This window comes from Ricinus communis, chromosome 10 (genome assembly GCF_019578655.1).
Source record: "Ricinus communis isolate WT05 ecotype wild-type chromosome 10, ASM1957865v1, whole genome shotgun sequence".
Taxonomy (NCBI): domain Eukaryota; kingdom Viridiplantae; phylum Streptophyta; class Magnoliopsida; order Malpighiales; family Euphorbiaceae; genus Ricinus; species Ricinus communis.
The window spans coordinates 21,763,862-21,835,950 of NC_063265.1; the positions used below are offsets into that span (position 1 = coordinate 21,763,862).

At 29.7% G+C, this 72,089-nt stretch overlaps 3 protein-coding genes across 8 annotated transcripts; 1 reads left to right on the top strand and 2 right to left on the bottom strand.

Annotated features, from left to right (window-relative positions):
* Positions 1 to 1,591: 1,591 nt before the first annotated feature.
* LOC8270497 (OVARIAN TUMOR DOMAIN-containing deubiquitinating enzyme 5) lies at positions 1,592 to 6,935 on the top strand. Of its 4 annotated transcripts, XM_048369711.1 has the most exons (4): positions 1,592 to 1,873; positions 4,044 to 4,050; positions 5,324 to 5,435; positions 5,806 to 6,935. In XM_048369711.1, exons 1-4 carry the CDS (start codon positions 1,607 to 1,609, stop codon positions 6,680 to 6,682), a joined length of 1,263 nt encoding a protein of 420 aa, XP_048225668.1. In that variant the 5' UTR covers positions 1,592 to 1,606; the 3' UTR covers positions 6,683 to 6,935. The 4 variants fall into 4 exon arrangements, with proteins under 4 accessions (XP_048225668.1, XP_002526909.2, XP_048225670.1 ...); XM_002526863.3 differs by lacking the exon at positions 4,044 to 4,050 and having other exon boundaries at positions 1,719 to 1,873; XM_048369713.1 differs by lacking the exons at positions 1,592 to 1,873; positions 4,044 to 4,050 and adding an exon at positions 2,889 to 3,361.
* A 12,421-nt stretch (positions 6,936 to 19,356) lies between these two features.
* Positions 19,357 to 24,795, bottom strand: LOC8270487 (amino acid transporter AVT1A). 3 transcript variants are annotated; one of them, XM_048380266.1, is made up of 13 exons: positions 24,305 to 24,792; positions 23,454 to 23,731; positions 22,902 to 23,116; positions 22,778 to 22,801; positions 22,517 to 22,697; positions 22,190 to 22,409; positions 21,975 to 22,110; positions 21,847 to 21,866; positions 21,472 to 21,617; positions 21,085 to 21,128; positions 20,281 to 20,343; positions 19,583 to 19,711; positions 19,357 to 19,482 (listed from the first exon to the last, which is right to left on the bottom strand). In XM_048380266.1, the coding sequence occupies exons 1-12, from the start codon at positions 24,490 to 24,492 to the stop codon at positions 19,619 to 19,621; spliced, it is 1,608 nt and encodes a 535-aa protein (XP_048236223.1). In that variant the 5' UTR covers positions 24,493 to 24,792; the 3' UTR covers positions 19,357 to 19,482; positions 19,583 to 19,618. The 3 variants fall into 3 exon arrangements, 2 of the variants coding, with proteins under 2 accessions (XP_048236223.1, XP_015579497.1); XM_015724011.3 differs by having other exon boundaries at positions 19,357 to 19,711; positions 24,305 to 24,791; XR_007217701.1 differs by lacking the exons at positions 19,357 to 19,482; positions 19,583 to 19,711 and adding an exon at positions 21,217 to 21,359 and having other exon boundaries at positions 20,189 to 20,343; positions 24,305 to 24,795.
* A 32,583-nt stretch (positions 24,796 to 57,378) lies between these two features.
* LOC8270485 (short chain aldehyde dehydrogenase 1) lies at positions 57,379 to 58,658 on the bottom strand. The gene is made up of 2 exons (XM_002526865.3): positions 58,453 to 58,658; positions 57,379 to 58,357 (listed from the first exon to the last, which is right to left on the bottom strand). The coding sequence occupies exons 1-2, from the start codon at positions 58,488 to 58,490 to the stop codon at positions 57,547 to 57,549; spliced, it is 849 nt and encodes a 282-aa protein (XP_002526911.1). The 5' UTR covers positions 58,491 to 58,658; the 3' UTR covers positions 57,379 to 57,546.
* Between the last annotated feature and the right edge of the window lie 13,431 nt (positions 58,659 to 72,089).

Sequence of the window (72,089 nt, forward strand, 5' to 3'; positions counted from 1 at the left end):
AAAACTCGATAATGAAAGTTACTTTCTTTCTTGAGTCTCGGGAGGTTGAGGACGGGCGAATTCCAATTAGAGTTGAGGATAATTGAATCAAAATTGCTTTCAAGATTCAATTTGGACCCAATTGTCAAAAAAATTAAGTTTAAGGAGTGAAATGGCAGTTTTTCCAAGTTCAGGGATTAAATCGTAGAAATCTTATAACTTTTTGCCCTCCTACGCCAATCCGCATTACATACTACCGAATTAACTATACACAGAGTCGATCGGCTTAGCATTAAGTTGAATTAGCTATGTGTAGAGCCGACATAGAGCCGATCGGCTCTAAACAATGTTGATTGGCTTATTTCCCAATCTTAATGCCGTTTTACGTATATTTGACTTAATAATATTAAATTAATAAAAGAAGGTTTTAGAAAGAATATTTAGTGATAATTATTAGATTTTATTGATAATTATTTAAATTTAATTAAATTTTAAATGGATATTTATTTAACTAAATATCTTATAAAATCAAAGAATCTAATACATCTAGGATTTTCTAAATATCTACCTATATAAATAGAAAAAAAAAATCCTAGGTTTAGGGTTGGCTACATTTATTAAGGAATAGACTAGAAATCTAAGAGAATTCATAGATGTGAGTTTTAGAAAACAGAGAGAACGAATCATTAAGAAAGAGCTTTAAATTAGAAAAGTATGTTTAGAATGACAAAAGATTTTCTAAACTTTAGACAATACTGGATTTTCATTCAATCTTTAATTCAACCACCTCATCATCTTTATAGACTCGCAGATCAGCATTCAATAGTGCCAACTTGAGGATTCCCCAAATCTAATATGATCAGCATCCCTATCTTCACAACAAAATTAAGTAGTTTTATTTAAAACCACATAGCTTTGTCCAAAATCAAAACTACGTAGTTTTGATATAATTACAAGTAAAATAAAATGACAAATATATAAATAGCTCTTTGAGCTTGTTTTGTTTCTCCAATTGGCTTTTCGAGTTCAAACTTTGTTCAATTGGACTTTTCAATTTTACGAGTTATTATTTTTAACTTTTAAAGTCATGGATGTTATGAGCATGTATTTTATATCATATAAAATGTATAAATTTGAATAAAATAATAATATATTTAAAATATAAAATAATAGTTAAATATATAAATGGTCATCCGAACTCAATTTTAATTTAATTAGACCTTTTAACTTTACATGTTATTTTTAACTCTTTCAATAACAAACATTATATATACATATTTTATACCATCTAAAAAATATATAAGTTCGAATAAAATAATAATATATTTAAAATATAAAATAAAATAGAGTAAAACGGTGCCATTTTTTATTGTCTTCAAATTGACCTACCATTCACAGGCAGCTGCAACGGCGAACAATATTTAATTTTTAGAAAAATATTTTTATTTTATTTAATAAAACTAATATAAAAATTTTAGATAATATATTAACATTAATGAAACACATTTCTCAGAAAAAATTAATTTAACTCACTTAATTTCTATTTGTCAAGAATGTAAATATGACAATTGGTAAAATTTATGCGATAAATTGAATTAAAATTTAATTCTAAAAGCCAATTACAAAAATGAATTTAAAAGCTAAATTATGCATTTTACCTGAAATAAAGAAAAAACTAAGAGCTCAATACATTGTAAATTTCAAACCCTATTTCTCTAACACATTTCTTCAGCCGCCGCCCTCCTCCTCCATTTTTGTTCATCACTCAGTCGGCCTCCTCTTCGATCAAATTCTGTCAAGTTCCCGACCGTCCTCCTCCTTCTTCACGACTCAGCCGCCTCCTCTTCCATTTTCTGTCACCGCCCCTCCTCCATCCTTTTCTGCCACGACCCAGGTAAGCAGCTTTTCTTTTTTCTTTTTGCATTTTTTTTTCTTTTAAAGCTTGAAGATCGATATCAGAGTTCGGAGAAAGGAAAACAGAGTTGATAATTAACTTTAAAATGCATGTTATTAACTTAAAATCCTTTTCTTAGTTGCTGTTCACTGACCATCTATCAACCCACCCAGTTCTTGATTCGTCAAAAGACTTTCGGATGATGATGATATTTTAACAGCACGTGAAATTTAAACGAGGCTTCTCCAAAATAAAATGACATGATTTTGCAAATGGCATTATTTTGCACAAATTTAGTTCATTCTTCTATGCAAGTTTTTATTCTGTCGCTAGAACAGAAATTAATAATTTATCACTCAAAAAAAAGAAGAGAGAGAGAATAAACAAACTCAAGCACAAATAGGACCCTCGCCATTTTCTCACTTGGCCGGAACCACTTGTAACATTGCACTTATAGTTCATGAAAATTGATAGGACACTTGCAGGCAGTTCAGTATCATGTTGTCATTTTATAGTGGCACCAGAATGTTGTCCCCAGATCCCTTCTCTTTTATTCGATAACTTCATGAACTTGCAATATATTCCTTAATTCTCTTCTTGCAATAGTTCCTTTCCATTATCTCTTCTTGCAATATTCTTTAATTCTCGATCTGTTCTTTTCTTTTTATGCAAATTGATACAACCAGAAATGTATTCTTGTGATATGTTGGGTACTTTTTTCTTTTTCTTTGCGTTCTTGTTTGATATATTTTATGTTAACAGCATGTCAAATTTAAACGAGGCTTCTCTAAATTTCAGATTACTGCAGGCTGCCTTATATCATTTGTGTTGTGACATGTTGGAATTTTCTTCGTTTTATTCTAATTTGCTACTATGGAGTTTGTTGAACTCTTTATTTTTATCAAGAGCTTGGTTTAATTATTTAGTTTTGGAATTTAGATGCATATTTTGCTTGTATATAATTTATTTATAATTTCAAGATTTACAATTACTTATTTGGTAAGCTCGAGCTTTCTTAACAAGCTTGAATTCGAGCTTGTACATAGCCGAGCATGAGCTTAGCTCGCTTATATAAAATACCGAACTAATAACGAACTCGAGTTCAACTCATTTATATATAGTATTGAGCTAATTACAAGCGGAGCTCGATCATATCTAAATTGCAATGAGCTGAGTTTGAGCTTTAAAGCATAAAAAATTTTCAAGCTTGAGCTTAGTTAATTTTTCACAAGCCGAGCTTGAATATTGAAAAGCTTGGCTCGGCTCATTTGCACCCCTACCTGCCACCGTTCATAACCTCACACAGCTCATATTCATTTCCATCTCAAGCCTTCACTCATGGTCATCATCTTCTACAAAGAATGAGTTTGCTAGGCATTTATCATCTTCCTCGTCGGATTCGAACGGGTTTGAAGAATTGGTCATCTTACTCACGCTCATCTCAAGTTGTTCTCTGTAGACTAAGAAGTATTTGAGTCTGAAGAATTGGTAATACGTCCGTGAACCTGTCTAGTTTTTGGTTGTTGGGTTGTATTGATTTGTGGATTTCTTTTTCATTTGAAGTTAAAAATAAAAATCTAATTTTGAAATTTGGATGCTGCATTTTGATGATAGTTGATTTTTCTATTATTATGTTGTTTGCTATAATTAATCTAGTGCTAGTTAATAGTTCAGTAATTTGGCCAACTTTCTTTGTTTCTTTTCTTTTTGAAAATAACATGTAACATTGCCTGCACTTGCAACTATTCATTGGAAAACAAAGAATTAGTGTCAAATAATGGTACTTCATTTGCTTGTTTATTTAGAGACTTGTTCGTGGTCTAATTACTTTTGAAAGATTTACTAGTATAAATACTCAAGTTCTTCAAATATTTATGAGTAAATTACTATTATTTTTTTTTTACTTATTACCAGTTGGTGACTCTTAGTGATAAAAAGAGCTTCTCATGTTTTTATGCACTAGGCAACTTCTCATATTTTCTTAGTTGGTTAGGTAATGAACTTGGTCTTAGTTGTATATTGTTTATTACATTTTACAAAGCTACTTAATGTATATTATTTTCTTCTTTTAGTTTCTAATTAAAAGAATATTCAATTTTAAAGATTCTTTATATGTTTGTTGTTTAGTAATCTAATAAGTGAATTTTCTCTATTTTTTTTTTTCATATAGGCATTAGGTATGCTATAATGGATAAGAATTGGATACACGAGCAAGATAAGATAAGTTCTAGATATTTGTAAGGAGTAGCTAATTGTTTTAGCATTTGCTAGTAATTTATTTGTTGATGGGAAAAAATTGCATGTCCATGTATAAAATGTGTCCATTTCAATTGCCCAACACATTGTCACATGTTATTTATTTGAGCATGGATTTTCTAGGCAATATATCTAGGCAAGCATATAACTGTGATAAACAGTTATACAAGTAAAGCTTCCTCAGCCGAGAGCTCTACTAGCAATAACAATCAACAAATATTACAAAATTAAAAAATATACATATATTCATTCAACAATCTGCAAAACACAAATAACCACAAATAAAGAGTAAATTTTTTTTGAAAATATAAGACAACAAAATTAAAAAGAGAATAAAGAACGACATGACCAACCTTAAAGAAAAGCAAGCAACGGAGAGAACAAATTGATTTTTCTCTTGAGGGTTAAGTTTTATGCGTAAAACCTACAAAATCTAGATCGCGGATGGTAATTAGTATGCTGTTCTCAATCCGTCCGTCTCTTCTATTTCGGCTCAGTAGTAACCCACAATTAACTAAGACGTCTTCTTCTTTTTTCTTTTTTAAAGGCCCTAGACTAGTTACATTTAGAAAAGTTGTTTATTTTTTTTAAATGTAACTAGCCCCGGGCCTTTAAGAAAGAAAAAAAATATCTTAATTTTTTCGGGTCACTATTGAGTTAAAACCAAAGAGAGAGACCAGATTGAGAAAAGCAGGCCAGTTACCATCCGTGATCTAGATTTTGCCGGTGAACTAAAGTTGTGTACTTGGCTTTAGTATAACCTAATTAATTTCCTAATTATGGATTTAGTTTAATGTAGGTTAATAATAAGATAACAAATATTCAATCAGATTGCAGCATTTCACTTCATTTCCTTTCTTCAAGTCTTTTACTTTCTTTTAGGCCTTGTTTGGAAGAAATCATATATGAGAGCTCAATTGAAATGAATTCTTGCAAGATTATGTTAATTTCTTTTGCATGATTTCATCTCTCAAAAAATGCCATTTCTTCTTAATAAAAAAAGTTGAAAGAGTTGAATTCTAGCAGTTATGCACCTTGAAAATATACTATACCTAATAGTTGGAAATGCATATACTTGATATGATGTTTTCTTTAGTTATTCGTGATTTCTTTTTTGGTTATTAGATTTAGTATCTTTGAGGTAATGGTATTGTGGAAGGATTTACTTATGCCCTGGTTGCTACCTTGATTCAGGTCTTCAAGTGATGGACACACAGGTAATAGAGGAGACGCCATTTGAAGCAATTCAAACTAATGCATCTCAGAAGCAGCAAGAAGCTCGTGATGAAATGCTATCTAGGCACAGGTAGACAAATTTGTTTTTGATCCATGCCATAGTGTCCTGATCAGTTTTATACTATGGTGAAGTTTCTGACTCATAGGCAGGACTTTTCTTTAATTTTGGTTAGTATTTAGGATTTCATTACATTTTGATGTATGAGTTGGTGAATCATATGAAGGAATCCTTGTTGGCCCTCCAAAGGAGATGATATGATATCATTTAGCCATGTGTCTGATGTATGAATGCTTAGAAGCCGTAGTTTACTTTTGCTGTGCCTTTGGAACTGATGCTCCAGTTTAATGTTAATATTAGATGGATTAATTTACACGACTTTTGGTGTTCCTCCGATTGGTTGATTCATATTGAGGCTTATATCTAAACATTATGAATGCAGAAAGGAGATAGCACAGCTGCAGAACAAAGAAATTGAGCTGAAAAAAGCTGCAGCAAAAGGTAGCAAGGCTGAACAGAAATCTAAAAAGAAGCAGGTTGAAGAGCAAATTTCTCAACTTTCTGCTAAGCTAAAAGAAAAGCATGCTGAGGAACTTGCTTCTTTAGGCTATAACAGCATTACTGGAAATGAGAAAAGCAATCTTGACAATTTGGTGAAGGCCATAGCTGGTGTTTCAGTTACCAACCAACCAGAACTTGCAAAAGTCAGCAAGGGTGCAAAGAGAAGGGGAAAAAGAGCTCAGCAAGAAGCAGAAAGAGAGCAAAGAATTCAAGAAGAGCAGAGCAACCTTGTAAGTGATCGATTGATTGAAAATGAGAAATTGAAAGGAAAGCTTGAACCCCTTGGATTGACTGTTAATGATATAAAGCCAGATGGGCACTGCCTTTATCGAGCCATTGAAGATCAGCTAGCTGTCCTTTCTGGAGGTTCTTCTCCTTATACTTACCAAGACCTTCGTAAAATGGTGGCTGCTTATATGAGAGAACACGCTTCAGATTTCCTTCCCTTTTTCCTATCGGATAACACAATAGAAGGAGATTCTGATGATTCACTAGCAGACAGATTTGAGAATTACTGTAAAGAAGTTGAGTCGACCTCAGCATGGGGTGGACAACTAGAGCTTGGAGCTTTAACTCACTGCCTCACGAAACATATCAAGATATTTTCAGGATCCTTTCCTGATGTTGAAATGGGGAAGGAATACAAAAATGATGATGGAGCTGGCTCGTCCAACACAAGCATTTTATTGTCATATCATAAACATGCATTTGGGCTGGGAGAGCACTACAACTCTGTGGTGCCAAATTTGATCAGGTAGACACAAATTACCACCTGCAAACAGTTACTTTTTGCAGTGCAGGTTTACTTTTCTGTATTATCATTGGAGATAAAAGATGCTTCTGGAATGCTAAGTAAACATTAAAGCTGCAGTAGCTGATATGGCATTTCATGGTAGTTGCAAAATAGTGGATTATCCTCTAAAACTCTTGGAAGGATCAAAATCTAATTGTCTAATATAAAACCTAAGATTCTTCTGAAATATTTAAAGATTGTCTTCCTAGTTTTTGTAACTTTGACCGCTCGTCATATGTTTAGTCATTGAGAGATAATGTCTTTTTGCCAAGAACCCAAAATATCAACGTCCATGATGTATCATGATATCGAACTTCATTGTGCAGCAATTTAAAGGAATTCTTTTGATCAACTATAAATTTCGGATTTCGTTGCAAAGGAATTCAGGGAGAGATATCAGTCGACAAAAAAAAATTAATGATAAAATATGATGAAAAGTGTTTTTTTGATGATATACAGTTTATATTAATTGGATATTATGGTGATTTATTGGCGTTTTAACACGATTAGTTAAATGAGTTGTGTTCGGCTTAGCTATTTTTATTTTATATATATATCTCAATACAACATGATTAGACACGATATAATACAAATTGCTAGTCCTACATGTGCACAAATGTAACATCTAAGCTCACTTTTATTTTATTTTAGAAAATACTGGAAAATTCTTTTGTTCGGCATCCTAACACGATAGTCGACTTTCCTACGCCATTGGTTTGATTAATGTAGATGTATCTATTATGCACATAATATGTTTGATAAAGTGATTAAGAGATAAATTCTTTTTTTTTTTTTTTGGATTTCAGTGATTTGTGATTATTGTAGTGCAAAAAATCTCAAAGAAGGATGAGCTAGGTTTAGAGTTGGAACTAAACTTAAGAGTTAGAACTAAGTCTAGAGTTAGGAAATGACTTGGATATAGGTACCATTAATTGGAGCTTAGGTGGCTGCTACATGTGTTTTCGGTGGCCACATAAGCATAAATTTATTGGAATTTAGTATATGGTCCAGTTTGGAGAAAGTTAAATGGTTAAAAAGTATTTCCGATATTGGATGCTTTCGGTTTGAATTTTTTTAATGCGGTTTGAAATCTCAAAGTCCCGTGCTCAGCCTAAGTAAAAATCGTACCATAACTATACTAGAACCAAACTACCGTGCTCAGCCTAAGTAAAAATCGTACCATAACTATACTAGAACGAGACTAATGTATGACAGCAACGAAAGCTACCCTATCATCTTGCAAAATACACCCAACTCCTACAAATTTCCATGGGTAACTTGAAGCTCCAAATGAAGTCCAAAATGAAAAGGGAAAGGGTCCATTTGCCCCTTCAACTTGAGTCAAGAGGTTAAATAGGTCCAACTTTTACTTTTCCAACAAATGAGCTCATACAATTTCTATTTAGGTGCCATTTAACCCCTTGATTTTCATTTGGAGGGGGCGTGCAATATGTATGCTCTTAAAAGATATCTTAAAATAAATAATTATTTTATTTTTATTTTATTTATCTCCTTAATTTTTATTATATTTAACTTAATATGTTTTGAAAAATAAAATATTTCTTCTTTTACAATCCACCATCGACATCACTAATACTACTTTAAGCTTTTCTACTTTTGGAAGTTGTTTATTTTTATTTTTCGGATGAGAAATGTGTAACCACCGGATTTTAGAATTAGATACCGAGAATTTTTGAAAAATCCAATGATAAAAATTCACAAGATTTCTCGATTCTCACGGAGATTTGAAAAGTCAAAGTTAGATGTTGACTTGATCTTAATTGAGTCGGTCAAATTTTGACATTTGGTCAAATCTTTTTTGTAATAATGTTTTTGCAATAATGTTGCTTCTAATAAAGCATTATAATTTGAAGGCTTCAAAGTGATCTTTTCTTTAACATCAATTTTCAATCCTTTCTCAATCCGCCTTCGCTTTGCAGCTTCTATTGCTACTTCTTCCAATGCATACTTCGATAATTTAGAAAGTTGCATTTAATATTCTGATGCAGTCATACTACCTTGCTCCAAGCTCATAGATCCCATTTTCTTCCAATCTCGGTACATTGGTGGTGTTTCCACAAAAATGATACGACATATTTTAACGTTTGTTCTAGTTTACAATCTAGCCTGTTTCTGTCTCTTGTAACCATTCCTCTGCTATTTCAGGATCTGTAGTACCCTTAAATTTTGTAGCTCCTTGATTTCTCAACCTATCATAAGTTCTATCTTTAGCCTTTATTTCCATAACACCAGCCATTGGTTGCACTATTGGCTACTAGATTAGCTGATTAGTCACCCGATTAACTGTTTGTATCACCGATTGGATAAGCTGCTGCAAGGTCTCAATAAATTGCTGCATAACTGGTGGTATTTTCTGAGGTTGCTGCAACAGTACACTAGAATGCTCGACACTATGCACAGACTCAGACACATTTGGGTCACCAGGATAAGGAAATTCTAATCTCTGCTCTGATACTACAAAATGCAGCACCTGTTAAGAATGCCAAACATACATACCTGTTAAATATTGAGCGCATCTGATGCAAAATGTATCCACAGGATCAACTATTAACCTACTGATTATAAAATATAAAATAGAGGTGTGAGCCTACAACCCAGTAAATAAATAAAATAATATCCTATACAGCATAACACAAAATAAAGCATATAATATTCTTAACACAACAGTCAACTATATAAATAATTCTCAGTCAAGTATTAAGTGTGTAATTCGATTAGCTACTATACATATAAAATATAGTATTATCTATGTATTCATATTCAAGTATACTTTATTCACATGTACCATCTCACCATCAGATTTTATCAAGGCGACTTTATATATCAAGGAACCACAACTAACAATATCATACCACTAGTCAAACCAACATTCAGTGATAATTTAGCACATCTTAATTCCCTTTTAGCAAATAAACATCACCGTATTACGTAGATAGGTAAAGCTGCCAACTACGACAGATTTGCAAGATGAATTCTCAAATTTATCAAAATTCATATCAAGTGTAATGTAGGACCACCTTTTGCAGATCATTAGGCCTATACTACTAATATAAAATGCAATTAATTTTGCTCCAGTTTAATATATTTAGAGATAGGAATACCAAAATTAATTCAACATGGTTGAACTATCACTATAACTGCGCAACAAAAAGTATGGCCTTAAATGGTAATTAAAACAGTAAAATTTGGTGTTTTCTATTTTTGTTATTTTTTCTAGAGAACATCCCAAAGTTTCTAACTGCACAATTGTGATCTCATTTGGAGCAATAGAACTCCAGATACGACTTACACAAGATTACTGTTTACATTTGAGCGAAATTTCAAGTTCTTGCCACCTCAGTCACATAATCCTTATATATATATATATATATATATATACACCTACTATTGAGCTTTAAAAACTGATTTGTAAGAGCCACTTACCCCCTTTTAAACTTGCATATTTAATTACTTATGCTTTGATTGATGATCAATTCCTATCCTTAGTTTAAACAGCCTCCTTGCAGAGATTTCCCTCTTTTACCTCTTGAGTACAAGACCAACAACAGTTCTTTCTATTCTTTTACTCTATAACAACACCTTATTACCTTAACTTACTCACCCTTTCCCCTTTTCTTATTGCTGCTATATTTTTTTTTTTTTTTTTTTTTTACTAATGATAATAATTATTCGGTCTTTATTTGAAGCCTAAAGAGCCTATATAATCTCTCAACTTTCAATTTCATTGCAACTTTTTTTTGATAGACTCATAACCCATGTATTGCTCATTATATACGATACGTATGTTATGCAATTAAATATAAATAAATAGGCGGGCGTTACATTTCTCCCACCTTAAGGAATCTTGTCCTTAAATTTGAATCTAACTTACCAGACATAGGGTACTAAACTCTCATGTCCTTTTCTAATTCCCATGTCGCTTCTTTTGTCAAAATTTGGCTCCACTTAACCTTCACCGTTGGGATTACACTATTGGGCAACTTCTTTATCTGTCTTTCAAGAATTTCAACTGATTCTTCTTTATAACTCAATTTTTCAAATAGCTCTATCTCTAATTCTTGAACTACATGGCTAGGATCATATCTATATTTTCTTAATATGGATACATGTAACACCATGTATTTGAGATAATTATACTGGCAATGCCATAAGCCAAAGGACCTACTCTCTCTAATATTTCATAGAGGCCAATGTATCTAGGACTCAGTTTACCTTGTCTTCCAAATCGTATAATTCCTCTCTAAGGTGATACTTTCAAGAACACTTTCTTACCCACATTATACTTCATCTCTCTTCTATGCTTGTTCGCATAACTCTTTTGTTTGTCTTACGCAACTTTTAAGCCCTTTTTCATGATCTGAATCTTGTCCACCGTTTCTTATATTAATTCAGGGTCTTTTATCTATCGTAAGCCTTCCATATCCGAACAAACTGGAATTCTACATTTTCTGCTATATAAAGCTCCATATGGAGCCATCCCATACTCGAATGGTAGCTGTTTTTATAAGCAAATTCGATTAATGGCAGTTGCTCATCATAGTTCCCTTTAAATTGAAGCATACAAGCTCTCAAAATATCTTTCAATATATAAATTATCCATCTGTCTGGAGTGAAATGTTGTACTAAATGTGATTTTGTTCCCAAAGCCTTATATAGGCTTTTTTAAAAATGAAATGTAAACCATGGATCTTTGTCTAATACAATGGATGTCAGCACACCGTGGAGTCTTACTATTGAAGAAGAAAGACAGAATAAAACAAAGTGCAAACTCTAGGAAAAGGAGTCTCAGGGACTGTACAAGCAGAAAGCATGTACAGGCTTTTTCTCACAGCCAGGAAAGGGAGCAACCTTTCCTGCCATGAAGGATAGGTCATTTTGACCTTACCTAAAGTAGAATTAGACGTTGACATAGGTATAGAGCAATCGTTAGAATAGAGATAGGCAACCGTTAATCATAGTGTATATATATGAACAATAAGTCACTTGTAATCTTAGAATTCTTTACACAGAAAAGCAATACATCATTGATTATTAATTTCATATAGTATCAGAGCAGGTTATGAGCTAGTAATCATCATCTACCCTTCAAAAATCCTTCAAACAAACCAACCATGTCTCAAAATGAACACAAGCTAACCAACATCATTCTTAAAGGCAACCAAAATTACTTCGAATGGTCAAAGTCTGTGTACATTGGCCTCAGTGGCAGAAGGAAGCTAGGCTTCATCATGGGAACAAAACAAAAACCCAAACCAGAAAGGCCAGAAGCCCCAACAGAATATGAAGTAGAAAAATTAGAAGAATGGCAAACAACAGACCACATAGTCATGTCATTGCTTACCAGCACAATGGAGTCCTAAATTTCCAGGCTTTGCATGCTTCTGGAATCATTAAAAGCAATTTGGGAGAAAATAAAAGGACTGTATGGCTATCAACAAAATTTTGCACACATTTTCAATCTCAAGGAAGAATTAGTGCAAATCACACAAGGCACAAAAAACAGCTCAAAATATGTAACAGAGGTTCTAACCCGATGGGAAGAATTGCAAAACTATCTCCCTCCAACAACAGACATAAAAGAGATACAGAAGAGGGCAGAACAAGACCTTGTTTATACTTACCTGGGAGGATTCAACTCAAGCTACGAAAGCTTGAGGTCCCAAATCCTCCTGTCAATGGAGTTACCAAAAATCGACGCTGTGATAGCTAATGTACAACGAGAAGAAACGCAAATAACCCTAATGAACTTCTCTCTCTCTTGACGTCACAGAAAATCAAGCGTGCACCACTCGACGCCTCAACACCCTCGAAGTGACCCAACCAAGGGGAAGACCTAACACTACCAAACGATGCGACCACTGTAAAAAACAGGGTCACCATCGCGACTAGTGTTGACATCTACACCCACAGTTACGGCCGATTCAGGGGTGGGAGAAGGGGAACAGTGCTGGGGGAACAAAGAGAGGAGAAAGAGGAGATAGAAAGTTTGGATTCGGCGGGGTAAGCAGAAGAGAGGAAAACCCTAGAGAAAAGGGTGAAAAGAATGGGTTATCATATACTGAAGGTTATATGACGACCTGACCTGACTTGTTGACCCGACCTGAATACTTGGCCCAACCCGACCCTGAAGGCCACACAGTAACCTGACCCGATCCACAGACTCGACTTGACTCACTGACCCAACCCAGCTTCGATCCAACCCCGGCCCATCCCTCAACTGGATCAGACCCAGCAGCAACTCAAGCCCAATTAGCTCAACTGTTGGCCCAGATTTAGGCCTTGGTTAAGCAACAATCTGGTGGGTTAGGTTCGGTACCAAATTCCTTAAATTCATTCCAAAAAATTACAAATACCTATCATGATGCTTGGATTATTGATTTAGGCGCCACTGATCACATGACATGGGATCTAATAAAATTGTAAAATTTAGCTCTTATTAGCAATTCCTAACATGTGACAGTCGCTAATGGGGCCAAAGCCAAAATCTATGGCTGCAGTACCACTTCGTTATTTAACACGAGCATTAAGAATATCTTGCTATTACCTGAATTTAAATCAAATCTTCTATCTGTTGGAAAAATAACTTGTGATTTAAACTATAATGTTATATTCTCACCATCTTCAGTCATATTTCAAGACCGAATTACCGGGAAGACGATTGGTGAGGGGCAATTAAAAAATAGGTTATACTACCTAAAAAATTCTCCCAAACAGTGTCTTATGTCAAACAACATAATTGATCAAGGCATGTTGATGCATCGACGGTTTGGGCATCCCTCTCATAAAGTTTTAAACCAATTATTTTATTACAATTTAAATTCCAGTCACTATGATGTCTACAAATTTTCTAAACGCACTTGCTTGCCATTTCCTTTATCATCTAGTGTGTCTGAAAAAGTATTTGATTTAATACACTCGAATGTTTGGGGACCTGCCCTATTGAATCTTATAATCACTTCCGATATTTTGTTATTTTTATTGATGACTATTCTCGTATCACCTGGGTCTATTTGTTAAAAGGAAAAAATGAAGTATTCTCTCGCTTTCAAGAATTCTTTTATTTTATTCAAAACTAGTACGCTGCCAAAGTCAAAAAATTTCGCTCTGACAATGGCACGGAGTACATAAACCGAAAATTTTTGAAAATTTTTAAAAGGGAGGGAATTGTGCATCAAACCACATGCATTAATACTCTTGAACAAAATGGGGTTTCTGAACGCAAAAACAAGCATCTTCTTAATGTTGTCCGAACTCTTCTTTTTCAAAATAACATTCCTACTACCTATTGGTCGGATGCCCTCTTAACTACCACATACCTCATTAATACGTTGCCTACTGTTACATTAAAAAACCTCAGTCTATTAAAGCTCTTTAAAGGCCGAAAACTCGAATTAGGGCACATAAGAGTCTTTGGTTGCTCCTGTTATGTCCACATCAAACGTCACCATAAGTTTGATAAAAGCTCCGTCAAAATCCTTTTCTTAGGATACCCTCTCGACAAAAAGGGTATAAATGTTATGATCCCACCACTCATAAAACCTATATATCTCAAGATGTCTCGTTCGTCGAAACTGAACCATATTATAAGGATAGACTCCTAGACCCTCCAACGGACACTCATGGGCCACACACTTTATTATTTCCGTATAACTCTGATATTTTTCACAGCAGTCACGAGCAAATTGTTCACTCTGAGGGGGAGCTGCCCTCAACCTCAAGGCCAATTCCTTCAGGGGGAGAAGATGAAATACTCAAAGAAGAACCTCAAGCAGAAGCAATCGCCTTGAGGAGATCCACTCGACAAACTAGGCCCCCTATAAAATTAAGGGACATTGTGTCCCATAAGGTAACATATCCAATCCAGAATTTTTTTTCTCAAAATACCATCTCAAACCTATACCGGACCTATCTAAGCAACATCATAACACATTCTGAGCCTACATCCTTCTACAAAGCCAACACTAACTCAAAATGGTGTAAGGCCATAAAAGAAGAACTTTAAGCCCTAGAGAAAAACGATACCTGGAATATTGTTCTGCTACCACCAAACAAAAAACTCGTAGGATGTAAATGGGTATATAAAATAAAATACAAATGTGATGGAATGGTTGAAAGATACAAGGCTAGACTGGTAGTCAGAGGATTCACTCAAATCTATGGAGTCGATTATCAAGAAACTTTCACCCCTGTTGCAAAAATGAACACCGTCATAATTCTTCTATTAGTAACCACCAACCAGGGGTGGAATCTATTTCAAATAGACGTTAAAAATGCGTTTCTGCAAGGAAATTTGGAAGAAGAAGTCTACATAACTCTCTCACCTGGACATGAATCCGCATCAGACACTTCTCTGGTATGTAAGCTGAAAAAGGCAATCTATGAATTGAAACAATCTCTCAGAGCATGGTATGCTAAACTAAGCTTCTTCCTTTTAAATATTAACTTCAATAAATGTGCATCGGATTCTTCCATATTTGTCAAACACACTCAAACATACACTATTATTGTCCTTGTATACGTTGATGACATTATAATAACAGAGAATGACAATCAAGAAATAGAGAAAGTCAAACAAAGCCTAAAAAGGGAATTTGACATCAAAGACCTTAGACAACTATCATATTTCCTAGGCATAGAAATGGCAAAATCAAACAAAGGATTGTTTCTATCATAAATAAAGTATGTTCTTGATCTATTAAAGGAAACGGGAAAACTAGGAGCTAAGCCTGCCAACACTTCAATGCAAACTAAAGTTAGACTCAGCTTAGAGGATGGTGAACCATTAACTGACATAGGGCAATATTAGCGCTTAGTAGGTAAATTGATTTACCTAGCGGTTACTATGCCTGATATCGCATATGCAGTGGGTATGGTAAGCCAGCTCATGCACGCTCCTCGTACTAGTCATTTAGAAGCCATAGATAAGATACTTAAGTATTTCAAGAGCACCCTAGGTCAAGGAATTTGGATGAAGAAAAACAACTCTAATACTATAGTTGGTTTCTCTGATGCAGATTGGGCAGGGAACTGTGACAGAAAATCAACTACAGGATTTTGCACCTTTGTAGGTGGAAACCTGGTGACATGGAAAAGCAAGAAACAAAATGTGGTTGCAAGATCAAATGCAGAAGTTGAATATCGAGCCATGGCATCTACGACTAGTGAGCTCATTTGGATCAAACAAGTTCTTCAAGACATAAGAATCGAAGGTAACGGATCCATGAAAATGTACTTGACAATCAAGCTGCTCACCACATCGCATCAAACCCAGTGTTCCATGAATGAACCAAACACATTGAAGTCGATTATCATTTCATCAGATAAAAAGTACAAAAGGAGAAATCGAGACACTATATGTCAAAAGTCAGGAGCAACTAGCAGATATATTCACAAAAGCACTCGACAAGCTAAATCACTGAACTATTCTCAGCAAGATGGGTTATGTAAATTTATACAAACCCAACTTGAGGGGGAGTGTTGAAGAAGAAAGACAGAACAAAACAAAGGGCAGACTCCAGGAAAAGGAGTCTCAGAGACTGTACAAGCAGAAAGCTTGTACATGCTTTTCCTCATAGACTCCTAGGAAAGGGAGCAACCTTTCCTGCCATGAAGGAAAGGTCACTTCGACCTTACCTAAAGAAGAATTAGACGTTGACATAGATATAGAGCAACCGTTAGAATAGAGATAGGCAACCATTAATCATAGTGTATATATATAAACAATAAGTCACTTGTAATCTTAGAATTCTTTACACAGAAAAGCAATACATAATTGATTATTAATTTTAAACTTACAATTTCTAACACATACAATGCAGACAATTTGTCTTAAGGAATAACCTTGTTGTATATGAAGAAAATGAGCTGATTTTATAAGTCTATCAATGATTACCCATATGGTATCATGCTTCCTGAAAGTTTAAGGCAATCCAAGAACAAGATTCATTGTTATGTTTTCCCACTACCACTCTAGAATAGGCAACAGATGAAGTTTACTAACCGGTGCCTGGTGTTCAGCTTTTACTTGTTGACACGTCAAACATTTTGCCAGAAATTCTACTGTATCCTTCTTCGTTGTTGGCCATCGATAAGAATATCGTAGATCCCTATACATTTTGATGCTACCAGGATGCATTACATAAGGTTCATAATATGCTTCATTTAGAATTTCCTTTTTCAATTCTTTTACATTTGGAACACACACATGTCCATTGATCAACAGCATTCCATCATGCCTTAACATAAACTGCACATTTCTTCCCTGTTACACATTATCTTTCTTTTTTCCTTAAATACGGATCATCCATTTGCTTTTCTTGAATCTTACTCCCTAATAAAGGCTTTATATGATACTTGTTATGAGCAAATTGTCTCGAATTGTAAACTTTACATGTAATGCTCTAAGCTCCACCAGTGTCCTTGTCATCTAGCAAGTCATTCCTTCATTTCTCTAAATGGTCTTTCTACTCAAAGCACCAACATCGATATTAGCTTTTTCAGGATGATAATCTATGGTACTTCCTTTAATAACTCTATCCATATTCTTTGTCTCTCGTTTAATTCTTTTTATGTAGAAATATATTTCAGAATTTTGTGGTAAGTGAAAATATGAAATATCTCTCCATACAAATAATATCTCCATCTTTTCAATGCATAAGCAATAACTTTTTCATGCATTAGGACGCACCCAAATCCTTGCTTTGATGCATCAGTATAAACCACATATCCTCCATTTCCCTATGGCAAGGTAAGAACCAGTGTAGAAATTGATCTACGCTATAATTCTTCAAAACTGTTTTCACAGTGAATATCCTCATTGAACATAACATTCTTCTTTATCAAGTTTGTTGGTGGCTTAGTAATGATTGAAAATCCTTCAATAAATCTCATGTAATATCCAGTCAATCCAAAAAAACTTCGTACCTCTGACATTCGTACCTCTGACACATTTGTAGGGAGTTCCCAATCCCTAATAGCTGTAATCTTCAATAGATTAGGTTGCACACCATTTTTAGATACAATACGCCCTCAGAATGCAATTTCTTCTAGCCAAAACTCACATTTATTGAACTTTGCATGCAATTGCTTTTCCCTCAAAATTTGCAACACTAATCTCAATTGCTCCTCGTGCCCCCTCACGACTTTTAGAAGAAATTAAGATATTATTGATAAACATAATAATAAACTGATCTAAATATATCTGAAATATTTTATTCACTAATAATATAAAAGTAATATGTGCATTCATCAATCCAAATGGCATCGCAACGAATTCACAGTGCCCATACTATGTCCTAAATACAGTGTTCAATATTTGTACCTCCGCAATTCTCAGCTATCAAATCAATTTTAGAAAACACAATTACTCCTTTCAACTGGTCTAACAAGTCATAATTCGTGGCAAGGGATACTTGTTTTTTATTGTAATCCGTTTTAACTGCCTATAATAAATACACAATCTTAAGCTACCATCTTTCTTCTCATAAATAGCACTAGGGCTTCCAATGGTAATATATTTGGTCTAATAAATCCTTTCTTTCCAACAATTTTTCCAATTGGTTTTTCTTTTTCTAATTCTTTCAATTCTATGGGTGCCATCCGATATGGTGCAATTGACATTGACGCTACTGCCAGTATAGTTTCTATTTCAAAAAAATCAGGTAAGTCTTTAGGAAATACATCCACAAATTCCTTCATTACCGGAACATCTAATACTCTAACACTAACTTTTGATATGTCTACCACATTAGCCAGATAAGCATCTAGCAACTGAAATTAAACAAGATGGCACAGTTTTTCTGTCACCCACGAAGACTACCTCCTTTTGCTCCAAGGTCTTAACAACATGATTTTTAGACAGCCAAATCCATCCCAAAATAGTATCAAAATCCTCAAGTTTTATCACAACCAAGTCCATATGTTGCGCGTACCCATTTATTATTATAGGACAAGATTTAACAATTTTATCTGCAACCACACTACCACCAACAATTTAGTCCCAAAGAGAACAAAAAAAAAAAAAAAGAATAACTTATTAAATAAGTGTTCACCTCTTTTGAAATAGAATCAGCATTAGTTTAGAGAAAAAAGATAAATCAATAATAAGAGAAATAAAAAAATACTTTGTTAACCTCATCAAATTATAATTTTTTTAATTAGATTATATTATTTATAATTGTAATTGATATTTGATTAATTAAAATATTTTAAATATTTAAAATAAAAAAATTGAATTAAGAAGCTTTAAATTTTAAATAAATCTAATTATTATAATATATACATCAATTGATTAATATTCTTGAATTTTGTGCTACCTTTTAATAATTTATTTAATAAAGAATAATAGAAAAATGTGAATTACGTTAAATAAATTGCACGCTTTATACCCTTGACAAACTAATCAGCAACATCCGACTAAATTTTACCAAATAGTTAAAATTAACAGACTACTATAAACAGCTAAACTAAAACAGCCTCCTAATCACTCTAATAGCAGATAAATAGCCAAACAGACATAAAAATACAAAACTGTAAAACTTTTTGTGAACTACTGTTGCAAAACTGTAACTATGAGGTAGCAATGTTCATAAAAATACAATAATAAAAAAATAACTCAACTTGCGTAAAAATCCCATGTAAAACTTTTTGTAAACTACTGTTGCAAAACTGTAACTATGAGGTAGCAATGTGTTGACAAGTTCATACTTTCTGGTATTAGTGGGCTGAATACAGTTTTCTTGAAGGCTACATATGAACATAAAAGCAATCAGTTTCTACATTCAAAGACCTAAATTTCCAAGTCAAGCATTTGTTGTTGCAGGGATGATTAACACATCCAGTTCACCATGAATGCTTGGAAATGTTAGACCATCTGCATGTTTCAGTACTGCTTCACAATTTCTGACAAGGATGAGTAGGCTCCAATGATTGCACAAATGACGCCCGATGCAGCAATTGTGCTGCTCAGAACAATCTGTTTACAGGATAGAGGAACAAGATCTCAGAGCAGCAATGCAAATTTGGTATATTAGCTTGTAATGGATGATCAGAAATACAGTCAAGCAAGTTTACACTCAGTACATAATGCAGTTCTTAGTACTTTCTCACTCTCCTCTTTTTCGAAGAGTTGCAATTCATATATTCTTTTTTTTTTCTCGTGTCAGATTGCGCAAAAAAGTTGTTAACAGAAGCAAGAATGAGCATGCAGAAACACAATGCATACTGCATTCCATTAACAACAGCAGCAAATCCCCGTGCTGAACTACAAATCATTACTATTTATTCCTTCTCCTTTCCCCAAAGAAGTCAAAAGGATTTCAGTAAGAGAGTGCTCATGTCTTCTAATTGCATGCTACTGGTTTTTCAATGGGATATATAAGTAATAATCTTAATACAAACATGAAATAAGAAGTTTCTTCATCTTTTTGAGCATTTCTTGCTTTTTTTTTTCTTTTAATCTCTCTTTCTTACTCTTATCAAGCATAGAAGATATGACTTGGAAAACTGATTTAAATAAATAATAATGAGTTGATGTCTACTTGCCTGAGTCCTTGTAGCTCTCTTCCCTTTTATTTTTAGAAAGCATAAAGACGGCATGATTACAGCCTGAATCAGATCCACATTGAAGAAAGCTTCAGTTCCTTTAGGAAACCATGCATATATATATATATGCGTGTGTGAAACAACAGAGAAACAGAAAAGGAAGAAAGAATAAAGAAAAAGAAGATGAAACAATGTCTCTGAGCAGGACCCTGAGGCAAATATTATCAGGAAATAATGTCGAAATGATTGATACCATAAGTTCATAACATTCTAAACGTCTTAGCCTCTCCTGTAACCAACCCATTAGTATTTATTCTAATTCACATCTGAGAATGCACAACTGTACTGTTATAATTGTATATCTAGCTAATCTACTTTAAGGACACAAGCTGCTCCTACAGTAACCTACCAATTATAGTTAGGTTATAGAAGACAATTGATAATATGTTTTTTCTAGGCAATTAGAGTGTCAACAAGTGAAGGATGTGTGCACCCAATTCTCAATAGTAAAAGTATGGCGACTTAGGAGGAGTTGGGCAGCATGGTTTAACAGCTGTGCAGAAAAGTCACGGATAAAAATGTTACTATTTCTACAGTATGGATCAACGGAAATTTGTGAGAGGATTACCCTAAAGACATTCACTCATATAACCTCACACAGAATATACACTCTGCAGCATTATGACAATAAGTAATGTTTTTGAATTAGCAAATCACAAATCAGACTAGATAGTACTTTTAACAGTGAATGGTTTAGCCAATCATAGAATACATAAAACTTTGGTTTTAGATGTTTGCACATACCACAAGTAGGCAGAGGACAGAACCAATTAAAGCCATCACAAGACCTGCAATAAGAAAAATGATTCCATCTGAGTTGATTATTTTCACATCAGCATCAGATTGTTATTGTTATTGCATAGTGTGCTTATGAACCTATAACATTTCTAAAAGCTAAGGCCAAATGTCGAGTGTGATTATGCTTAGAAGCAGGTAAACTGAGCTCAGTTTCAGTAAGCCTCCCACTGTAGTTCATCAAAGATAGATAACACAGCAAAGAGGCCATAGCCCAAAGTTGCCTGAAAAAATCCAACATAACCTGACTTCGATTTTGTATTCATCCCAAAGTCCCTACTCCAACAACTAAAAAAGAAATGAAAACATTTCAACAAAGCAATTATAAGGATTTACCGAAAAAGGGAAAAAGAAAAGCCACACAGACAGAAGAGAAGACAAGGGCTGTTCTTAGAAAGACGAAGCACCACAAAGTATTTGATACTCCAGCCGGGAGTATCTCCTCTATGCTCCTGGCCAATGGGTTCATCAAGAGTGCATATTTGAGCATTGTCAAGGAAAAAGTAAATAAAATAAATCAAACCTAGAGGCAATGCCACGGGTCAACAGGAGGTCTCTTGTTAAGGAATTTAATTCTATTATTTTAAATCCTTTTTCCTCTTTTAAGCGAGAACCGATATGGAAAACTCAATCTAGAGTTGAAGTAGCATTCGCATGTCAGATGCGCTAATTGAATTTTTGTAACTTAACAATTAATTTTGAAAAGGATATTTGGTGAGAGGGTTGATCACCTGCAAATGATCAAGAAATGTAATTCCATTAGAAACTTTATAACCTTAATTTGTAAATTTCACTTTAAAATACTTATAATTGAAAAAGGAACCAAATCTCCTACTCACAGTAGTCCACAAGGCGACTTTTGAAGTGATGGCATGTCGTGGCATATTCAAGGTTATCTGAGATAGTGTATCTTCACCAAACATGAGAAATCCCATCACAGCAACACTCCCATAAAGTAAAACACACAACATAAAGCTGCAAAACAAGAAAAGAGTATTTGGGGCATGAGAAAAGAAACTTATAAGCATCCATCACCAAAAACAAAGCCTTGTACCATATTGTTGCTGCCTTGGTGTAATTTCTTTTATCAGCCATTGATTGGTAGATATTTGGAAAAACCGAGTGCCCAGAATAACAGAACCCATAGACACCAATTGCAAAGGGAATGCCACTCCACTTCACAACTGGACTGGTGTGATGAAACCCAACTCCGCCTGCCGTACCAAGGAAAAGCACACAAAGAATAATCAAAATTGTTGCTAAAACCCCACCAGCTGCAAAACAGAAATGAAAACAAGGAATTAGATGAAATGCATTGAGTCACTCACTTTTTTGGTAATTCAATGCAGTGAAAGAACTTCAAATAATAAGTTCGCAGCACCTGAAAGGTATGAGATCACACGAAGATCCCTTAGCCAAACTGTTGGTAGAACAACAAGAGCAGTTAGAATTCCGAAGAAGCGCATAGAGTCGAGATGAAAACCAGCCAAATCCAAGGATGTTCCAGGAAATAGCCTGGATAGATTGTCACCCTCCAGAGTAATAAATTCCACACAATATGACTACACAGATAGAAACAAAATTTCAAGAATCTACTCAATAATAGCATAGCAAAGAAAAAAGTAAATCGGTTTTCACTTACATACAACTCTGTGTACAGAATGATCTGCATCAAGATCGAAGAAAACACTACCATCAGAAGCATAAATTTCAAAACTAATGACCAAAAGCGAAAAGAAATTGCAAGCAAGACACATCAAACTCACAGATACAGCAAGACGACCATATTTCCCAAAAGCAGCTTCCCCTATATCTGGATAGGTTACAATGCCTTCTTTGCTTTCAAAGCAATGTCTCATAAGATTAGCTGTGTAACAACATACAAATGCAAAAGCAACCAATACTATCAAACTTGCCCAGCCTGCTTGTTTCATTGTAGAAGGTGTAGAAAGAAGCCCAACTCCAACCATAACATTAACCGCTGTGTCAAGATGATAATGTTCACAAATTAAGCCCAATTAGAAAGTAAAACTTTGATCTTAAGGAGTAAATACAGATATCATTGACCTACTAATCATATATATAAAAATAAAAAGTTTTAGCCCAACTGAGTTTTACCTCTAGAATTTTCTCTAATCATTTAAAACATACACTAGAAGAACTAAAATGCGAGTGACATTTAAGATTTACATCATTTGACAATGAACAACTCGAGTTTAAGACCCTTTACACATATATCTAGAAAAAGATTTCTTATTCTTAAAACAAGAACGACTAAAAAGAATTTTAAAGATCTTATAAACACTGTTAGGCCTTACAGTTGAAGACAGTTTGCGTGAAGCTACATCCATGAGGAATGGGTAATTCACTGCTAGCAAATGAACCTTTTGAGAATGACAATCTAGCTGCCGAGGAGACCTTATCCGAGTCTTCTTGCTGATAATTATTTTCATGATCAGGCAGTAATGGAGACTTTGTATCATTCTCCAGCATACTTCTACTGTACTTCTCAAGACTTGAATACCGATAGCTTTGTGCAAGTCCAAGAAACCCAAAGTTTGGTGACATCGAGATTGTGTAAGAATCAGTTGTTTCTCTGCCCCAGAGAATGAAAAGGCAACAGATCAGATTGACATTGAGATTGAGCAAACAATGTGAGCACTTGATTTTTCTTTTGGCATTAAGATTGAAATTGCTTAAAGACCTTAACATTATTGCAGAAAGTAATTTGAAATTTTTGTTCAGCTGATTTGTGACACTATGAAATCTTAAGAAAACCAATTCTATAGGAATTTTTATTAACATATCAAGAAAAATAACAACCAAAATGCATAGGCATTATTTCATCTAGAGAATTAGTGCTTTCAACTTTCAGGTATACATGTTTAACATGAAATTAATACATGTTAGTCCTTCAATCATGGAAGTCTAGGCAAAAGCAGATAAAAAAGATCTTGATTTGGTGAGTCAGAACATATCATCTCCAGCAGAAGAATGGGTTGATTCGTATGTAACAGTTCTCAATGTAAAATTTTGTAACAGAAATCTTCATATTTGCTTTGGTTCTTCTTAGAAAATAAAATTCTTCACCAAAATTCAATCAGACATATCAAAATTTATTCAATAACACAATTATACATCACGCAAAGCACTTATCAAAATAAATTACCTAAAACTCTGTGGCCATTGCTGAGAAGAAAAGGTACCATCATGTCTACTACCAGTACTATTGCTGCTGCTGCTTCTACCACCAATCTCAATCTTGTTCCCTTCTACATCTCCACCATCGTTATCATCACTGCCATCCAAGAAAAACTCTGTTGTTTCTTTATCTTTGTCACTAATCTCCACCGCCATTGACACAAGAAACCAACTTAAAGAAAGCAAGCAACCCAAGAAACTAAATTCAAGAAACCAAGAAAACAAGTTGATGACACTTTCCAAGGTAAAGGGTTATATCTGAAAGCTGGCGGTTATGTGGGTAAGTTGCTATCTTTTCCTAGACCGATGGGTTCATGATTGTCACCGTACATTTATATATATAGTATGTGGGCTTCTCGAAACTGCTAGTTTTTCTTTTTCTTTAAATTTATTATCTTTTGTCTTTGTTGAAATGAGATTTGCGTTTTTTTAGAGAAAATAAAAGAAATGCTTATTTGGTGATTTTCATGGCTGTGCTTCTGCTGGTTATGAGTGGGATAAGACTGACAGTCGACAAAGACTAACATGGCTTTTTATCCGTTGCATGGCAAGTTTCGTGTACAAATTTTGTTTTTCTTTTAAATCTTTTGTTGTCTTCTGTATTATTAATATCCTTCGTATTAGTTTCCTGTACATTTTAAATAGTTTATTCCTTTAACTAATTTTATATTTATATCCCTCGTATGATGCCCTCAATTTTCTTCTTTTTAAAAAAAAAAAATAAAAATAAAAATTGGATGACTCATTAAACCTACCTAAAAAATTAACATTCAATTTTTAAATTTGTATCGATTAATCAGTTTAACATTTTAATTTCTGATTGAGTCTTACATATATTTAAATTTTACATTTTTAATATTTAAACACTATAATTTTAAATTTAATCTAACATGTATATAAATTTTTCTTTTAGTAATATTTAAATATTTTTATAAAGTATATGTGAACATATTGAATAAAGATATGTGTCAAAAAATATCAAAATATTATAAAAAAATAAATTTAAGTGTGTTAGATTGAATCAAAAATTAAAAAATTAAACAAACTAAATAACTAAAATTAACCACATAAATATACATTTGGCCAAAATAATGATTTTAGATCCAATATTTTGATTCAGTTAGGCAACAAACAATATGGATTGCGCACTATATTGCTCAAAAGTTTCATGTTCACCTTATAGCTCAAGAAAGATTAATTAAAAGTTCCAAAAGATCTGAAGAGTAAAATGCAATATAAATCTAATTAATTCTTAAGAATATTTATTGTATGTTTTTTATTAAATTATAAATAATTAGTTTTTTATTCAATTTATTTTAAAAATCACTTAGTAAAAAAGGAAGTGATCGAGCGATAAAAAAAGAATATATAAGGAGCTAAAGAAAAGATTTAAATAAAAATAACAAAATAATAGAATATTTTTAACATTTGTTTTATCTCTTCTTGAATTTGAGGAGATGTAACTCTTAAAAAGTCTTAAGAAATGAAGATCAATCAAAGAATTTTTTGAAGTCTTATTCTTTTAGTATGTTTTTTATAATAAATAAGAAGCATGAATACTTTTAAATCATAATTCTCTGTCACAAGAAGTATATCACTACAAGAATATCTCAGTTTTACGGTAGAAAAATAGCTATGGATATTGTTTGCCGCTAATAGCAACAAAATAGAAAAGGATTAACGACGGAAATAGGTAGAGCCAATTATAAGGAAAACATCGAGATAATTGCAACTGATTAACGACGAAACATAGTGACAGAAATAGTCAGTCGCTAAATCTGTCACTATAGTTAGCGCCATATAAGAAAACATCGATATAATTGCAACTGATTAACTTCGAAACATAGTGACAGAAGTAGTCAGTGGCTAAATCTGTCACTATAGTTAGCACCAATATATAGCGCCAAAGCTAGCGAGAAACTGGCTACAAATAGCAAGAAATTATTTGATAACGAATTCAAATACTTAGTTAGTGTGGCGAGAATGTATTTTTGGACTGAATTTAGTGACAGATACAGGTCCATTACTAATTCGTTGAACTTCTTATAAGCAAAACACATCGTTTTATTAAATCCTAATTAGCAACGGATTGATTCGCCGCTAGTCTGCTGCTAATATGGAATAAGAATATCCAGCAACATCCCCTCTCCACAAAAAGAAATTCTCTAAATTTCCTCTTATAAAAATCCTTAAATTCCTAACTTAGGCCCTAACTCTCCTTACTCTTTATGTGTTAGTTTCTCTGTCAATACCAATTTAAGAAGAAAGAAGAAGAAGGAAACATAATATCAGCAGGTAAGTATAGGTTTTTAATTTACTTTTGAATGTTTTGTAATTCTTTTCTTGTTAATGTATTTTGATTTTCTTATTTTCTCAGTTTGGGGTTTAGGAAGAAGAAGAAGAAGAGTGAACGAGACAATTTGGAAAAAAGAAAATGAGGCAATTTCTTTTCCTTTGGTTAGTAATTTTGTTTAACATGTATTTTTCTCCTTTAGTTTTAGAAGAAGAAGAAGAAGAAGAAGAAGCATTTGATTGTTTGTTTTTTCCTTATATTTTTTTAGTTTATTTTCTATAATTTGTTAATATTACTGTTTTGTATTAGTTTAGTTTAATTTAATACATTTAGTATTTTAATAGTTATTTTTAATTTTTCTGTACTTATTTTGAATATATTTACCATTAAAATTTTTTAATTTATATTTATTGTTTTAACTATTTAAATTTATTTGTTTTTATTAATTTATTGTTTTAATTGTCTTGATTGTTTCTATAAGAATTTTATATATTTATTATTCTTTTATAATTTTAATTGTTTATATTATTCTATTTTAATATATTTACTATTCACTTGTTTTGATTTATTTGTTATATAATTCTTATATATTTATTTAATTATCTATTCTTTGTTATAATTGTTAAGCTTTTATATATTGTGTCATTATTTGTTTTATAATTTTAATGTTAAATTATTATTCTATATTTGTTATAATTTGGATGTTATATATTTGTATTATATGTGGTAAGAAATTATTGTCATTTAAATAAAAAAAATTGATTGTTAAAAAATTCGTTAGTTAACTAGAAATTGAGATATTAATTTGAAAAAAGATTTAAAAATATGGATTGTGAATAGGAAGTCGTGGCGTATAGGATCGGGCAAAATATTTGAAATTTAGTGGCCCGACTTGAAAAAATTATTAAAAATCTGTTTTCTGCAGGATTATGTACCCATTTATACGAGAAGTTTAGGTTAAGTATTAGAAGAAATGCTGTCCAAATATCGGTAGAAATCACGGTTGCATTTCTTTTGAAAAATATTGTGAATATTACATTGTGTCGTGTAGGGTTGGGCAAAAATATGAAGTTTGGTAGCCCGACTCAATAACATTATTAGAAGTATTCTTTTCTGCAGGAATATGGACTTGTTTTTACGGAAAGTTTAAGTTCAATTTTACAGGAGTTTCAATAGAAGTTAAGGTAGCATTTCATTTGAAAAATAAATAATATTCAAATCATTAAATCTGTAATTACAAAATAAATAAATTTAACTTAATTAGTAAATAGAATTAAAATAATTAGCATAAACTTAAAATTCACACTATATTAGATAATGCATTTGACGCCGTAAAAACCCTTTCAATGCCTCTTTTTTGGACAGTGAAAATTTACCGAATTGTCCAAAGTGGAAATTTAGAAATACAAATCTAAACTCTGCATGTTACAAATGATCTTTCTAGTTGTAATTTATGCATTTATAGAAAATTTGGTTCGTTTCCTTCTTATTATTCTCTGTTTGCATATTGAAAAATGTGTCGCTTCACATAATGATCTACAAGTATAGGTTATTTGTGTGAGTTGACATTTTTTTAAATTGGTGTAATCGGAGAATTATGGAGAAATGCTACTGAAAGTTTGTAAAAAGTATGTTACTAGCTAGTTCATTTGTTAACCCTTTATATAAGACATTGCATTTCTAAATGAGTAGGTTCCTACTTTCAAAAATTTATTGCAGAGTTATAAGGAGTTATTAAGAATATATTTAATTAATAAGTAGTAAAAAATTAAAATATAAATAATTAAGGTTGTCCATTTTAAATAAACAGGATGAGGCCAGATTGTCAATGAATGGACAAAAAGGCTTGTACGTGGTTTATTGAATCTTTATTTCGTTACTAGTGTCGAAGAGTTCATTCAATGCCTATAGTCATCTTGAATTTATAGATGGGAGTGAATTAGATGTACTTGTAAGAAACAGTAGTGTTAGAACCGAATGTTTCAGAATGAAAAGATAGTGAGGTTATATCTATATAGGAATAGATTTATGGTGACTTATTATGATTAGATATAAAACAAGGAAAAATCCTAATTCTTCAGTAGAGCATAATGAATACAATCATTCAATATTTGACTATGCTAAACCATCAAATCCATACTAATCAATGGTACTTGATGATGTTGGTGCTTTACTTAATCCTAATGATATAAAGGAAACATCAAATTCATAGGTATAAAAGTTTATGATATATCGAAGGCTTTAGATAAGGACTTCTAGCGTAGTTATGAGAAGCATTCATAGTTATCACTTGTTGCTCAATTGATGAATCTGAAGTTTGAGTGCCATATGTCGCAAGAAAATTTTGATGAAGTGGTATGACTAATGAAGGAGATTATGCCTTATGGTAGTTTGGTGCCAAATAATTTTTATAAAACGAAGAATCTTGTGCAGGCTGGAAGTTTACTAATTGCGAAGACCCACTGTTGTAACAATGAGTGCATTAGATAATGATTTGACAAGCTATAAGTTTTATGGATTTCCATAGTATAAGAGGCAATATAGAGAGAGCAAACAGTTACCTCTTATAACAAGATGTACTACTTTCCTATGAGTCCTCGCCTTTAGAAGTCAAAAATGGTGAAGAAATGATTCTTCTTAGAGAAGAATGAGTGAATGCTCACAAGAAGCACAATCACAAGAATAAGCAAGCAATGGCTATTCTTGTGAGTTGCTTTTCTAGAGAAGAATGTGGGAGAGTGTAACATTGCACTACGGCTCATCAAATTTGGACTATCTTAGAGAACTATCACGAAGGCACCAAACAAGTTAAATCAAGGAAGATCCAAATGTATGTCACTGAATATGAGATTTTCAAGATGAAGCCAAACGAGTTTGTCACCGACATGAAAAATAGGCTTCTCACTATCATCAACAACATGAGAAAATTTAGAAAGCATTATGATCTAGTGGATATCAATAATAAGATCCTTAGGAGTCTTCTCCTTTGGATAAGTATGATGCTAGGCGTGCTAATACTGAAGAAGTAAATAAGGGCCTTGGGAAGATACCTACGGATGTTCTCATAGGAAAACTTCTAATTCATGAGATGTCTCTTATCAAGAATGAATTTGATAGAGATGGTGGGAAGAAGAAGACACTAGCACTCAAGGCTAGCACAAAGGCTCAAGAAGCAAATAATGTCCTAAGCGATGATAAAGATTAGAGGGAAGCTCAAAGTGAGAGTGATGATATGACCCTCATCACCAAACATGTCAAAAGAATTCTTGAGGCTAAAAGGAGAAGAAGCAATAAGCCTTTCACAAGCAACAAACTCTTTTTCAAATCAAGATCAAGTAAGGACCAGAAAGATGAAGTCACTTACTATGAGTGCGGAAAGCATGGATAAATCAAGCCAAATTGTTCCAAATATTTGAAGAGGAAGAAGGGAGACAAAGTAAAAAAAAGGGCTTGAAAGCTACTTGGAGCGATACTTCCTCATCCTCAAATAATAAAAGTGAAAGAGAAGAAGAGGCCAACCTTTGCTTCATGACCGACATGGAGGATTCTCATGAGGTATGTTCTACTTCTTATTCATGCAATTTTTATTCTTCTTGTGCATCTTCTCATTCTTTTGGTGATAATGCATTGGATGAACTTTTATAAAATATGCTTTCAAAACTAAGTTTTTATAAAAACAACTGCTCAAGCTTGGAAGAAGACCTTGAGAGGTCAATGAAAGAAATTGCTTCTTTAAAAACTTCCAATGATGATCTAAAGAAATCATTGAATAAAATCTCAAATGAAAAACTCTTTAAAGAAAACAATTCTTTGAAAAATAAAGTTGAGGAGCTTAGGAACTCAATTTTAAGATTTCACAAAGGGAAAGAGTCTCTTGATACACTAGTTGTATCCCAAAGACCTCCCCTTGTGAGATATAGACTTGGATTCAATGGAGCTTCAATTTCTATATCTCAAACATCCAATACCATAAATTTTATTAAGGCCACTCAACCTCCAATCATTGAGAGAAGCTCTAATAGTCTCAAAGGATAAAGCATACACTAAACCTCATATTCAAAACAAATGGAAAGGTACACATGCTCCAATGGCTAAGCCAAAAGGAGCAAAACATATATTTATGTATAGGATATCAAAAGTCAACAAATCTTGCTCATGCATGTGTGATGATGTGAATCGTGTGAGGTCCAAACCCAAGTAAAAGTGGTAAGAAGACCAAATCTAATTCCAAGGTCACTTGCCACTATTGTATGAAAGTTGGACATATCAATGTTAAATGTTAAATAAGGAAGATGCATCTCTTCATAGATGGATTTTCTAAAGCTAACTCCAAAGGACCCAACCGTGTTTAGGTACCCAAAATCAAGTGATTTAATTCTTTTTGTAGGTGCGTCTTAAATCCACAAGCACAAATCTTTGGCATGTTGATTGTGGATGTTCAAGGCATATGTCGGGTGACAAAAGCCTCTTTGTAAATGTCAAGGAATATGATGGAGGAAAAGTTATATTTGAAAATGATGCCAAGAGTAAGGTAATTGATATTGACTCCATTGGTAAGGATGGTATATCTTTCATTGATGATGTTTTTTAGTTGATAGATTAAAACATAATTTACCGGGTGTAAATCCATTTTGTGATAAAAGCAATAGAGTTACTTTTGACTCAAATAGAAATCTTGTCAATAGCCTAATGGATGACAATGTGATATTGAAAGGAGAAAAAAGTAATAATACTTACATAATTGACCTACACAAAATTGTTAATCAATATTTCAAATGTCTTATTTCTATTAGTGATAAATTTTGGCTATGGCATAAAAGACTTGGTCATGCAAATATGGAGCTTCTACACAAATTAGTCAAAGAGGAACTAGTAAATGGACTCCCCAAATTGAAGTTCATCAAGGATAAGCCTTCTAAACCATGTCAAACGGAAAAACAATATCTATCATCTTTTAAGTCTAAAACCATTGTAAGTACTTCTAAACCACTTCAACTACTACATATGGATTTGTTTGGACCTACAAGAGTAGCTAGTTTGGATGGAAAGTCATATACATTTGTGATTGTAGATGACTACTATGGATTTACTTAGGTTTATTTCCTTGCTCATAAGAATGAAGCCTTTAACATTTTCAAATCTTTTACAAAATATGTTCAAAATGAAAAAGGATATTTGATTTCTTCTATGAGAAGTGATTATGAAAAAGAATTTAAAAACGATCTTTATGAAAACCTTTGCAAAGAATTTAGTATTTCACACAACTTTTCATCCCCTAAAACACCACAATAAAATGGAGTTATGGAAAGGAAAAATAGAACACTAGTGGAAATAGCTAGAACTATTTTCAATGAGTATAGAATTCCTTTCTACTTTTGGGTGAAAGCCTTTAATACTAGTTGTTATGTTGCAAATAGAGTTTTCAAAAGCTCTTTGTTAAATAAAAAACCTCTTATGAGCTTTAGAATAGAAGAAAGCCTAAACTTTATTTTTTAAAGTATTTGGATACAAATGCTACATTTTGAATACTAAGGACAATCTTGAAAAACTTGACTCTAAAACCGATATTGGAATCTTCCTAAGCTATTCCACCTCAAGCAAAACTTATAGAGTCTTTAACAAACGTACTTTAGTAGTTGAAAAGTTTATGAATGTTATTTTTTATGAATCTAGCAAGCTTGATATTGGAAAAGGTATTTGTGTTAATGATCTTGTAGGTGCATTTGAGGAGCTAAATATCAATCTTAATGACCTATCAAAAGAAGTTGACAAACTCATAGAAGGGAATCAAGAAGATCAATAAAATCATAATGCAACTCAATATTTTTAAGAATTGGAAAATTCACAAAGTCTTCCCAAAGAGTGGAGCTTCAAAAAGGATCATCCCCCTACTCAATGTATTTAAGACTTATCAAAGTGTGTAAGTACTCATTCCAAACTCGTAGCTTTAAATAATCTAGCCTTTGTTTTTCAATTTGAGCCAAGGACTATTGATGAGGCTCTAAATGATGAGTGTTCGGTGATTCCTATGCAAGATAAACTCGACCAATTTGAGAGAAATAAAGTATGGAAACTTATTTTTAGACCTAAGGGTCACCAAATTATAAGGTGTAAATGGGTATTTAGAAACAAGTTGGATGAGCAAGGCTAGACTGGTTGCAAAAGGATACAATCAAGAGGAAGGCATTGATTATGATGAGACCTTTGCTCCGGTTGCTAGATTAGAAGCTAGTAGGATACTCTTAGCCTATCCTCATTACTTGAATTTCAAACTCTTTCAAATGGATGTCAAAAGTGCTTTTCTAAATGGTTTCATAGAAGAAGTGTATGTTGAACAACCTTCTAGTTTTGAACATCATGGGTTTGCAAACCATGTCTATAAACTAGCTAAGGCCTTATATGGTTTAAAACAAGCTCCTAGAGCTTGGCATGAAAGATTTAGCTCATTTTTATTGCAAAATGGTTTTTTAAAAGGAAAGGTTGACACAATACTTTTTTATAAAAACTCATAAGCATGATACTTTAGTTTTTCAAGTGTATGTTAATAATATAGTATTTGGTGCTACCAACGAATCCTTGTGTGAGGAATTTTCCAAGTGCATGACTAGGGAATTCGAAATGAGTATAATGGGCGAGCTCAAGTTTTTTCTAGAATTGCACATCAAGCAATGCAAGGATGACATCTTCATCAACTAATCCAAGTACACAAGATTTCCAAGATACCAATGAGCACATCAACAAAGTTGGACAAGGATGAGAAGGGTAAACTTATTGATGAGAAGAAATATAGAAATATGATCGGATCTTTACTCTATCTCACAGCTTCTAGACCCGATATCATGTTTAGTGTATGCTTGTGTACTCATTTTCAATCTAGTCCTAAAGAGTCTCACTTGCATGTCGTTAAGTGAATCTTAAAATATCTTTATAGAACCATGCATCTAAGTCTTTGGTGTCCAAAGGATACATCTTTAACATAATTGGCTTCTTCGATGCCAATTATGCGGGTAATCTCTTAGATAGAAAGAGCACTTTCGGAACTTGTCATTTACTAGGAGAATGTCTAGTATCTTGGTTTAGTAAGAAGCAATTATTGGTCGCCTTATCCACTGCTGAAGTGGAATACGTTGCGTCGGATGTTATTATACCCAGAATTTAATTATACCCAAATTTTATAAATAAAACAACAACTTAAGGATTATGGCCAAGTGCTTAGTCACATTCTAATCAAATGTGACAATACTAGTGCAATCAACCTATCTAAGAAACCTATTCAACATTCTATGAGCAAGCACACTAGAATTCATTGATACGAACAATCAATTTTCTGACATCTTCACCAAACCCTTTAATGAGGATAGGTTAAACTTCATTAGGAGAGAATTAGGCATGTTTGATGGAAGTTTTTTAAATTGATTGCTCCTTGATTGTTTTAAATATGAATAGAATCAAACTTAGATCAATGAGACAATTTTATTGGTTGAATCATCCATTCATACATCAAACGTGAATTGCATATAATGTGGGACAAAAGAAGACATCACTTGTGTTTGATTTTCAATCATTTTATGCGAAATTTCAAAATTTACGGTCGCGAGCCTTGGTAGCGGTTGTGAAACATGGAAAAAATTGAAGCATTGCTTCTATGGTAAAACTTGCCTATTTTCACAATCGTGACCCTTGCCATCACAGTCACAAAGCTAGTCAAACTAGTTGTTCTGACAAGAATTTGAAATTCGCAGTCGCACTTTATGGTCGCAGTCACAAATTGCATGATTTCTGCAAAAATTTAGACTTTTATTTTGAATAATTTACGAGGAGTTACACCTCTTAAATGTAATTTTACTATTTTTTTAACTCATTTTTATGTATAAATACCCTTCTAGGCCATATTGCATGCATTTTAACTCTCTCAAACCTTTCTTAAGCATTTTTTCTCTTTCTCTCAAAGTTTTTCTTTAATCTATACTTTCATCTCCATCTCATCTCTCTCTCTCTCTCTCTCATGGTTCCTAAGAGCACCACTTCTCAAAGGCATAAGGGCAAGGGTAAGGCCCAAGATGCAGACCTTCTTGCCTCATTATTAGATATTCCCACAAGAATGAAGGGAACTACTCAAGAGGCAAGAACAAAATACAAGACTCTTACTAAGAAGAAATTTAAGGAATCAAGAGCCCCTCTCAATGTTGATTTCTAAAATATTGGGATATATGAAGATGTCATCAAGCACTTCAACAACATCCAAATGGAAAGGTTAGTGTACCCTAGTTTGGATGGACACAAAGAACTAACCTTGGAGTTCCTAAGTTCTCTTGAAGTAAGCAAGAGGCAAGGAGGAGATATTGGATATTTTGGGATCTCCTTCAATCTTTTTGGGTAAAGATGGTAATTAACAAAAAGTAAACTTGGAGGGACCTTCAACTTCTAAGAACATGGCATTACGAGACTTGACGATTTACAAGTAAGTTTGGTTTCTTTCTAGAAGGAGATTTCTATTGAAACTAAACTTGACAAAAACTCTAATGCCAAATAATTTAAGTCCCTTCTTCATTGTACTCTTCATAGGATTATTACACTAACCATTCATGGAAGGTGTGATGGTAATGAGAAGATTGTGATGGTAATGAGAAGATCACGCAAAAGGATCTTTGCATCCTTTATGGTATGGTCCACAATAAGCCCATCAAATTAACATATTTCTTGATTGGTAATCTTCTCCACCTCTTAAAATATTTTTGTGGTTATGCCATGGTTTCATCTTTTGTTCCATGATTGTAAACTACTTTTAGCTTCTAACCCCTTCAAACCTTGCCTTTCTCAAAACCCCTCTACCCTTGAGCACTAACTATATAACCATTCAATACTTTCTTTGCTCTAAAGTTCTAAAGAAAAATAATGATGAATCCTTAGAAGTTATTTTGGATGCTAGTGCTATGTAATCAATGGAATATTAGCAAAGGAGAGAAAAAGGGCACGTTTGAACATTAAGGTAGGTGAAGAGGAAGAAGGTCTTGTTGAGGAAACTAGAAGTGAAGAAGAAAGGGCGAAGCAAGAAACAAATGTACCTCAAGGGAGGATCACTCTAAAGGATAATATGTTATCTTCATTATAAGACAAGCGAAAAGAATTGAGAAGTTCTATAGGCTCTCAACATGTTCATGAAAATCTCATCAAAATGAAAAAGCATAATAAGATATCTTATTGCCATCCGAACTCTTAGTACTTATCCGATTATGAGTATAGTAATGAGAAAGATGAAGAGGAAGAAGAGACTAGTGGTTCTAAGGCTATCTAGGAAGCCACTTCTTTTTTAATCTCATCTTGCATTGCATACAAATCTTTCATGCTTTTCACCTTTTTTTCATTATTGTTAGTTTCTTTTTTGTTCCCATCTATGTAATTTCTCATTCTAATTAATATGGTTCATCTTATTGTGCCTAATTATTCCCTAATGTATGTCTTTTGTCTAATTTTCTCTTGAATTTGACAAAAGGGGAGAAAGGTATAGAGCAAAAATATTAAGGGTATAAATCAAAACTATCTATTAAATTAAATTATGTGTATAAATTGAGAGGGAGTAAGAATTAAGGAGAATCACATATTTAAACCTTCTTAATCTATTGTATTTTTCTTACTCTATTTTATTTTGCTCAATTTTTTTTGTTAAAATCAAAAAGGGGGAGATTGTTAGTATAAGTGCCTTGTCACATGGCCTATTCTCCTATATTTTGATCTTAACAAATAAATTGATACTTGGACTAATATTTTTGTTAAGTTTCATTATAGTATAAGTAGTGTAAAAATTGCGACCGCGCCACAAGGGCACGTCCGTGAAAATCAACAATTTAGTGGCAGCAACTTTTAGTCTACAATTGATCAAAATTGCGATCGAACCATGTAAGACGGGACCGCAAAAAGTGAAAGTTTAGAGACAAAAGACTCTGGCCTTAAATAGTCTGAAATCACAACCTCACCTCATGAAGGAGTGACCGCGAATATTAAAGACAGAAGTATCCGTTAGAAATCGCCAAGGGTCATATTAGGAAACCGTCAGTATCACGATGCCACGTCAGATAGTCATTGGAGGATTTCCAGAATTGCGACTGCGAGGCAAGAAGTGTGACCGCAAATTTCATTATGACAAGTGCATTTAATGCACTGTCTTAAAATAAAAATTAGTGGATTTATTGATGCATGAGAAAAACGGCTCTCTTAGTTTTTAAGGCTATAAAAGCCACACCAAATGATCATTTAAGGTTGATCAATAACCTCTATAAGCCCCAATTATTGTGCATTCATTTCTTTTCTTCTTGCAATCAATATTTCTCTTATTTGTGTTGTTGGAAGAGCTTGAATGCTCTTGTAAGGATTATTGTATGAGCCTAGGTATTAAAAACATAAGGAATTGGTTGTTGAGTAACCATTAATACTCAAGGGTTAAGGGACTTGGTGAGGGATTAGTTTATGAAAGGAAAATGTTTAATATTAACCTTAGAAAACACCAAGTTGTTGGGTGAACTTGTAAAACTCAAAAGTTGTAATCAAAATGATTATAGCGAAATATTTAAGTGTGACCTTGAGGAGTAGATGTAGGAAGGATCGTTCCCAAACCACTATAAACCTTTGTGTCATTTTCTCTAACCATAACTCTCTTTCAATTCTCTTTATTCTTTTTTAAACTTTTATGTGTCACCTAAAATTATTTAATTCCGCAAATTAAGGTCACAAGTTCAATCTCCCTTCTTGGTTCCAAGGGACAATAAATAGTAAAAACTTATGTTTAAATTCTTCGTACAACTCGGCGATCTTTGCGCTTCATAATAGCTATATGAAATCACAATTTAACTTTGTAGTCTTTACGTGAGTCCAATTACAAGAAGATCACAAAAGAAATTCTACTACTAGCATTTTAGATCTATTAAATTCCATGAAATCTTTCATAAAAAATTCAAATAGCATCATAACTCCATAAAGAGAATTGAATATAAATTCCATAAAAAGAATTAGATACTCCATGAAAAAATTCAGGAAATCCTAATAATCAATAAGAAAATAACAAACAGATTTGAAAAACTTGTGTTTATTGAATCAAACAGAGTAATATGAAAAAACAAGAATAAGGGACTACCACTGAGCTAAAGAATGATCGGATGAGCCAAAAGTAAAAAACCTAAATAAAAAATAATAGAGAAGAAAAAGAAAAAAAGGCGGGTAAGTTTGTTTTTATTTATTATGATTTTCTTAAATAACATGAAATGTAATAATTATAGAGCAAGAGAACTTAATAATTTTAACTTAAAAACAAATACTTTATATATTAACATATATAATGATACTAACAATAAATGGTGTTTTAGACGGTGTAAGCTGGTATCACTTTAAAAGTAGGGCTCCAATCTCAAGTCTCAAAGCCTTTTTAATATTAATAATATTTTATATTTAAATGTATAATATTTCAGCTGCAATAATTAATATTTTTATTGGCTAATGGTAAAATAAATTGTCTTTTTCCCTATTATTATTGTCTTTAATACAATATAAGATGTAATAATTATGGGGCATGGAAATTTTAGTAATTTCAATTTAAACCAATAGAACTAGCAATTTGGTCATACTATGTTTGGATGATTATTTTATTTATTTTATATTTAGAATTTTTATCTTATATATTATATACTATTTAATTTGTAACTATAATAATATAAAAAAGAAGTCAAGTTTTGTTTTTATTTTTATAATATTCATTATATTTATATTAATATTTTCGTAATACATTTTTATAAAATTTATATATTTATTATATACCAAAATAAATATACATTGTTAATTTTATTATTTATTTATTTTTTATACTAATAAATTTTATATATAATAATTATTTTTAATAAACTAGATCACTAAAATTTTTACTATTTATTCTTTTATTATTATTACTTTTTAATATCACGTATATATACGCACACTTTTCGTGATTTATTATAAGTTATTCAATATATCAAAAATTTCTGTTAATTATTTTTATGTTTCAATTTAATATTTTTATATTTTTATTAATATTAATATTATTATTTATTATTTATTTTTATATATATGAATATAAATATATATTTTATTATAAAAATAATAAAATTTATTATTAATACATTGTAGATATAACAATTATTATACTTCTTATTATATTTTTTAATAATAGAATAATTTTATATTTGAATATGAGTTTTTACAATATTTATTATTAATATTTAGAATTTAATTTAACTTTTGTATAAATATTTATAATTAATATTTTTATAAATATATCACATCTTATTTTTTTATTAAATAATATTATGACATATGGCATCATAAATTTCTACCATATAAAGTCTTACTATATATATATATATATATAGTCAATAATAGGCTGAGATGACTTTAAAAATTTACCTTTGACTCTTAGTTTCAATAAGCTCTATAAAAACAAAAATAATAATGATGAAGATGACAACCACCACGCCACTGACTGTGATAGAAATAATAACACAAACTATGAACTTGAGTATAAGATTCTTTTCAACTGTAATAAAATTAGTTTTTGGTCATTGGTGAAATTATTTTCTATTACATTAGTCTTGAATATGATAAATGTAGATTTATGGAAGAATTTACTAATTTAAATTTGAAAATCAATAAAAACTCTAAATAACTGAATAATTTGAAATATAAAAATTGAATTATATCAAAGTAAATAATTGAATTATAAATTGATAAATATTTACTATATTTCCATAAATTTAACGTACTTATAATGCTAGTACTATTAAAGAAAAAAATTCTAACATAACATTTGAAAAACATAGCAACAATTGTGTAATTTACAATTAAAATTGCACTAGATTTAAAATTTAAAAGAATTAAATTGAAATTCCATTTAATTCATTATATTTCTAAATACTTTGTTTATGGTGTTGAAATGTGAGAAAACACAATAACCCACTTGCACGTCTTGCCTCTTATTAGTATTGTGAAATTGAAAACCAATAACTTGAATTAAAAGTCAAAAGATAACATGTTATTAGAAATTATGGAGCAAGGGATTTTAGTAATCATTAGATTAGGGAAATGCTCTTTTGAACGAATCCTAAGAAGAAGCTGCAATTGGAATGCTTTCAATGGCCACACTGTGCCATTGAATGCCGAAGTTTGAATTTGAAAACCAATAATTTGAACTTCAAGAGCTTGTTTGGTATTGCTATTTGCATTGCTGTTAGATTCTGATGTTACTATTTTTAAAATTGTTGATTTGAAAGGCATTGCTCTTGGTTTTTGCTGATGTCGTTTCCAAAATTATTGATCAGAAAAGCACTAATCACATTAATCATAAAAGTTGTTTAAGTATTTCGTAATAAAAAAAAATTATTGTTAAATGAAAAGTAATTTATTAAGTGTTTGGTAAAATTGATATTTGAAGCTATTATAAGTAAAATGATCGAATTAGACAAATGTTTGTAAAGATGAAATAAATAGTAAATCTTTTATAAGAACTAAATTCCTTATAATTAATATCAATTATATAAAATTAATTAATTAATTTTAAAAATATTAAAATAATAAAGTACTAAAAAGTAAAAATAATAAAATAATACATGAATTGAATTACTTATTAAGAAATATGAGTTATTTAATAAAATTAATCCCTATATGAAATTTAACTATTGATAGGTTCATATTATGTATATATATTTAAGGTATTTTAGTATTTTAATACTAATATTTTAATACATAATATGTGAAAATAAGTGCTTATAATCTCACTTTAGCTTTATTATTTAATTTGATGTGTTAATAGTAAAAAAGGAAGAATATGAGCTAAATATTCATAAATGGACTTAAATAAAGCTGTTGCTGTTAAAACCTAGAATTAAAAGCGCGTAGACTATTAACTTCACAAGCCTGCCGAATATATGAAGGCCTGAGGAGAGACTAATTAAGTCTTTTATGTAATTATGGACCATTATCAGTTATTTGTTTTATTTAGGATAGTTAAGAAGATAACTATGAGAAGTGTTGTGCTTAGAGAAGGAATCTCTATAAAAGGAATCTCTACAAGTAGTGGAGATCAGTTATACGACAAAAGATATACACACATTCACCCAGTCAGACAGATCATTTTTTCTCTCATGATCTCTGGGTTGTATACTTACATAAACACTTTAGTTTAGTTGTTTATTATTCTTTTAAGATCTAAGAAGCTTTTCAAGAAGTGGAGAGTAAAGACTAATCATCTTCCTACTTAAAGAATTCTTGATTTAAAGAGAGTTTTTACTTTTTATATTATTTTATGTCTTTCTATTTAATTATAATGACAATCATATTAAATATGTTAGCTTAGTTTCATAAGTATTTAAGTCAGTCTTTTTGCTATGCGTGAATTTTGATATTTATTTATTTGATGAATGATTTCTTTATTTTCATATTTTTTAATAGTTTTAATTATTATTGTTAGTTGACCATCATATCAATTTGATAATAATACTTGTTATATAAATATTTAGGTTGAATGTATTAGAGACACCATCTTTACTTCAATCTATGTAGGTATAAGAGACTTTAGTTGCATCATTAGTTTGAATAGCCAAAGAAAAAGGCACATCACCATCTCATTCATTAGATCTATGGTTAAAATAAATAAAAGGACTACTTAATAGATGACTACGCTAAATACTAGTTTTATTATATAGTTTAAATACATCATAATTATTACATATTTATATTAAAGTTTATTATATTTGTTTTATATTTTATTTCTATGAAATATTAAATTTGAGTGTTTAGATAAATTTTCAGTGTTCTTATATCTTAATTAGTCTTTATAATACAAGTTTTACAGTTTCTTGTGAAATTAATTTCGTTGTAAATTTACTTTTAGTATAATTCAGTTCGTATACTTACAAATGCTAAGTTTGAGGCATCAACTATAAATTATATTGAAAGTGGTAGTTTAGATGCAGTCAATGAGTCTCATAGTACAGATAAGTCTTATGGTGGTCGACAGCCTTATGAGATCATAAAAATTGAGAGTGTGTGGAGGAAGTAAGTGAGACAAAAGAACAGAATGTTTGGTTTATATATTGGCAATAACATAATATTTTTAAACCATCCAAATTAAAATTGAATTCTAAAGAAGTTAGTTTTTAAATGCTTTTTCCGAAACCATGGTTTCACATCACTAAAATTTAATCCTGATTTATAACTAGCCGCTTTTCAAAGCTATTTTCTCACCTAAATCAACTTTTCTTTTCTCTTCCACAACAATACCAAACGCGGTCCAAATAATCAGATTGCTTCAACCTGAAATTTGAACCATATCAAATCCAATATTTTTTAGAATTTGAAACAAATTTAGAGTTAATATATTGTTGTATCAAAATAATATAATTGAGAAATTATAAATTGCTAAAATTATTTATTATATTTCTATAGGTTTATCATATTAATAATGTTATTAGAGCTGCAGAAAATAGATTTTGTTACTTTCAATATTTAGAAATTATCACAACATTTGTTTAAATTATAACTAAAATAGTCACAAATTTATATTCTAAAAAAATTAAATCGAAGTACATAAGGTTTATATAAAAGGTGTAATTGTTTGTATCTTTTGAATATATAATTTAGAATTTTGTTAGAGTATGATTGTAATATTCTCTAATTATAAAATATATTTTTCTGTTATAAATAATAAATTTATTTTAAAATATAGAAATAATAAATTGGTATTATCTTAACTAATGTATTATTATATGTTTTTCTACTTATTTAGATTGCTAGTAAATTTATATATAATCTTTAATTATTTCTATAAATCGAATGCCACCGATTAAGTACTAAATATAATTAGCTATTATAGTATTCAATTATACTAATAAATAATTAAAATTAAAATCATAATAATTATTATAAATTTATAAGATATTATATATGATGATAAACTGATCCTCTTTATTATATTTTTAATCTTTAAAATAACAAGTATGATAAAAGTTTAAACGAGAAACACACTAAAAAAATAATTAAATTAAATCTTAAAATTATCCTACAAAAATTCAAGAGAGAAAAAATACATAGCAGAAGCATATCTGTAGAATTCATGATATTTTGATTAAAGGGTAATGAACCTGACTAAATTGTTGAGAGATGAACTTAATGGTCTGTGTTTTTCCAATTGTAGAATTTTTTTAAAAGTTTCTTAAGTGTCTTTTGATGGGATGAATAAGAATTTATAGATTTTTTACAATTCGGAACCTTAACCCTTTGTAAAGTCGTGATTATTGATCACAACCCTTTATAAAATTATGACTCTTGACCATAAGTTTTCATAATTTAACATTTCTAAATTGTCCCCTCATTAAATTAGAAATATTACTTACGATATATGCAGAGTACTTTTCATGAGAAATTATACTATTAGCCATAAAACTCTATAGCAAATAGATTATTTTAATTTTGGCTAAATAAATAATAGCTTAGCACATTTAATTATTACATGTATAGTCAATAAATTTTCTAACAATACACCTGTAAAATGACTATATTAATTTTTTTTGTCTTAGATTAACATATTTTTTAAAAAGTCAAAAGATAGCATATTATTAGTATTTTGAATTTGAAAACCAATCATTTGATTTAAAATCAAATAATGGAACAAGTGATTTTAGTAATTTGAATTCAAAAGTCAATAATTTAAAATCTAATAAAATAGTTCCAAATATGAAAATTGAACGCTATCAAAGTCAATTATTAAATTCAGTATCTTTTGTGAATTTGAAACAAATTGATTGTTAATATTTTAATGTATAAAATTAATTTAATAAAAAATTATAAATTGCTAAATATTTATCATATTTATAGCATTTGTCTGTGTTAGTAATATTAAAGAATATAAGTTTTCTAGGTCTAATATTTAAAAAATCATAGCAAAAATTGTGTAAATTACTAATAAAATAGTCCTAAATTTAAATTTTTTTACAAAAATAAACTTAAACTTCAAAGGTTTAGTGCGTAAAACATTTGATTCCTTGTATTCTTAAATATGTTATTTGTGGTCTTGAAATGTGAAAACACTATAAACACAATATGCATTATCTCAAAGTAAAAATGAAAAAAGAAAAAGATATGTTATTGGATGCCTCGTACTAAAATGTTGGATGAAATTAATATAGGGAAAACGTACTTTTAAATCATTGAACTTTTTAGTTTTTTTTTTTTGTTGAGTCCTTTAGTTTTTATTTTATTTCATTGACCACTTATATTTTTATTTTTGCTTGTATTGAGAACTTAATAGTCCTTAATTCGACAAAAAATAAAAGTACAAGGACTCAATAAAATAAATAAGATTATCATAAAAATATATACAAAAAGTCTTTCATAAAAAGCAAAATCTATCATTTAACCCCTCAACTTCTCTATTTTGTTTTATTGAGCCCTTAAAATCTTAATTTATTTTATTGAGTTTATTGAGTTCTTGCACTTTTATACATATTTTATAATATTTTATTTGTTCTATTGTGCCGTTATACCTTTTATTTTATGAAAGACCATTAAGTCCTAAATACAAATAAAATAAAAGTATAAGAACTCAATGAAATAAAATAAAAGTATAAGAACTCAATAAAATAAAATAAAATAAAAAAATTCAAGAACTTAAAATGCATTTTGCTTTAATAAAATTAAAAATAATAATATAAGCACCCAATAAAATAAATTAAGTTTTTAAGAGCTTAATAAAATGAAACAGAAAAGTGCAGGAGCTTAATAACGAGTTTTACCTTAAATTTGCAAGTCAAAAATTATCTAATGGCTAAAAGATCAATTTGGGCCCTCAACTTGTAGTTTATTAAAATTTTAATTCTTTCACCAACTTATCTAACAATTTATCAAAATAGTCAGTTTATCTTAATTAAAATACTTAATTCATAAAAATAAATTCAATTTGGTCCTTCAATCATATTAATTATCAAATTTTATTCAATATTTTTAATGAGTTAGAATAAAAATATTTACTTTTACAAAACTTGATTTTAATGTCTGATAAAAATTAATAATTACCATTGTAATAATTAATAAAGTGATAGTTTATTAAATTTATAAAGATCAAGTAGTCTTCTACTAATTATATAAATAAAAAATTAAAATTTATCATAAAAGTATTTTAAAATATTATATTTTTAACCAATAGTGTCTTCACGGGTCAAGTTTTAAATCAAGTTTAAAACTGAAAAATTATTTACTTTTTTTTATTTATATATTACTAAAATATAAAATCTTAATCTAGTTTTGCAAAAGTATAGTATAATTTCGGTAATATTTAATTAAAAATATTTAATAAAAAATATTATTTATTTACTTTTGTTAGATATTAAAATCAGATTATGTTAAAATTATTTAATTTTACCCTAACTCATTAATAATTTATTTTGTATAGCTTGATATTTATTGTGAAATTCAAGGCCAAGTTAAACTTTTTTCTAGATTAAATACTTTAATTAGGATGAATTAGTCACTGTTGATAATTTATGAATTAACCAAAAAGTTAAAATTCGAGGAACTTACGCACTATATGTTTGGTATGATGTAATTAAGCACGTAATGGAATCACCATACATTACATTCTTTATTATTTTGTTTGGTTATTAAAATTTTTTTGAAGTAATATAATGACAATTTCACAATATATCTAATTATACTTAATTTGATGTAATGTTCAATATATACGATATCTATATAATTATGATTACCTACAATATATTTATATTTATTCTGTTTTTTATTTTTTATCAATATAATTTAAACACTTCTAACTAACGGACTCCGCATGACCGGTGATTGAATTCCGGTGACCGGCAACCGGTAATATTTTTTAAAAATAATATTAATATTATTTTTAAATAATTTATTTTAATATTTTATTTCTATACTAACTATTATAAATAAATTAAATTTTAAAATAAAAATTATAATTACATTACATTACATTACATATATTTTTTATTATAATCAAACTTGGTAATGGAATAACAAATATGTTATATTCTGTTACTTCTTTGATTTTATTACTTTGTTGATTACATTACGTTCCACTATGCTCTAACAAACATATTCTAAGTTTGGAGAGCAAATTCACACTTTAGGCATTATCTAATATAAAATTCAAGAGACTAAAATATTTTGCACGTGCAACTTAAAAAGAGCATGTTAGTTGGTTTATCCCTCATTAGTACTCGTATGGACGACATCTATTGTCAATAAGTAGAAATAATATTTTTAAAATGCAAAATAAAAATATTTTAGTTTAAATCTTATTAGAATTTCTTTTATTGTATTTTCTATATTATATGTCCTTGTATTTCCTATAGTAGAATTTTCTATACTGTATCTTTGTTTATTAGATTTTTGTTTCTAATTAGTACCTTTCTCCTCTATTTATAAATGCAAATTGTGGTGATTAATAAATACAAGAATCTTTTTTAGTATTTTATATGGTTTCATAGTGAAATCAAACTCCAGTCAATCATTAATATGTCTAAGATATCATTAAAGATTAATGACATTATCGTCGAATACAAAAAAAAAAAAAAAATCAACGAGCGACATGAGCACTGTAAGCTTGTTAAGCTCATTGAATGTTGCTAACACCTACAACTTGCATCCTATACATAATATTACCGGTCTTTAACACCTCTAAATTGTCGATCATTCAAAAACTAACCTAATCACTATTGTATTGACAAGAACAAATTACTTTATATGGTGAAAGTCCATGAACAATACATTGAATATAAAACAAGTTGGCCTTTTTATATGGATCTCTAACAAGACCAAGCCCTAGTAATACATAAGAGTTTGCATAAAAAAAGTGCAACTCTATAATTATCACATGGCTTACTAATTCTATTACCTCAGAATTATATAGTAGTGTTACATTTTATAAAGAAGCATGTGAAATATGAAAGAACCTCTATGAAAAGGGTTGATCTAAGGGTTAATTGATCTCTATTTTGATCTTAACATCTAAATTGAGTGTTGCTAACTAAGTGTTTCAGTGTCTATATGACAGTGCATTAAGAGTTCAAAGTTAGGACAAAAAGTGCCTTAAGCTTTTCAAGTAAGGTTTGAGAAAGACCTGTAAAACATGAGGGCGCTATTCATATGGTCAAGTTGACCATATACATGTAAAGATCTCCTGATAGAACTCCAATCACAAGAGCATACTTGACAGTTAATAAGTCCGTTGTGCTAGAAGTGCAATGGCACTCTAAAAGTGCGAGGGTAACCTAATTCAACACATAAACATTTAAATGGCAGAAGATTACATGAGGAGAAGCGCAAGGACACTTTTGAGCATGGACAAGACATCTGCCAAGGTGCAATGAAGGAACGAGGGTAATTTCTTTTATTAATTCTAAGTCAGTGACCGTTACAAAAATAGCTGCTTCTGTAGTGCCACGTGTTGGGAGCCGTTAGAGCTCTATTGACTCTTTTAAGAAAGGGCGAGGATGCTTTTCAGACAGAAAGAAACTTTTGCCAAATCATTAAGGTTTGCATTAAAAGAGCTAAGGGCTATTTGTAACATCTCTTTAAGGGTTGGTATGATTATAAATACCATTCATAAAGACATAATACACAAGATTGTGAATTTATTTCTTAGCTTTCTACACATAACTCCTTTTTTGTATAGTGTATTAAGTTGAATTTTTTTATTAAAATAAAGAAAAAGGGTTGTTGTGTGAGCTTAGGTCTTAAAAATATAAGGAATTAGTTGTTGAGTAATCATTAATACTCAAGCATTAAAAGACTTAGTAAGGGATTGATTAACTAAGGGAAGAGGTTTAGTGCTAGACTGTCAAAACACCAAGTTATTGGGTGAGCTTGGTAAAACCTAAGGTTTGTAATCAAGTTTGATTATAATAGAATACTCAAGTGTGATCTTAAGGTTTGTAATCAAGTTTGATTAATTGTTCCCGAACCATTATAAACCCTCATGTCAATGTCTCTAACTCTATCTTTCTTACAAATTTCTCAATTTTTTAAGATTTTTGTGTTTCCATACTTCGGTTATTTTTCCACGATTTGAAGTCACCAATTCAATCTTCCTTTCTTAGTTCCAACGATAATAAGTGGTATCAGAGTTCTGTCACTCATTTAGAAGCTTTATTTCGAGTGTAAAGATCAATGGCAACCAATGAATGAGCTCAACATCTCAAACCATACTTTTATGGACCCAACTATGCCTTTTGGAAATTTCATATGGAAATCTATTTGGATTCATATGAAATTGAAGTGTGGGACTATGCTGTAAAGGAATGGAAGGCTCCCACCAAAACTAAAAATAGTGAAGAAAGAATTCTTCTTAGAAAAGAATGAGTAGATGCTTACAAGAAGCGAAATTATAAAAATAAGTCAGCAATGACTATTCTTGTGAGTTGTCTATCTAGAGAATAATGTGGGAGAGTGAAAAATTGCACCACGAATCATCATATTTGGACTACCTTGAAAAACTATCATGAAGGCACCAAGCAAGTCAAGTCAAGAAAGATTTAAATGTATATCACCGAATATGAAATTTTTAAGATGAAGCTAAATGAATCTATTATTGACATGACCAATAGGCTTCTCACCATCATCAATAACATGAAAAAACTTGGTAAGCATTATGATTTGTAGACATCAACAACGAGATCTTTAGGAGTCTTCCTTTGGATAAGTATGGTGCTAGAGTGGTTAGCATTGAAAAAGTAAACAAAGACCTTGGAAATATTTCAATGGATGTTGACATGGGTAAACTTCTAACCCATGAGATGTCTCTAGTCAAAGATCAGTTTGATAGAGATGAAGGGAAGAAGAAGGCCTAACATTTAAGGCAAGCACAAGAGCTCAAGATGAAAATGATGCTCCAAATGATGATGAATACCAAAAAAAAGCACATAGTAAAAGTGATGAAGTGGCCCTCATCACTAAATATGTCAAGAGAATTCTAGAGGCAAAAAAAGAAGAAGCAATAAGCCTTCCACAAGTAAAAAAATCCTTCTCAAAGTTAAGACCTAGCAAGGATAAAAAGGATGATGTTACTTGCTATGCATATGGAAAGCAAAGACACATCAAGCCAGATTGTCCCAAATACTTAAAGAGAAAGAAGGGAGGCAAAGAAAAAGAAAGGGCTTGAAGGCTATATGGAGTGATGCATCCTCATCCTCTGACAATGGAAGTGATAGAGATGAAGAGGCAAATCTTTGCTTCATAGCCAATATGGAGGACACATATGAGGTATGCTCCAATTTTCACTTTTGCAATTCATTGTCTTCTTGCTCATCTTCTTATTCTTTTGGTGATGCTTTGTTGGATGATAAGGATGAGCTCTTACAAAATATGCTTCCAAAGTTAAATTTTTATAAAAATAAATATTCCAACTTGGAAAAATAATTTGGGACTTTAAAGAAAGAAATTGTTTCCTTAATACTTTCAATAAGGACTTAAGAAAATCATTGGATGAGGTTTCAAATAAAAAACTTCTTGGAGAAAATAATACCTTGAAAAATAAAGTTGAAGAGCTTAGGAATTCAATTTCCAAGTTTCATAAAGGAAATGAGTCTCTAGATAGACTAGTTATATCTCAAAGACTATCCCTTGTAAGATATGGACTTGGGTTCAATGGAGATTTATTATCCACATATCTAATATCTTATACAACCATATTTATTCAGGCCACTGAACCTCCAAAGGCTAAAAGAACTTCTAAAGGAGTTTCAAAAGGCAAAACACGCACTAAGCCTCCTACTCAAAAGAAGAAAGGTGATGGCATTGCAATGTTCCAAAGGTTAAGCTTAAAGGAATAAAATATGCATTCATGTATAGACAATCAAAGGTTAATAAGACTTGTTCTTGCATATGCAATAATAATGTGAATAATTTGAGGTCCAAACCTCAAGCAAAAGTGGTAAAAAGGACCAAAGCTCATACTTTTTCTAATCCAAAGGTCACTTGAAATTATTGCATGAGAATTAGGCATATAATTGTCAAATGCAATAAGAGATGCACCTCTTCATGGATAATACTTCCAAAGCTAACTTTTTAGGACCCCAACTTTGTTTGGCTACTTAAAACCAAATGATTTGACTCTCTCTTATAAGTGTGTCTTAAGTCCATAAGCACAAATCTTTGGCATATTGATAGTTGATGTTCAAGACACATGACGAGAGAAGCCTATTGGTCATGTCGGAGACTTATAAGAAAGGCAATAATTTTTATCATTTTATTGACTTTTCTCTTGTATTTCAACTTTGGTTTTATGAATGTTGCCCGTATATTGTCAGAAAGCTTGTTGTTCTCAAAGGTGGTAATGTTCCTCGCATTCTGAATTGGAGTTCATCTTCAACCCCTTCTTTCAAGTTTCTTAAAAAGAGTATATTTGGTGAATATGCTAGAAATGCATTTTCTATTTTTATATTTTATACTATTATTTTTTATTAATTTGGATTTTTTAATTTTTTAGTAGTTGAAATTGAAAAATATTTCTCCTACTACTGAGGAAAGATTATAAAGTTTAAGTTTTAATTTTTTTATATTAATGTACATCTTTTTGGTTTTTGAACAAATAATATTTTGTCTTTAATATTATTGAATTAGGTTATTGATGTGGATGTTAATGATGGTAACAAAGAAGATAATAATGATGAAAATAATGATGGAGATGATAAAGAGGATTGTAAAAAAAGTGATGATGATGATGATGATAATGATGATGATGATGATGATGATGATAGTCCTGATGAGAATGTGAATAATATAGGTGATTCTTCTAACGGTGGGGATGGTAAAAATATTAAAAATATTGACGATGTTAATAATGATGGAGTCGAGAAGAGTTAGACTGATGATCAGAATAATGATAATAGCAGTAATGATGATGAGAAGGTATTTTAATTTTATTGTTTTTTATATTTTTATTTTAGTTTTACTCTTTTTTTATTATTTTGTATAGTTATTTATTATATATTCTTTTTAAAAGATAATGATAATATTGCTATTTTTGGAAAGTTTAATAAGGATGAAGTAATATATCAAGCTACTTTTTTATCTTTTTTTTTACCATTTGGATCCAAACTTGATTTCTCATATTGAGACTGATGTTAAAGTAGCTACTGAATTTGATTCAATTGAGGTATATTTTATTTTTACTTATTTTATATTTTTGGTATTTGTTTAGTATATGTCTTCTATATTTAAATTTGTTTGTTTTTCAGTCTTTGAAAAATAAATTGAAAGTAATTGTTGTACAATAAGACATTGAAAATTTTGTGATCCCTAATATTTGAAAAGAAAATATTAAATCTGGTTGTGTTTTGAAATCTCATTTTTTGAATGAATTTGGGTCTTCGAAAGATGTACCAAAAGAAACTAAAGATGTTACTTCTATATTAGCTTTGGATGATAATATTGGTATATTGCCAAAGTTTGAAGATCAACAGATTTTTGATTTGTGGTTTGATCAGGGGATGAAGAAAAGAAACAGTAATATATATTTTTTATTTTTTTATTTTATTCTTCTTTTCGTGACTAAATAGGAATATATTACATTCAGAAAAGGATAATTTGATATTTCCTTCTTTTAATCTTGGTGTTGATCTTATTTTGGAGAAGATGTGGTTTCCTTCTCTGCAATATGGTGGAAGTTCCTTTCCTCATTTGTAATTTTTTAAAATATTTTGTATGTGTTGTATATTGAGTTGCTTATAAGTATATTTTCTTTTTACAGCACATTAATGTTTTGTTCTATTACTTGAGAAATAATGTTATATATTCCGGTAGCATCAAAGTGAAGTATACTACAACTGACTATTTATTTGATCAACGTATTCAATCCCTTTATGAATTATTTTTGAAGAAGAAAAATGACTTGTCTATTGTTAATTCTGATTATTTGGTTACTGAATATTTTATTGAATTTTACATGCGTTGCAACACACCTTGAGTGAAGATTGACCATGTTTTGTTTTCCATTCATATGAAAAAATAGCAGCATTGGATTCTTGTATGTTTATAATTCCTCGAGATCAAGTAGAAAAGACAAACTGGCTGCGAAACAGTTGAACTATATGTTGTTCTTTTACCTTATTTCCTGTCTATGCTTGATATATTTGGTGGTAACAAGTGTATTAATTTAAATTGTGGAGTTTATGTATAGAAAAGTTTGAGTGATTCATTGATAAACATATGGTCAATGGCTTGCCAACTCAAGAAAACAAGTAATTTCTAAAGCTACTTTTTACAGTTTATTCTATTTTTTTTATTCTTTAGTTACTAATGCTTTCTTCTTCTTTTTTTGCAGTGATTGTGGTGTCTCTATATCTTCTTTTGTTGAATATTTCATACTTGGCAAAAAGATTCCAAATTCTGATTTGATGTTGATGTGCATAGGAGCAGGTTTGTTGTTTTGTTGTATACATATGTCGTATTTAAAGAAGTGAATGATACTGTTAGTGAATCAAAAGATCTTGGTGTAGCTAATCAAATGAACAAGTTGAAGAAGAAGGGAGAGAAGCAAAAGAAAGCTTTGTTGTGCAGTAGATATATTTTGTAGTATCTTTTTTTTGTTTATTATTGTTATGGATTATAATTTTAAGTTTGATATTTTTATACTTTTATTTTTTTTTGTTAGTTCTATTTTGTAAATATCTTTCATAGTTTTAGTATTTTCAATTATATTTTTTGTTCTTTGTATTATTGTTATTAATTTCTTTAATCCGAATTCATATTATTATTTTATTTTTTTATATAATATTACACATATTCCATACATATATTTAATATATACTTTTGATATACTTAACATATAATTACTTTTAGAATGTATACTAAACTATGCAAAATTTATATTTTATGTTATATATTGTACACACTTAAAAAGAATATTACTTTTTTATTTTTAATATTAAGTCTAAATCATCCAATTGATCAAGATTATTGTAAAAGTTATATAAAAAAATTATATCTAATTATTCTTTTTATAAAGACCCTATAGTCTTTTTTATTTTTGTAATATTTAAATTTTAAAGTTTTTTAAATCTAATCTTATAGTAAAGAAATAGTATCTAAAGTATCTTATTATGAAACTCATTATATTCATTATAATTCTCTTGCAAAATTAATAATTCTTTAGTACATTTTACACACGAAACTGACAATTGAAGAAAAAAAGAAAAAAAATAAGTTTATGTTACAGTAAACAGTATCTTTTACCTAATGTATACATAATGTCTACCAAAATATGTAAGAAGTATACTGTTTACTATTATTTTATTATAAATATAACATGTTTTAATTATACACTTCATTCAATAGTTTTATAGAATATAATAACATCTGTAATAATATTAGAGAAAAAGTTTATAATAATAATAAATTTTATTATTAAAAAAATTTAAACAAATCAATTGCTTTAAATGTATACATTGAAATAAAATAAATGTTCTATATACTTGAAAATAAATAAGTACCAAATCAATTTCTCTTCGATAGATTTTTGCATATTTTTCGGTTATGTCCAACTTGTCCACATCTTCCAAACTTATTTTTATTTTTATTCTCCCATACTGTCTTAATTCTTCTTTCTTTGGGTCTTCCTGCTTTTATCATTTCTTGTGGTGGTAGCACAAGTATTTCTTTTATCTCAGTTAGTATATTCCAGTTACTTTAATTGCTAATTGAATATACCGTTACTTGATATATAATAATCATTGTTTCTTTAGTAAAGAATTTTGAGCAATAGTCATAAAGATCTTGATTCATCTCCTTCAGTATTGCCAATGCATGTAGACATGGAATATGATCAACTTGAAATTGATTGCATGTGCATGATTTTTCTTTCATCTTCACAATATATATCTTCTCATTTTCATATACATTAAATAATTCATCATTTGACGTCACTTGTTTTTTAGATTTCATAAAATTAATTTTAATTATATAATTTGTATTATTGAAAAATATATTAAATAGATACTAGGAATATACAAAAGTGCAGTTTTGATATATGAAATAATATATAACTTTGATGTTTATCTTTAGCTTGAACAATTGAATGTAGTTCTGAGTGTGCAGATCTTCAGGTTTTTTTGGTAGCTTTATGAATGTTGATTTTGCAATGTGCAGCTCCATTCTTGAACTAAAGCATGCAAGTACTCTAGTAAGGTTGTAATTGGTAGCTCTCTTGTTGCTTTGTTCATTGCATTTATTGATTCAGTAATGTTTAATGTTATACTTGAGTATCTATTATTCATAGAAAAAGCTCTAGCCCATTATGACATCCGACATTATCCAAATATGGTTGAATTTGTTTATCCACTTGTCCAACTCCTTCTTATGATATTCAAATTGCTAAGTTGTATATGCTTTTGCATCTGTAAAAAATGAGTCCTTAATTTTCTTTATTTTTTTCCTTTTGAAGTTAGTCTTTAGATTATTCAACAAATGAAATATACAAACTCCATGCCTAACTTTAGGATATACTTTCTTTATGGTTGTTTCAATGCTTTCATGTTTGTATGATATTATACATATTCTTTTTCTATATCCAAATGCTTTTCTAATTCTTATCAAGAATCATTCCCAAGATGAATCATTTTCTGAATCTACTATAGAGAATACTAACAAAAAAATCTTATCTGTTGCATCTTATGTTGTAGTTGTTAGTAGTGTACCGCCATATATTATTTTTAGAAAGGTTTTATTAACAACCATGACAGGTCTGCAATATTTTCATCCTTTTATTGATGCATCAAGAGCCATAAATAGGTAGAGGAATGTATTGATATGGACATGGCCAAGCTTAAAGATGGACTCGATGGAGAGGACAACAAGAAAACCAAAGATGAAGCTAAGGATCTATTGAGCATGCTACAAGGCCCAATTACAAGGTCAAGGTCCAAGAAGCTAAAAGAAGCCTTAATTGGCTATATGCAAGATTGGGCTAGTCAAGGAAGCTCAATTGGTCATGCTAGGATAGGCCCAAGTAAATACACATCTGAATGGGCTTTATTCAATGTTTTGCAAGTCCAAATACATGAAGACCAATGTGGGCTAATATTTGGGCTGAAATCTCTTATTTAAGTTCAGAACAATGTTATTGCCTATTTTTCTTATGTGGCAGCTAGGGTTAATAGTTTTACTAGGGTTTCTTATGTTAGGTGGCTATAAAAACGCCCCTTAAGTTGTGTTTTGGAAATTCGAATTTTGATAAAATTATAGTAGTTGTTTCCTTTGCATATTTGCTTGAATTCTTGAATTCTTGTTGAATGCATAAACCACTTATCAAGGAATTGATCTATCCTTGTGGCGTGTTAAGGGTTAGGATTTAAAGAACTTAGTTTTCTTTAGGTTCTGATCTTGATCAACCATACCTTGCAATCTGATTTAAGCGGTTCTTGGGTTTTGAAACTCAATTTGTTCTTGGGTTTCTAAGATAGTAATTCACGGGTTCATAATCATTAGGGTTCGTGGTTCTAATCCTTGGAGGTTCTTAACATTTGTATCAGAGCCTAATGATTTGATTTATTTACTGCTGCAACCGTATTTATGTCTAGTGCATGGTGATAAACTTAAGCCTCTATTCTTTAATATTTTTGAAGTTAAAACATATTGTCTTTCGTTTGTTCATATTATGATGTTGATTTAGATTAGTAGATGGAAGATCTAAAGCTCGTGACTTGATGAAAGAATCAGTTTATTTGTCAGCATCCGAATTGAAACTTTAATAAATTTGAGCTTGATTTGTTATTATTTTGCACGAACTCAAATTGAGCTCGAGTTCAATAATTACAAACTTGAGTTTATTTCAAGTTTGACTCGTTAAAATTTATTTAAAACTTATTTATCAATCTTAATTTAATTTTTCTAATTCTATTAATTTATTTAACAATAATAATGTTGAATTGATTAATTTATTTAATGTTTAGTAGAACTTAATTATATTGTATAATAAAATTAAAGTAATTTTACACAATAGTTTATAATAATTGGTAAATATTTATGTATATGTGATATAAGATAATTAAAATAGAAAAATATTTTACATTTTTTAATCAGTTGGCTCACGAATAGACTCATAAGTCTATAAGTGAGCTAGCTCGCGAGCTAAGAAGTAATGTATTGACAAGTTTGAGCTTAGTTTGTTAATATTACGAGTCCCTATTAATGATCTCGGACGAGCTTTTATTGAGTCGAGTTCCGAATAGCTCATGAGAGAAATTTGGTTCGTTTACAGGTCTAAATCAATGCAAATACCACCTTGAGTATATAACTTTAGTTAAACTCAAATCTTTCATTAGTAATACTCCATTATAGAATATATGGATTATTTTACTATCATAAATTATTATTCTTTTATAGTCATGAATTTTATTTAGTCTTAAATCACTATAAGAATATTTTACCATATAACCATTATGGAACTTTATTCTCTTGACAATTGAGGTATAATTTAGGATCTCCAATAGACAATAGTCTAGCATTAATTTAAGGGGTAATTACTATTTGCCCAATGTGTTTTTCCATATTATACTAGTTATTTTCTAACATTTAATAAATATACTTATCCATTCTTTTATTTTATAATTTTATACTAAAAATCTCTTCCATCAGAATTTTTATTAGTGAATCATTAATTAGGTCTGGTTTTATATTACTAACTTCCTGATTTTTTATGTAATATATAAATTACCCTCTATATTTTATTTATTGCACTAAAATCTCTTTGCATTTTGAAAGTTAATGTAATTAAGGAACTAAATTGATATAAGAAAATACAGTTTGATCTTCAAATTTCTTATCAAAATTATAAATTAACTGGCACAAAATTAATAATAAGAATACTATTTATTTTAATTTAATAATTTAAAGTTAAATTATTCAATATTTTGATTAATATAAATAGTTTTAATATATTTAAATTTTACTAGAATTTAGTTATGTTAAAAATTATAGTAATTAAAGAACACTAATTAATTATTTTTATATAAATACTAAATTGATTTTTATATAAAATTAGACAAAGAAATTTTAGTATAATAAATAAACTATAAGGGATAATTTATATATTATATCAAAAATTAAGAGCAAATTGTATAAGATCAAACCTAATTAATGGTTGTTTAACGAAAATATTTTACTGAATAAGTTTTTAGTATAAAATTATAAAATAAAAAAATATAAAATATAATTTTTAAATATTAAAAGATAATTAATATAATATAAAAAATACGGGACTGTATTCTTTTCCCCCTTTCAGCAGCTTTTTTCTTTCTTCAGGAATATTAGTGCTATTAACGGATGCATAGTAAAATCTTATGTTTTTGTTATGCTTACATGGTCAAGTTTGAACTAAATTTATGTATAATCAAAATATATTTATTAATTTTAAAAAATAAAATATATATCAATCATTTAATACTGAAATATAAAATATATACGTGTTATTTTTATATTTATTATAATATATACCGTCGTTGTAAGTAGAAGATTTTCAAAAAAAAAAATTTAGAAAAAGAGAAGGATGGATAGTTTAAACAAAAAAAAGAATTGAAAAGAATGTATGATGTGGTGCTCGCATTTTCTCTGAATATATTCTTAATTCAAACTTCAGTGTATTATATATTAAAACTGGAGGAAGTGATAAACACATACATGCCAAAAGCAGTGCCATAAAATAAATAAATCAATTAGAGAATCAAACCACAAACTTATTTATTGAACTGAAAGAACAGAGAAATAATTGAAAACAAGAAGCTTCCACACTAGCAAAGATGCATCAGTTATTTCAGATACAATGACACGACAGATATCTGAATTATTGCCTTAGAAAGAAGTAAACGGGGCATCCAACTAGCTCAAGAAGAGTGGAAGCTTTGCATTTCCATTGCAAAGGCAGGATTGGTGAGAGTGTAACCTCCATCAACAACCAGATTCATCCCACTCACATACTTGGACTCATCACTTACCAAATAAAGTGCTGCCTCTGCTATATCTTCTGCTTCCAACATAACATTCTTCAAGTTGGCTGAAGCTGAAACCACTTCCTGTAACTTCTCCTTTTCTGCCTCCATTACCCCCATAGCTTTCCTCATCATTGGGGTTATAACTACAAATGGTGACACGCAGTTGACCCTTATTCCATGCTGTCCCAACTCCACGCTTAGATTCTTGGACAAACCGAGAATAGCATGCTTTGATGCAACATAAGGATGGATAGCCTGAAAGCAAGAAACTGAAAGATAGCTACAAGTGAAAAGAATGCATCCTTTCTTGGCAGGAATCATGACCCTAGCAGCATGCTTTGCTGCTAAGAAAGCACCGAAAACATTAATATCGAAAACCCTTTTGAAATCTTCATTCTCTGTGTCTACAATGCTGGGATACACATTCCCTGCAACGCCAGCATTGCTGAACATTATATCAAGCTTTCCATACTTGGAGACAGCAAAATCCACCGCGTTTTGGACATCGGAGTCACACGTCACATCGCAATGGATATAAGAAATGATTTCTTGATCCGAGCCAAGTTCTTTGCAAAGGGAGTAGCCCAGCTCATCTTGGACATCTGCAACGACGACCTTGGCTCCATGTTTTACAAATAGCCTGGCACTCGACTCGCCCATGCCACTAGCTCCACCAGTAATCAAAGCCACCTTTCCTTCTAGCCTGCGTGCACAAAATTTAAAATAATTTTTCTATGCATAAACTAATATGACTTTAATTTTCTATCCTGCAATTACTAGATATATTGTTCTAGTTACCTTTTGGCAATTGAGGTTGAGGAAGAACTCGTGCTCATCTTGACTGATCTTCTAAAGCTGAGCGAAACGCAGTGCTGCTGAACTTGCTTTAAATGTTGCAAAGCACACTACCAAATAAGAATATACAGAGATTTTTGAGCAGCAACCGACAAATAATATGCGTGATTGCCTGTACACAGCACGTGAAACTAATGGCAACCTGATTGATGATTAAGTTTTTGTTGGACTTTTTCCTGTTGAGGTGTGCTTTTTAAAGCGCATTATTTATATAATATTACTTGTAATGAATATTTAAATATAAAGAAAAAAAACAAAGGAAAGTTTATTTGAATTCATTGAATTCTTTTATATTTTCTTCTTAATTATATTTTTTATAACATTATGGTTTCAGGTAGATTTAGACGCAATTATCTGTAAACTATATACTTAACTCATTCACTTTATATCATCTTATTCAATTTTTAATAAAATAAAATATAAAAAAATTACTGAATTTAAATAATATTTCTCACTTTTTAAATTTTAATATTTATTTACTAAAATGCTATTTAACATAAAAATTTCTATTAATGATGCTCTTAGAAATGTATTGAGGTATAAAGTACATATAATATGTATAAGAGATAAATAAAATGAGAAAAGGAAATCTTGAATAATAATAATAAATGTATTAAACTATATGTGCATGGTGATAAGATTTATAGACAAGATTTGATATACAAATGAAATAGTGGGTATATAAAGGTCATGTTAGTTGGCCTATATCAGGACAGATTTGAAAAGAGTGTATGTTGCAGTAGTTGTTTGTATATATCATTGAAATTTTGCAGCTTTAATGAGTAAGAGAGGATAAAGAAAGTGGGTGAATTGTCCACTAATCATGCAATGTTTTGGTATTAAATACAAATATTTATTGAAGATGGAACCTTTTAAAACAAATGATGGGCAATAATATAAGACATATGCAAATGAAAAAGTGGGTTTAATGTAACCAATAAATAATTAACAGTGGGTATGGGGTCATTGTTGGCAACCAAGTTTATATATATGGCATATATACTATACAGGTATGGGATATGGCCTAGGCTATTGGAAAATAAAATTATAAATAAATAAATAAATAAGAGGGGCTGTCCAAGTTATATTTCACCAAGTTCTTGACAAAGGTAAGTTAAGTATAGGAATTATATATCTGTAAAAATATAAATGCTGAAAATTAATTTTTCTTTAAAAAAAGAAGAAGTTAAGTATAGGAATTATTTATCTGTAAAATTATAAGATAAAAGGCAAATATAAATGAATAATTCTCATTGGCGATGTTTGGTTTAAGAAAAATTATTTAGAAATAAATTTTATTTTATTATTAATTTTAATAAAATAAATATTATTATTAATATCAATGGTAAACAAATTTAAATTTTCATTTAATTTCTATATTCAGTCAAATTATTTATAAAATTTATTATTTTATTTTTATTTTTTTCATTTTCATTCTTATTTCTATTTTTATTTTTCCTTTTACTTTATTGGGAGTTAGAGTAAAGATGTTTTACTATGTATTTAAACATATTGTAGGCATTTAGGAGATAAATAGCTATGTTTGAAAAATTCAAAATCACCCGCCACCCAATTCAACCATGGCTTTGTATCAGTATCTAACGACAAATTAAAGAATGTCCAACGTTGATTTTTAATTTCAGTTATTAAATAAAGATATCTTAATTAGGTCTTGCTTTTCACTCTAGAATTAGACGAGTGCCCGCCTTTTTGAAAAGGTTAAAATATTAGTAAAATAATGTTAAACAATTTTAATAATTTATTTATATAGATATAATAAAATATAACAAAATATTAAGGCATTAAATAACTATATATCACAAATTATCAGTTACTAAGTTTCATTATAACTACTACTATAGAATTATTAAAAATCTCAATATTTGATAATCTCCACTTCAATATTACTTTTTTAAATAAAATATCCAAAATAAATCAAGAAAAGTTTAAAAATTTAAACTTACATTATTAAAAGTATAGGAAATAATAATATGATAAACCAATAGAGGTTTTAATTAAATTATTAAAAAAATAATATATTAAGAATACATACAAATATCTTCAGATAATATGAAAAGTGTTTGCAACAAAAAACATATTAAAATGTGTGATACAAACTTTAAAAAATATATCAAAATGTATAAAAATAACTTTATAAAATTAAAAAAATATATTTAGAAAAGAGAAAATATCTCTTAAAATGCTATTTTATATAGAGAGAGTATTAATTTGAATTTAACTAATCTAGCATAGAAAAAGAAAAAAAAAAGACTGAAAATAAATTTATTTGTTCATAGATAATAAAACCCTATTTGAATACTATTTAGAAAAGAGAAAACATCTCTTAAAATGCTATTTTTACATAGAGAGAGTATTAATTTGAATTTAACTAATCTAGCATATAAAAAGTAAAAAAATAATGAAAATAAATTTATCTGTTCATAGATAATAAAATCCATGACAAACATAAGAATAATGAAGAAATTGAGTTGAAGAAGATGGTTGTAGCTTGTAAAGAAGATAAATGGCAAAAAGAAAAAGAAAATTTAATAAATGAAATATGAGAATTAAAAGTTTTTATTTTTCTTTAGAAATAGGAGAATAAAAGTTAAGAAAATAAAATCTATAAGATATATATAAAAAATACTAAATTTTTCCATAAGTTTTTATGTGGCAAATTTTATGAAGCTATGTCTTATTGTTTTTCAATGAGAAAATAACATATGGTATATTTATAAAAATATTAACTTATAAACATTTAAAAAAGAATTAATATGATCTTAAATAATGCTAATAATGAAATGGTATTTTTAATTAATTGAAATATAAAATTTTTATATTCTTAAAATGATTATAATAAATATAATAACTAGTAAAGATACTCCATATTTAATAATAAGTCTTATTATCTTTCTAATAAAATATATATATATATATATATATATATATATATATATATATATATATATAATTAATAAAATAGTAAAAGAATAGGAATTTACATTTGGATCATGAAAATAGTTAATCCAATATAATAAATAAAACAATTCAATCTATATATATATGATATCAAAAAATAAAAATAAAAAGTAAAAGTTCTAACAATTTTATTTATTAAAAATAAGTAATATATAAATATATGAGCACTTATTAGTCAATAAATTAGATAAGTATATATATTTCTCATGTTTATTTATCTTAGCATATAAAAATAAAAAATTCATAAGAATGTATTATAATTTATATATATATATATATATATATATATATATATATATATATATATATAAAGTATCATAAAATAAAATAAAGATTATTTTTATAGTAATATAATTATAAATTGAATTATAAAATATATAAAATAAAATTTTTAAATATAAAATAAATAAAATAATTATGCAATGTTATGAGCAAAGTGATAGTAGTTATATATGAAAGAAAAGAACAATAAAAATTTAAAATATTTTATATGAAAAATCCATGATAGAAAGAAAGATAAAAAGTTTAAGCAAAATAAAGTCTTTTAAATACCTCATTTTAAAAGAAGAAAGAGAGAACTTAAGAAAAAAAGAAATTATTTATAAGAATAATTCATATAAATAAAGAGAAATGACTTAAAAAATTTAAAAAAAAAATCCTATAGAAAAATGAAAGTATGTTCAAAATCTTGATTTCATATATTTATAGATTTTGAGATTAATCAAGTTGGTATATATGTTTTAAATAATTAAACTCTAGAGACTGTCAAAATAGGAAATTTGTGCAGTACAACCTCCGCAATAAATATAAAACAATAGAAAATAATTATATTAGAAAATGATGTAAGATTAAAAATGTTTAATATGATACAATACATAGTTAAAATGAATTTAAATTTAAAATAAATAGATATGAGTTATAAAAGAACCAAATATAGGAAAAGAGTAAGGCTCAATAATTTATAAAAATTTAATTATGCTTTAGAATAATAAGACATGAAAAATAAGTAAAGAAAAGATTTACATTTCAAGAGTTTAACATTTTCTTCTTTCATCATATGATATTACAACATCAAATAAATAGGCAATAGGTTATCTTATCATTTGGTAATTACTTTGCATCTCAAGGGAAAAAAAAGAAAAGCTTATTTTACATTTACAAAATTCTTAGTTACAAAAATTTTACTTTGCATCAAAGAATAAATTATTGGTGAAATAATAAGTTTTAATATTTGATTCTTTATTTTTTATTTTTAAATATTTTTATTCTAATCACATTATTTTTTAAAATATATTTTTATTTTAAAAATAAATCAAATAATTACTAAGGTTTTCATCTTTTTATTTTTCTACATCCATTATATGAATACTATAACATGTTTAAAAATAAAATAAATTCATAACCATATGATTATCAAGATTTATTGTCAAATAGTTAAATGATGTATAGCGTTATTAATATTTTATATTATCATACTGAAAATTAATTGATATATTTTTATTCAAAATAATATATTTTAAAATTAATATTAAATAAATTATATGAATTGATTCATATAATTTAGTTAATAAATATGTTCATATTTAAATTTAATATTTTAATATAATTAACTAAACAAATTATATTCAAATTTATTATTTATATGTTTTATACATATATATATCTACATGATATAAATTGTTAGTTTGAGTTTAATTGTTTGGTAGAATAACTTCTTAAAATGGTTACTACAATATATATATATATATAAACAAATAATAGCCTATTGATCTAGAATTTCATGTTTTTCACCATTAAATAAAAGGAAGAAAACATACATTGATTCATATTTAATAGAATGTGATTTCTCTCCCTTTTCCCTTTATCTTATTGATGGATACTCTAATCTTTAGTTTTTGTATTTGTTATAATTGTTGATGATATGGGTAGAGAGATGACCAACTCTTATTTATAGACTAATGGTGGCTTTCCATCAAAGCACCAATAGTTACAACCTTTCATGTTATAATTTTTACCAATAGTCATAATTATTCAATTCATAACCTTTCATTAACCAATAGAATTTAATCACTAATATCTTATTATAATTATATGAGTCATTAATTTCTTACATTCTCCTACTTGGCTCATATGATTTAATAAGAACATAAAGTGCACAAAAATCAATATTAAATTCCTTTTTACATTGGCTATGACATAACATTATTATTAAGTAGAAATGTTAATGCAGGTCATAGCGGTCGTATGTCATTTTATCGACATAATCCCTTCTATGTACCACAATACTAATTTTCAACTTAACATAATCTTTAATAAAAATAATATTAATGGTCCAAAATTAGTGTCTTTATTTCAAGACAGTTCCTGTCAATATTACTCTAAAGTAATTATGTATACCAAATAGAAAACAGGAAAATCAACAACACATAATTGAGCTCAAAGTATCAAATGTATAAACTTAAAATAAACTTGATAAAATATTAGTAATGACGTCTAACAATGCTCATTCTTACAACATGTTCATTAAAGATTTTGGGCCGTAATCCTTTTGTTAAAAGATCTGCAATCATAAGATTTGTGCTAATATGTTCAATTGACACTCTTTATTTCTGAACTTCTCCTTTAATGTCAAAGTATTTTATCTCCATATGCTTAGCACCTTAAAATACTTGTCGTTTTTAGAGAAGAAAACTGCTGCAGAATTATCACAATAAATTTTCAGCGGCCTGGCTATACTGTTGACAATTCCAAGTCCTGAAGTAAAATTTTGCAGCCATAATTCATAAATGGTAGCCTCAAAGCAAGCTACAAACTCAGCCTCCACAGTGGATGCAACAATGACAGACTGCTTCACACTCTTCCATAAAATTGCTCCTTTGGCTAATAGGAATAAGTAGCCAAATGTTGATTTTCTTGTATCAACACATCCAACAAAATCTGAATTTGAATATCCAATCACCTCAAGGTGATTAGATCTTCTATAAGTGAGCATATGATCCTTTGTTCCTTGCAAGTATCTAAGAATTTTCTTTGCAGCTTTCCAATGATCTAATCTTGGATTACTTTGATGTCTGCCAGTATTCTAGCATCAAAACTGGTCTGGTGCAAGTTTGAGCATATATTAAACTCCTAACAACAGATGCATAAGGAATTTCTTCATCTGTTCTCGTTCCAATTCATTTTTTGGACATTTCATAAGATTAAATTTATCCCCCTTCTGAATTGGAACTATCCCTGCTGAGCATTTGTCCATTTTAAATCTCTCTAAAATTTTATTAATATAAGCCTTTTGAGATAAGCCTAATAAACCTTGTGATCTATCACGAAATATTTCTATTCTTATCATATATGTGGCTTCTCCCATATCCTTCATTTCAGAATTATTAGAGAGATATTTCTTAGTTTCATGTAGCGAACCAAGATCATTAGCAGCAAGTAAAATATTATCAACATACAGAACAAGAAAAATAAATTTGCTCCCACTGATTTTCATATATATGCACTGATCAACGATGTTTTCTTGAAATCCAAAAGAAGTAATTGTATCATTAAACTTAATATACCATTGATGGGAAGCTTGTTTAAGTCCTATATTGATTTCTTTAGTTTACACACCATATGATCATTTTTCTTAATTGAAAAACCCTCAAGTTGATCCATATAAACTTCTTCTTCTAAATTTCCATTAAGAAAAGCAGTTTTGACATCCATTTGATGTAACTCTAAATCACAATGAGCCACTAAAGCCATAATAATTCTAAGAGAATCTTTTTTAGACACTGGTGAAATAGTCTTTTTGTAATCAATGCCACTTTTCTGAGTAAAACCTTTGGCAACAAGTCTGGCTTTGTGTCTTTCAATATTGCCTTTCGAATCGCGTTTGGTTTTGAAAACCCATTTGCATCCGATCTTTTTACATCCTTCAGACAACTCAACAAGGTCCCAGACTTGATTTTGATCCATAGATTTTAACTCTTCTTCCATAACATTAATCCATTTAATTGAATCATCACAATTCATGGCTTCTGAAAATGAACCTAGATCATTATTAATTCCTAAGTCTATTTCTAACTCTTATAGATAAATTACATAGTCATCAGAAATAGCAGATCTCCTTTCTCTTTGAGACCTTCTTACTATTACTTCTTGTTGTTCATTTACTATGGTTTCATTATTGATATTTTCATCATGAAGCATTTGATCATTTATTTGTTGTTCATGAATGTTATTGGGATGAGTAATAACATTTGGAACAACAATTGTAGAAGTTTTGGGTATAGGAACTTCCACCCTAACTTCTTGAATACTAACATCATGTATTCTTTCGCTCCCACTAATGTCATCATTTTCAATGAATCTTGCATTTCTAGATTCAACAATTCTTGTACTATGATTAGGACAATAAAATCTATACTCTTTAAACTTTCTGGATAACTAATAAAATAATCACTGGTTGTTTTTAAATTCAATTTCTTTTCATGTGGATTATAAATTCTTACTTCTGCTGGGCAACCCCAAACATGTAAGTGCCTCAAACTAGGTTTCCTTCCTGTCCATAGTTCAAAAGGTGTACTTGGAACTGCCTTACTAGGAACCCTGTTTAGCAAATACATAACAGTTCTTAATGCATACATCCACAATGATAAGATAAAGAAGAATGACTCATCATACTCCTAATCATTTCCATTAAAGTACAATTACACCTTTCTGCAACACCATTTTGTTGTGGTATTCCTGACACTGTGTATTGAGCACAAATACCATGTCTTTCAAAAAATTTGGTAAATGGACCTGGACATTGTCCAGATTCATCATATTTTCTATAATATTCACCACCTCTATCTGACTTTATGATTTTTACCTTTTTATCTAATTGTCTCTCAACCTCTTTAATATAAATCTCAAGTAAATTGATTGATTGAGACTTGTCATGCAATAGATAAATATGACCATAACGAGAAAAATCATCGATAAAGGTAATAAAATATTCTTCTCCACCAAAAGTTGGAGCATCAAAAGGACCACAAATATCAGTGTGTATAATTTCAAGAAGCTGTGTGCTTCTTGTAACTCCTTTCTTAGTGTGTTTTGTTTTTTTTTTCCTTTAATACAGTCAATACACACTTCAAGATTAGTAAAGTCCAAACTTGGAAGTATTTCATTCCTTACTAATCTTTGTATCCTTTCTTTGGATATATGACCCGAGAAAGCCTAAGCCAAAATGTGGAATAGTAAGAGACGATACGGTTACGGTTACCTTTCCTTTGCGGCAGGGCATCCAACTCAATTTCATTACCTCTGTCGATCAGTTGACCTCCACTTTTTGCGTTTGGGTTTCGTTCTTAGGGGATCCCCCTTTTCGAAAGAGCACAACACAAGTTAGGTTGCGCCCCGACCCAAGTCCCGACGTCCGCTCTTTCTCACCGATCTACAAGAAAAGCTGATGGATGATCCAATGTCGGTTATTTCAGGGAGTTCTATCGGCGTTTTCGCCAGACGGTCTTTTCCAGTAGTGCCATCCTCCCGCTGTTCGAATGAACTCGTTGGCTCTGCGTCCACCGGACTGTCCCGTTCGTACGCCTACCTATTTGTAAAATAAAAGTGACCAACTATTGGGATAGAAGAATAGGCTGTTTGCAAAATTCCCTTGTATTTGTGAGAAATCTCCTTGTGCTTCAGGACCCCATAGTAATAATAAAGAATGTGCTAAACTATTAGCAGGAGTAGAAACTGCGACGGTTAAGAAGTTGCAACCTTCCAAATAAGAACTGGCCAATCCGGTGAAGCCAAGCCAATTTCGGGCTACCAAACCCTACAACTGATGAAAAGGCCCTATGGAGTCAAGGGAAGCGTAAACGTTTATGCCACAAGTAAGCAGAACTTTCATTGACTAAACTATGTTTAGTACCAACATTATGATGCAAGGTCATTAATGTCTCAACAAAAGAATAATCAAGTTTAAGATTGTAGAGACCATCACATAACAATCCAGAACCAATAATATTATTATTCCTAAATAAAGTTAAAGATCTAGAACCAAACTTAAAATAAAATCCCGCTACGTTAAGCTTCGATAAAGAAACTAAGTTGCGAGAAAATGTGGGTACATAAAGAGTTTGAAATAAATCTAAAAAATATCATGTATCAAAAATTAAATGATAAGTGCCAATGCCTTCAATGGAAGCTTTCTTTCAATTCCCCATGAAGACAAAACTTTCATTTAGTCTTATGGTTTGGATCGTAAGGAATCCCTGCATCGTATTAGAAAGATGGGTAGTGGAATCAGAATCAATCCACTAAGTATTAAGTAGAACTTCAATAAAATTTGATTCAAAACATACTAAAGCATAATGCTTACCTTTCTTTTCGAACCAAGCTTTACGTTTCAGGCAATCATTCTTTAAGTGCCCAATTTTATCACAGAAGTGACAATTAATACTCTCATGTTCCTTCTTATGAGCACCTTTAGAAGATTCATTCAGGTTGTGTAAACCTTTCTTCTTGCTCTTTCCACCTTTCTTTTTGCAACTCTTTCCAGCTTCTTGATGACTTAAGAGATGAACTGAATGAGCTCTTTGATTCTTTAATCTTGTCTCCTCTTGAACAAGCATACTGGTCAATTCATTTACATTCCATTTAACCTTTAAGGTATTATAGTTCATTTGGAATTGACCATATTATTCAGGAGGCAAGGAGTTCAATATGAACTGTACCAGAAAATACTCATCCACATTCATTCCTAAGGTCTTTAATTTTGCCGCTAAGGTAGTCATTTCAAGAACATGCTTATGCATGGCATGTGAACCATATTTCATGTCAGTCAAATTACTCATCAATGTGCCAGCAAGTGACTTATCAGCTGTTTGAGAACGTTCCTCAATAAGTTTTTTAAATTCCTTAGCACTGTCAGTTTTAGGAATTGTACTCGTTAAGTTGTTTGCAACAGTCATTCGCATGAACATTAAGCTTAATCTGTTTGATATTTCCCAAGCTTTATATAAAACTTTTTCTTCATTGCTACTTTCATCAGTAATAGTAGCAGGTTTCTCAATTTGAAGTGCCAAATCAAGATCTAGAACACCTAAGTGAAACTGAACTTGTTCGCACCAATCAGAAAAGTTCAAACCATTAAATAATGGAATAGATGAAGCATGCAAATGAAGAAAAACGGGTAAAGATACTACAATTAATGTTTTGATTCATAATATTTATTCCATAAATTCAAATATAAACATAAATATATCAAAGTTCTCATTTGGGTGATAATAAAATATATTTATGTAAACAATTATAGGTAATTATATATGCATAATTAAATTTATTTTTTCTATCTTTGGATAAGTAAAAAATAAAATTAGTATAACATACTAATCACCACGATTATGTTTATCAATTATAAAATAATTTTATCAACCTTTGGGTTGATCCCTAAATATCTTATAATGATAAATCTCAATTTACCCATAAATATATAAAAATCGTAATGTCATTTAAACATAAAATTTATGAGCAATTAAAAATTATAATCTATAATTTGAAATTTATTTACTTTAAAAATTTGGTCACTTTGGTGACAAGCAAATCGTTCTTAAAATAAATTTTAAAAGTTTATAATAATATATTTAAATAATATATTACTTCCATTAAATATTTAACTTAATTTCAATTAAGCATTAACTACTGATATATATATATGTACCAAGAATTAAGGATGAATCTGGATTAAAAGTTTTTTATTAGAATGAAACTGTAAATTATTTCAGACTTAATTGGAAGAAAAATAACTTTACGTGCAATCTGATAGTTAACAAAACTTTATGGTCACAATGGACCTTGATAAAAAACACAGATTTTGTTATAGTAGTGTGTGTCACCAAATTTATACAAAAATTAGTCCAAAAACTAACATCATAAATTTTAAACTTAATTCAAACCATGCAAACTTAATCAATTTAATTTATATGCAAAAAATAAAGATTAATTCTTGCATGCATCTACAACAACAATAAATTCAACAAAATTATGGAAAAACATGATTTCTTAAATCATGCTCTGATACCACATATAAACAAATAATAGCCTATTGATCTAGAACTTCATGATTTTCACCATTAAATAAAAGGAAGAAAATATACCTTGATCCATATTTAATAGAGTGTGATTTCTCTCCCTTTTCCCCTGATCTTATTGATAGATACTCTAATTTTTAGTTTTTGTATTTATTATAATTGCTGATGATATGGGTAGAGAGAGGACCAACTCTTATTTATAGACTAATAGTGGCTTTCATCAAAGCACCAATAGTTACAACCTTTCATGTTATAATTTTTACCAATAGTCATAATTATTCAATTCACAACCTTTCATTAACCAATTGAATTTAATCACTAATATCTTATTATAATTATACGAGTAATTAATTTTTTATAATATATATATATATATATATATATATATTGGAATTTTCTAAAACCAAGAATATTTTATTTAAATTTTGATCGCTGTCGGGATATGGGGGTGTCATGAGACAACTTGATTATATAATTCAAAATTAAAAGAATAAATTATTAGTTACCTTAAAGTCTCATCAAACTCAAAGAATTAGAAAAAGATAAATAAAAGTTAGAGAAAACAGAAGAAAGAAAGAAGGAAAGATGTATATTCTTGAATTATCAATTACAATGGAGTGAGAGCCTATTTATACATGAACGAGGATGACTTAAAGTGGAAGTGTGGTAGGTGAGATTGTAGAGATTAATCCATGCCTTAATCAAAAGATACGATTTGCCAGCTAATAAATTTCCTAACTAATGCTAATTGTATACAAAAATCCCCAAGAATATGTTCTAATAAAATGAGTTTTAAGTTTTAGACTGAATTTTTCATTGGTAATTCTGTGTCATTTCTAGTTAATAAAGGAAAAGAAAATTTTGATATATAGAGATCTAAGTGGGAATGGAGAGCCATCACTTATGTTCCACTCAGGCAACAGGTAGTGGAATCCCTACTGGACGAATAGAAATTGTTAGTAGTTGAACCACCATCTCATAGAATCTGCAGAGGAGGCAGCAAGAAGACAACTAATAGATCACAGCTAAAAAAAATGGATGAATTTTTTTGAATATATTATCAGAAAAGAACATCCATACATATAATATGCATATGTAGAGAAGAAAAGGGGGGAAAAAGTGGTGCTTTATTAGCTGTGGATTCATGGTTCATCACCTAAATTTACCAACGCAGAACTCAATGATTCCTTGAAGCTAGGTTTGCATCAAAGTAAATCAGATGGCTTCTTTTTGGAAACACCAGTCATTTTAGATACCAAATTAATCAATCCATTAGGTCCAAATTTGAGAGTTTAGTGGCCATTGTAGGTTCTCAAATAGTGGGTTCTTTTTCTTTTTAGTCTCTCTAACATGAAATGGTTTGCTTGAGAAAGGTCGGATGTATTTTCATAATTTTTACAGTAGGATTAAAACTGTCTAATTGAGTAGTAATTTGATTGAAAAATAGCATAAAAATAACAAGTCAATAACGTTGGTATCTCAGAAAAAAATACTTACAAAAATTCCATTTTAAACTGATTTTTTTTCAAAAATACACTCTTAACTTCCAACTATATTTCACGTTTTTTTCGTAGTCCTAATATTTGCATTTCAAATGCTTTTATTAGTGCCACATGTATTGTCCTAAAAAAACAATTTTTTTGGCATTTTTCATACTTTTCACTTTATTTATTTATTTTTAAATTTTAAAACTTATTTATTTTTTTCTCACTCTTTTTTAAATTTATTTTATCAGTGTAATTATATTTTTTTAATTAGCTGAAATTTTTTGTTAAATAAAAGATACCTTAATATCTTGAAGCACTAAAATTACCATGATAATATATTTTTTACCACTATTTACCTTGAAGTAATTTTTATAACTTACTTATTTATTAAATTAAAATTTTAAACAAATATTCTTTCAAATTAAAACATTATATTCGAAGCAATTGTGACACATATTTTTAGAATTTTGAAAAATATAATAGCATATGTAGTAACTAATCATTTTTTTTCATTTATAAATTTAATTTTTTATTATATTTTAATTTATAAATTATTTTACACTCATTTACCTTCATAATTAAATTAAATAAAAATTATATTTATTACAATTTGTTTTGAGGTTTTCATATTTTTCTAAAAATAAAATATCTTAAATTAATAAATATCTTAAAATAAAAAATTAATATATTGGTATATTTTTTGTTACTTTTCTTCTTGACAATTTTTTAAATTAATTATATAATTAACTATATTATTTTATAATTTCTCTATAGTCATTGTTTTACTTTTTTATCTAATAGCATGAAAATCTAATCACTTTTTAGTTGCAATCATGACTTTGATTTCTTTTTCATTTTTAATTGTTTTTCACATTAATAAAACAAAGAAAAAATAACTATAATCAAGCACAAAACAATGTAAATATAAATCCTAAAAAATAATTTCTAAAAAAAAACTAATTTTAATATTTTGGATCTTTTTCAACATGTAAATAACAGTTCAAGGAACTTAAAACTATTTTTTAACAAAAAAACTAATTTCTAA

Excerpts from the sequence above, each read along its gene's own strand:
- LOC8270487 (XM_048380266.1), bottom strand. The coding sequence starts at position 24,492 with ATGGCGGTGGAGATTAGTGACAAAGATAAAGAAACAACAGAGTTTTTC. Across the intron at positions 23,117-23,453 it reads CACGCAAACTGTCTTCAACT|CGGTTAATGTTATGGTTGGA; the intron begins GTAAGGCCTAAC and ends ATCTTGACACAG. Across the intron at positions 21,618-21,846 it reads GTGATCAACCCTCTCACCAA|ATATGCACTCTTGATGAACC; the intron begins ATATCCTTTTCA and ends GACAATGCTCAA.
- LOC8270497 (XM_048369711.1), top strand. The coding sequence starts at position 1,607 with ATGAATTTAAAAGCTAAATTATGCATTTTACCTGAAATAAAGAAAAAA. Across the intron at positions 5,436-5,805 it reads GAAATGCTATCTAGGCACAG|AAAGGAGATAGCACAGCTGC; the intron begins GTAGACAAATTT and ends TTATGAATGCAG.
- LOC8270485 (XM_002526865.3), bottom strand. The coding sequence starts at position 58,490 with ATGAGCACGAGTTCTTCCTCAACCTCAATTGCCAAAAG. Across the intron at positions 58,358-58,452 it reads TCAACCTCAATTGCCAAAAG|GCTAGAAGGAAAGGTGGCTT; the intron begins GTAACTAGAACA and ends TTGTGCACGCAG.